The sequence below is a fragment of the Primulina tabacum genome, chromosome 1, assembly GCF_025594145.1.
Source record: "Primulina tabacum isolate GXHZ01 chromosome 1, ASM2559414v2, whole genome shotgun sequence".
Classification (NCBI taxonomy): domain Eukaryota; kingdom Viridiplantae; phylum Streptophyta; class Magnoliopsida; order Lamiales; family Gesneriaceae; genus Primulina; species Primulina tabacum.
The window spans coordinates 7,917,374-7,979,919 of NC_134550.1; the positions used below are offsets into that span (position 1 = coordinate 7,917,374).

The 62,546-nt window shown below is 31.5% G+C and overlaps 3 protein-coding genes, 2 long non-coding RNA genes and 2 other non-coding genes across 9 annotated transcripts; 6 read left to right on the forward strand and 1 right to left on the reverse strand.

The window, feature by feature from the left end:
- Positions 1 to 508: 508 nt before the first annotated feature.
- On the reverse strand, positions 509 to 2,312 carry LOC142539172 (expansin-A8-like). Its single transcript, XM_075644450.1, has 3 exons — positions 2,084 to 2,312; positions 1,411 to 1,723; positions 509 to 1,123 (listed from the first exon to the last, which is right to left on the reverse strand). The coding sequence occupies exons 1-3, from the start codon at positions 2,229 to 2,231 to the stop codon at positions 820 to 822; spliced, it is 765 nt and encodes a 254-aa protein (XP_075500565.1). The 5' UTR covers positions 2,232 to 2,312; the 3' UTR covers positions 509 to 819.
- A 17,143-nt stretch (positions 2,313 to 19,455) lies between these two features.
- On the forward strand, positions 19,456 to 20,600 carry LOC142517571 (uncharacterized). Its single transcript, XR_012813314.1, has 2 exons — positions 19,456 to 19,585; positions 20,354 to 20,600. It is a non-coding gene; the product is annotated as an uncharacterized LOC142517571 (long non-coding RNA).
- Positions 20,436 to 20,595, forward strand: LOC142521172 (U1 spliceosomal RNA). Its single transcript, XR_012814088.1, has one exon. It is a non-coding gene; the product is annotated as a U1 spliceosomal RNA (small nuclear RNA).
- A 730-nt stretch (positions 20,601 to 21,330) lies between the features above and the next one.
- On the forward strand, positions 21,331 to 21,448 carry LOC142521197 (U5 spliceosomal RNA). Its single transcript, XR_012814098.1, has one exon. It is a non-coding gene; the product is annotated as a U5 spliceosomal RNA (small nuclear RNA).
- Positions 21,449 to 30,890: 9,442 nt separating this feature from the next.
- LOC142556909 (dirigent protein 21-like) lies at positions 30,891 to 31,406 on the forward strand. The gene has a single exon (XM_075668403.1). It carries the CDS (start codon positions 30,891 to 30,893, stop codon positions 31,404 to 31,406), a length of 516 nt encoding a protein of 171 aa, XP_075524518.1.
- Positions 31,407 to 41,093: 9,687 nt separating this feature from the next.
- On the forward strand, positions 41,094 to 41,672 carry LOC142556915 (dirigent protein 22-like). Its single transcript, XM_075668408.1, has one exon. It carries the CDS (start codon positions 41,094 to 41,096, stop codon positions 41,670 to 41,672), a length of 579 nt encoding a protein of 192 aa, XP_075524523.1.
- Positions 41,673 to 46,427: 4,755 nt separating this feature from the next.
- Positions 46,428 to 54,003, forward strand: LOC142517597 (uncharacterized). 3 transcript variants are annotated; one of them, XR_012813341.1, is made up of 4 exons: positions 46,428 to 46,658; positions 46,753 to 46,838; positions 46,993 to 47,016; positions 53,867 to 54,003. It is a non-coding gene; the product is annotated as an uncharacterized LOC142517597 (long non-coding RNA). The 3 variants fall into 3 exon arrangements; XR_012813338.1 differs by lacking the exon at positions 53,867 to 54,003 and adding an exon at positions 47,875 to 47,998; XR_012813337.1 differs by lacking the exon at positions 53,867 to 54,003 and having other exon boundaries at positions 46,429 to 46,658; positions 46,993 to 47,856.
- Positions 54,004 to 62,546: the final 8,543 nt, after the last annotated feature.

A 62,546-nucleotide genomic window follows, 5' to 3' on the forward strand; every position in this document is an offset into this window, starting at 1 on the left:
TTAAAATGGTTCATAAAAGCACCACATGGTGAATATCTTGAAAAATTAACTTGTTTTTTAAAACCTTTAGATAAATAAAATTTTTTTATGTATATCCTTTTAAAATTCTTAAAATGAGATTATATTTCAAACCTTCCCGTTACAGTAAGTGTAAGGATTGTGACGTAGATAGAAAATTGAAAGGAAAAAAAACGAGATCTCGAATATAAATTTTCTAAAGTTCATTAAGCACAAATTAATTTATAACGTCGGATTTTTTATAAACCGTTTAATACTAATTTTTAAATTTAGGATGATACCTTAAGTTCAATACCTTATTGTAATTAACAACCATAACTCACTTTTTTTTAAAAAAAACTACCAAATAACTTTAAGTTGACATAGTCGTTATAGTGATACCTAAAGAATACCTATATTTGAAGGCTTTAAATTAGCTATCGCCCTTTCCCACCAGAAGAACTGTTAAACATTAATCTCGGCACAGAAACAAAAAATCCAGTTATTAAAGTACTTGAAGATGCATGCATATGTATATTCAATCATAATTATAAGAAATCTTGCAAAATGATAGACATTCTTTGTGGCTTTACTCAAATTTTAGCCACATAAATTCGAATCTCTTTTTTTAGGTATAAAAATGGAGATTTCTATAAACTAAAACTACGTACAAATATTAGGCCTATGCGGGTGCGAACCTGCAACCACAGCATAGAGAACCACATCCCCACATCCTCCTACATACCCTTTAATCTCATGTACTTCCCTTTAGATTATATATATGTGTTTATTTTTTTATCTCAGAAATCTTGCACCGTGGAACTAGAACTGGCCCCCGACGTATGTTTGCCCGAATTGCCAGTTCTCGGGGGCTGCGTTGTTGCTAACAAGAGTCTTGCCATCACTTGTGGTGACTTGAAATGAGAGGCTTTGCCCGTTGAGATAGGAGTCGCTCTGCCAGTTTTGGCCCCAGTTTCTAGACATGGATTGCCACCCTGTTTTTGATCCCTTGATCGACACGGAGTGGACGTCCCCGGCGCCCGCGACATTGGTGATGAGTACTAGGTTGAAGTAGGAGTGGCCATTGATCGTGAACCTTATTCCTCCCTTCTTTACACAGGGCACCCTGTCAAAGATATCAGAATTCGAGTCATATCTTGTCTTGTTAATGTTAAATTGAGAGAAATGTTTCTTCTACAATATTATAGAGCCACAAGTACTTTTTACAGGTAAACTTGAAAATTCCAGACTGAAGCTTTTGTTTTTGTAAATCTTCAAAGTTCCGTATCAGTTAATGAACAAAAATGAAAGCACAATTAACTTATGAGACAAAATTTGTAATTTTCCATGTGTAAGTTTTTCTTTTATAAGCTAGCTAGCACTTAGTTCCCATATTTGGTGTCGGTTTAGTACCTTTTAAAGGAGACTGGGACAATTCCGGCTCGGTACTGAGCGATCTGCGAGAAAGCGGGCTGGGCCAGGTCGAAGTGTTGGCGCGGTGGGTTGCACCACCCTCCATTGTCATTCGGGAGAGAAGGATTAGGGGGGCAAAAGTTGGTGGCGGTAACGGTGATGGTGCCTGGCAGGCACGATTTGGATCCGCCTGAGCATGTTAACTGGTAGCATGACCCACAGCTCAGGCCATTATTGAACAGAGCAGTGCTGAGTGCTGCGGTGTCTGTGCCATATCCTTGACTGTACAGATTGCCATATCCACAAGCACCTCCTGCGACAATAGCCATAAAATGCCACTCGTTGGAATCCCTATTCCTTAATCACCGAGGGGGATAACAGTGACAGATGAATAAATTCTACTAGATATGAAAATTTAGCCCATTTTAGTAGCACAAGTTATATTTTAAAATTTCACGTTTTCTAAAAAGTTAAAATCAATGTCATTTTCTTGTAGAAGTTGCAACAAGTCAACAATCAACCCACTAAAAAGTAGTGGTCATCGAACACCTTCTTTATATGCTTTCACACATCGGGAGCCAACTCGCCAAGGTTAGCCAGCAAAAATCACATATGCATGCTAACAACGAGTTCTACAACTTGTCGTATATATTTTAAAAGTTATGAAACTTACCCATTGTGCCCGATGCATCGCCTCCACCATAGAAAGTGGCGAACGCGTCTTGCCATCCTCCATTGTCACCGAACACACCTTGTAGGCAGAAGTTGAAGAACAACGAGAACAAGACCAGAGAAGCAAGTGAAGGCACTGGAATAGCCATTAAAGGAGAAGAAAGCTAGCTAGACTTTAGAGTCGGAGGGCAAAATGTTTAGATGGTGAGGACTTGGTACATAATTTGGACGAAGGGGATTTATTTATATAGAGAGGTTTGGGGGAGTTTGCGAAATGCAGTGTGCTTTAGAAAGAGACAAGAAAGGCATCAGACGCACATGTATTTGTTCCTACTCAAACTACCAACTGCTAATCTTGTAGACCCTACAAGCACATGCATTCTCAACTGTTTTCATCTTTTTCTTTATTTTTTTTTATAGAGATCAAATTAGGCTAAAGTTTTCAAAATTCAGAAATTTTTAGCGTGTTGGAAACCATATTTTTATGGAAAAAACAGCATAATCGTCTTCTAATTAGGTGACATGTGATTTTTGGTTATGTAAGTCGTCAACCTTTGATCTTCGTGCATAAAGTTTACTTTTAAAAAAAAAATTAGATCTCTTTCGTCAATTAGATTGATGACGTGATATAATTAATAGTAAGGCGAAAAAAATAAACATGAAAGAAGATCAACTTATTGCACCAAGATCGAATCAGACAACTTACATAACCTAACACTGATAATAGACCGAATTACGATATTATTTTAGAAATTTTTCTTGATTTGTATTAATATACAATACATAACTTTGTCGAAATTTAAAAAATAAATGGGAGTGACAAACGTTTGTATGTTTGTCTCCTTTGACTCTACTAACTTTTGTAAACAATCTTATAATTTAGGGAGTGTTTGCTACCTCTAAAAAAACGATTGTCGATTTTTTCTTCACAAATTGACGGAATTAAATTAATTAATTGGTTATCGGAATTTAGAACAATCATCAATCCAATTTGATTAATTTCTTTTTTGTTGAAATTTTCCTTGTGATAAATATTTAATAAATGCAAGAATCGTCGAGTTGCTGGTCTCTCTCACCAGGTTCGGCACGTCGTCATAATTTACGCCTCCCGTACGTAGATAATGTTCCCAATAAATTTATTGCGTTGAGCATATTGGGGAAGCTTATTTAATTTGTGTTGCTTGAAGTTTGCTAAAGCCATGAAGATTAGTCTCCGAATTTGAGAACGTGCATGCATGATGAAACAATGGAGGACAATATTTGAGAAAATTACCATTTTAGTACTTGTATTTTTTTTTTCTTTGTGTTTTTCATGATTTATGTTATGTTTTATTTTTAGTATTTTATTTCGGATTTATTTTGGCAATTTCTGTCCTTCTCCGAGTGGAACCGATGAGACATTGACGTGACATCGGTATTGTACTGATGTATATAGTGTTATATGAGAACTTCTGCTGAAAAATTACTAAAATTGTCAAAAATTAAAATATACAAGACTAAAACCGAAATTTTTCGATATAAATAACTAAAATCGCAAATAGTCAATCACATTGCAATTTTCCCCACTAATTATTCAAATTTTGGTTTCAGTGAAATGAATGAATAGAAATTCGGGAAAAAAAGGATTAAATTTGTTTTGAACTAAGACTAAACTTTTACCTAGCTATCAAAATTTGAATAATTAGTTGGGAAAATTGCAATATGATTGATTGAGAAATTTCGATTTTAGTCTTGTATATTTTAATTTTTAAAAGTGAAATAAATGAATAGAAATTCGGGAAAAAGGACTAAATTTGTTTTGAACTAAGACTAAACTTTTACCTAGCTATCAAAAATCTATACAAGCCAATTTACACTTCCTAGGAATAATTTTGTTTTTCCTTTCTATGTTTCGACCAATTCTTCGATAATTTATCGGGAAAATTTCAAATACGGCCAATATTTAAAATATTAAATAATTTGAAATCATTTTTTTTTCTTACCTAAGAAAATATTTCAATGTCAACCCCTAACATAAATTATAGATTGGAGGTGATTTTAAAAATATTATAAATTTTTATCTGGATTGTAATTATTTATTATGTAGCGATTTGCCCGAAATTGCGCCTGGTAGTTATGCAGAAAATGATGAAATAATATTTGACATTAGGTTTTGGAGATCGTATTAATAAATATAAATTTAATGACTGGTTCGACTTGCAAGCACGAGCTATTGAATAATCGAGGTATACCATTTAATAATTACCAATGTATTATATAATCCCAAATTATAAAGTCCATTATTATTTCCACCCACTTGTTTTGAGTAGAATTAAAATAGGGACATTTATTTTATTTATGGCAAAAATTTGTGTGATACGGTCCTACCGGTCGTATTTTGTGAGATAAATCTCTTATTTGACTCATCCATGAAAAAAATATTACTTTTTATGCTAAGATGATTACTTTTTATTGTGAAAATTCCAGACCTTGAAATTTATTCTTTTCATATATATAATATAAATATAAATATAAATGTCTTCCCTAAAATCAACTTATAAAATACATTTTAAAAAGAAAAAAGTTACCAAGTTGATCTAAATAAAGTTTTGGTTTTCGGATCAGTCAAAAGTTTGTCTTATTGAAATTATTTATTTTTATTTTGGCATATGCCCACTTGAAATTAAGAACTGTGATAAAAATCAGTTTAAAAATGAATATATATAAATAAAATTATCGCATTAAAATTTGACCAATAATATATTACATATAATTTCTAGAGAAAAAATTGTAATTTTAGTTATATATGCTATGTCTCTTTATAATTTTTGGTATTTTGTATTATCAATTTTTAGTCTTAGTCGTGTATCTTTTAATTTTTGAATATTTTAATCATATTTGCATTATTGTGTTGATGTGTATATACCAAGATCATGTTAGTGAAACGTAGCGTCATATCGATATCACGTTATAAAGTGTTTAAAATGAAAAAGAAAAAACGAATACAAGATTAAAACTTGTGAATATAAAAAATCAGACAGATATAAAATACCAAATAAATAATTTTCCCTGATTTTTAGTTTTAGCTTTTTTTTCTCCATTTTTTTTTCATCCCATTAAGCTCTGAATTTGATTGTCTATTTGTCTGTACTAGTACCGATGCGTTTACAAGTTTTCGTGCCTAAAATGGCATGAAGAGGCACTTGATTCATAATATTTATTTAAGGAACATGTAAATATAATATAATAAAAATATTAAAATGTCTTTGAAAATTAATAAATGGAAAAAATAATAACGATATATTTTTTAGAGAAAAATAATAATAATTTGACTCGAAGAACAATGCAACGGGTAACACAGAAAAGCCTCGGGGGACAAATACATCGTTGTATTTAGGGGTTGGTATGGTACGGTATATCGTACCGAACTACGATATCGTATACCGTACCGAAAATATCGGTATGAAATTTTTCATACCGATACCGAAATTTCGGTATACCGCACATTCGGTATACCGAATTTTCGGTATGGAAAAAATTCATACCAGTACCGTACCGACACCGAAAATTTTGTCGGTATACCGAACTTAAATTTAAAAAATAATAATAATAAAAAATTATTTTTCGATATTTCGGTATATACCGAAATATCGAAAAAAAAATATATCATACCGATACCGAACATTTCGGTACAGTATGATACCGTATCGAAATGTTCGGTATACTGATTTTTTCGGTAAGTTCGGTATTTTTTCGGTATGATTTTTCGATATTTCGGTATTTTTTCAGGTGTTGTATTTCATAAATTTGCTGAATTTTAATTAATTTAGCCATATATAATTTGTGGTGTTTTGTGAAGTAATTAAATATATTTTGTCGTCATGCTGTATGAATACGAAAATGTAAATTAGGACGTGACTCCTACTAATATGGCTGTTCGAATGTGAAAAGAGAAAGATAAATAAAATAAGATGATCATTATTTGAATATTTTTTCTATATCTTGAGAAATATAAAAACAATAGTGTAATGTTCGATGTTAAGTTAGTTCTCCAACGTAAAAAAAACAAAACAAAAATTGATTAGAAACACATAAACAACCAGATTATTTCAATACGTAGGAAACTATAAATAACTTTACAAATATTATGTTTCGATCATTTTCTTAGTGGAAACAATTATTTCTCCATAATAATTATATTTCAAATAATTGCACTCTTTGTCATGTACAAGAATCGAACATGTGACGTTGAATATGATATCACTCGGGAGATCGAATGTATGTCGTTGTACGGTGTATCAAGATCTATATCACATTGTAATGATGTAACCTCAATATTTTAAACAGTATAGTAACTCAAGCAGCACGATTCGATCACTCCTTTAACATAAACAATTATTGTATTTCAACACTAATTTTTAAGGTCAAAATTGTTATAATACATCTTGTTTATAAAAATAAAGAAAATAATCATTCAAATAGTCCATGAATATCATGGGTAGAGGGACACAAATAGGACTTGCCTCAAAATTGATCATTATATGGGGAAAAAAAAGGATCAAACAATTATTAAATCGAAACTAGTAAAATTCTGAACAAATCGTTAGTATGATCCATCAAATTGACCAATATTGTGTTGTATTTACAATTTTTTAAAAAAGATACCTTATTTTAAATATAAAAATCCCTATGAATTTGTTATTTTTAACAAATAAAAAACGTTTGACAAAGTTTATATAAGTTATGGAGAGGGATTTAAAAGTGAGCGTCGGTTATCCTCTTGCAAGAAAACAAATACATCGTAAAATAGTCACATACAGGAACAGGGTCGAATGTCAGAATCTCAACCTTATATTATGATGATTAAGAGGACACGTGTTCTGTTTGTCACAAAATTTGTATGTCACATTTTATGTCCATAATTTTATAAAAATAATTTATCTTAAATTTAATTTTAAAGTGAATATAAATTACACAAAATTGCATATCAATTGACTAAAAATAATACTACATGGCCCCAAATATATTTGTATTACCTTTTTTAATTGTCTCAAATATATAATTCGATTTTTATTTGTAGTAACATTTCTTCATATTTTTTTTACTACTATATACATCTCTATTAACGTATAAGGCCATCTCTAACCCCAAACTCTATTTTAAAGCAACTCTATTTTAAAATAGTGTAATTTCTGCACCAAATGCAATATTCATTTTCAACCCATATACTTCAAATCTTATTCTAAAAAAATATTCTCGGAATATTTTTTATTTGATTTATTTAATTTTTTTCTTATTAGTTATCAATTTTATATTTTTTTAAATTTAGTAATATAATCATAATTATATTTTATATTTGATATAATTAACATTATATTATTAATAATTGCGATAATATTATTAAAATGATTAATTTAATTATTTTAAATATATTATTGAAATCTATATCATACGAATTGAAATAGAAATAATTAAAATTGGTGAAATAAAATTAATACCTGATATTAAATTAAATAACATATTACAAATACAACTTCAAATATTTGAACGACCATATTCATCCCATAAATTATCAATTAAAGCATTTCGTAATGCATAGTGAGCGTCTTTGTCTTTTATTTTTTTTTATCGAGCGAGAAATTCGCGAAATCTGATATGCTCATTGACAGTCATTTCTAGCATTGGAGTCAGTGTTTCCCTAGCATCTTAAATTGGTGCACTAAGATCACGTTCATCTTCGATTATCATATTGTGCATTATAATACATGTTTTCATTATATCATTCAAATGATTTTTCTTCCAACCACGTGCTGGAGATGCCACAATCACAAATCGTGATTGAAGAATGCCAAATGCACGCTCCACATCTTTCCTGCATGACTCTTGTTTCATCCCAAAATACTGCTTCTTTGGATCACACGGATCATGGATAGTTTGCATAATAGTTGACCATTTCGGATAAATAATATCATGTGTCATATTCTTTTGTTCCAATAATATTAAATTAATATAATGATATCATATTATTATATAAATAATATTTACAATTTTTAATATAAATATTTATAATTCGAAAAAAAACAAAAAAATTAAAAAAAGAAAATATAGAAAACTCATCCGCGCCAAATTGGCGCAGAGGGAAATTGGAGGAAATGCTATTTTAAGGATGGGGTTGGAGATGCTCCAAGTATGGAAAAGATTTGTAAATATTTTTTTAATGAATTAAATAAGTATAAAACAATAAATTTTTTAGTAAAGTTTGATATTCCAGTTACATTCTTTATATGTATGAAACCTACATAAAACTATATATTTAAGATGGATGAAACATATTATCTTTGGAGAAAACACCGAAAATATAATTTAAAATTTAAACTTTTCCGAAAACTATATAGAAAATTTCGATTTTTCAGAATTCACTTTAAATTCTGAATGTTTGGAATAAAAAAATCTTAGAATTTTTGAGAAAAATGCCGATTTTTTTTTTTAAAAAAAAATACCGAGAAGACGACAATTTCTACTAAATCATTATTAGTTGAAATGGTGGTTGACTATCTAACGCGAGTTGTAGTTAGCATGTGATTACTCCACAGATTACGGGATTATAGAAAAAAATACGATTTAATAAAATGTTATTTTCAAGATAATAAATTAAACAATTTGCTAGCATATTGTGGGCGGAATCAGACTAAAAAAATCGATGGGAAAAATACCCTAAAGATTGAGATTAAAAGGGCCTACCATGTCAGGGGAACATGCAATCCCGGAAATTATGGTTCTTTTGTATTCCCTAATTTCTTCGAATCATTTTCAAGATTTCGGTGACTTTAAATTATGGTTTGAAGAAATACATTAATTTCTCAATAAATTTGAAATTTGAGTTTTGGTTGGTTTGTGTGAGACCCGAGGCCGAAGAGGGTGAGGAGTGATCGCCGATGTTATGAGGTTGCATGGACAATGAGCGGCTCCTGTCAGGCTTCTAGGCGGAGGGAACATGAATGAACCGATCTTACACCGGAAAGAGAGGGATTCCGGAACTGTTCAGGTATGAGACTATGCAGTTGAGGTGTGCTTAAAAGATTTGATATGTACTACTCATATCAAGAAGGTGCATCTTCTTTTCGGTAGCTCATCACATAAGAACTCCAAAGTTAAGTGTGCTTGACTTAGGGCAATTCTGGGATGTGTGACCTCCTGGAAAGTTTTGCGTGTGACTGAGGACATAAGCACGCTGGAAAGACTCGTGTTGATACAGTGAGAACAGTCATCAAATCTGAGACGTTACAGTTTGTGAAAGTTATAGGTTACTCATATTAATTTGTTTAGTAAGAAATAAAATTTATCGTATTCTAATTTAATAAAGCTTATATTTTATATAAATAAATATTCTCATATCTAGATAAAAATCAATTTCGGAATCCAAGTCCGTGTTCTAGATGATTTGTTAATGATCACATGACGAAATGAAAAATTAATGTCATCAAATTTTAATATTAGTTAATTTGTTAATGATTCACATGTTACGTCGACTTGACGTTGACTTGTATACTTCTTGATAAAAAATATATAAAATTTTAAAAAATCGAAGAGATATATTTTTATAACGGAAATTTTCCTTTATAAAAATATGTCTCCAATGATAGTAATATATGAATGTCACATCATCGATGTTCATATAAATACGTACGATATTTTGTGCGATATATCAAAACTAATATATTGTATTGAAATAGTTATTTAGTGCTGCAAAACAATTTATGGGCACTAAAATAAGTGTTAAATTGTAGACATCAAATGGACCAGATTTAAGTGTAGTAGGATTCTCAAATCTCACACCGTATCTTGACAATTTGTCTCTCCATGTGATATTTTTGGCGCTGATTTTGTGAATAATTTTCAAATATAATTTGGAATCGTGATAAATTATTTAATTGGGAGAGTCCATTTAGGTACAAAAGATTTTGAAACAAAATTACTTAATTTTAAAAGAATAAATGTTTTTGCTAAAAAAAATATTGGATTACCTTTTTTTAAAAAAATGAAAATAAGCGATAGACCATTTTTTGAGAAAATCCAGAAATAATTTTTCAAGTCTTGTGTGTAAAATACTCTCTATGATACTCTATTTTTTTTTAAAAAAAATTGAATTTCTTGATTTATTTGTATGAAAAAAGTCAGGTAAATTTCATTTTCACTACATATTAACCTATCCAATTTCAATAATAATCGTGGTGGATTTCAAATACTCCAAGATAATTGTCATTTAAAATCAATCCCTCAAATTCTCTCAAAATCAAATCTCTCATTCCAAGTTAAATTCATTCATAAGACATAACCTAATGTTACATTTGGATGGATAAATTTGAAATTTATAGATTTTGATTATATTTTTATTATTAACAATGAAATAATAGATGAAATCTTAAATTCATAGCTTACTTATTTACATATTAGTTATACAAAATATAATGAATTTCAATTGTCTCTATTATTGAGTGAATTTGAAATCCATCATAATTAACATGAAATAATATACAAACATAGAGTAGTAAATTTGAATTTTATGGTCTTATTTTTTAAAAAACTACAAAAAATTTGAATATATTTAAAATCTATAGATTTGAAATTCATTAATCCAAACATAATTAAGCAAATGGTCAGAGCAGACATTAAATATTGTCGAACGTTAATTATTTGATTAAGTCCTCTTTATCCTATCAAAAGTAGGAATTGATGACAAAGATATGACCGAATTTTTTAACCATTCAATGTTTCAATTGGAAAAATTATATTCTTGGTTTTATAATATACATGTTTTTCATTTTTTTTGTATTATTATTTCCGAATTTACGGTCTGACTCTACTAACTTGTACTCTTTATCCAAGTTTAGTAATTTTGGTGACGTAATATTGGAAAATGATTATATGACAACATTAAATACTGACATAAAGACCGAAATTGCTGATGTCTCATGCAAGTTACATAACTAAAAATGAAATTTCAACTGATATACATCCGACATGATTAAAATATTTGAATCTACTTGTTACAAAAAACTCAATAAAATAGATGATCACTAAACTTTTCGTTTCTTGATGAGATGTGAAGGTTAGATTTTGTGATCCAAATTTCTTTAAAACGGATAGAACAAAACTACCCAGAACTGAAGTCCGCAAAGGGCATGTGGAATTTAATTTAATGATGATTGATGTTGTTCAGCGACTAAAGGGTCGTGAGTGATCTTGTCTCACGCCCACGGTTCTATCGAGACAAGAAGTGATTGCATTTTATGATATGGACCCGTGTGTAACTGGCTAGTAATATCCTCTGACACGAGATGCAATGATAGACAAAATTTTAAAATCATTTAAAATTATATAAAAAATTTAAGTGAGAGATGATAATGATGATATGTGTAATGCCCGAGACTTAATTACTGGAATCAGACGTGATTAATTGACAGAATTGATATTAGAGAAATGTAATGCCCGAGATTTTGATTCTGTTAATATGAGATTATTGATTAAGAATTGAGGTGATTATAGCCGGGCCATTTTGACTACTGATTCGTTTAGTCATAGACTGATTCGTCTAGCTATCGGCCGAGTTGCCTAGCTACTGGCTGATTCGCCTAGTCATCGGATGATTCGCCTAGTCCCTGACTGATTCGTCTAATTATTGGCTGATTCGCTTAATCCTTGACTGATTCGTCAATTTTGTGGCTGTTTTGCCCAGACACTGGATATAGGAATTATATCGATGCCGTTTAGGGTTGAGTCATTCCTATCGACTGAGATTCGATATAATTCTCAATATTCAAAACCGGGATCCCTAGATTAGGAATGAGTCGAGTCTGAGACGACGCGTTGTTTGAGTCAAGTCTGATACGACTAGTTGATTTACAGTTTTGATATCATACATGTTTGTTGATTGGCTGCATGTGAATGATAATTGTTATATGCTTTTGTATATGTTTTATATGATTGCATGTTTACATTGTTTATACTGGGATTTATTCTCACCGGAGTTATCCGGTTGTTGTCTTGTTTTGTATGTGTACATGACAACAGGTGGGACAGGTTCAGGGTCGAGGAGATGAGGAAAGATAGTGATTAGAGTGGAGGCTCCGGACTTGGATTAGAGATAGGGTTGGACACTTGATATTAGCTGTTAAACCTTAGTTGAATAAATGTATGTAGTATATGACTTGTACTTTTATACTGAGATGTATATATGTTTTATTTCACTACGTTCCGCATTTTTAAAAAATAAAATTTAGACCATGTATTACTAATTGATTAATTAGTCCCAATGATGATTAAGAACTTGATTAGCGTCCGGGTCCCCACAACATGAATTTGAATAAGATTTGTCTAAGGATAAATTTAAGATTATAAAATTTCTCATTGAAATTGCGATTTTGGTCTTATATATCATCAAATTCAAGTTTCAGTCCTAAATTTTTTATTTTTTTTTGTCAGTTGTATTTTTTTCATCGGGAGTGCTGATGTGACATTGTACACATAAACATGATTTTAATATCACGTCAGTGTCAAGCCAGAGAAGACAAATTTTTTTTAAAAAAAATCAAGATAGCAGACAAAACTGAAATTTGACAACATAAATGATCAAAATAAAAAAAAATACAAACAAACATGCATGATCATCAATGTACATGAAATTGCAAAAAAAAAAAAAAAAAAAAAAATTGAAATAAGTGCAAGGTCCCTTAGGTTGCCATGTGCTATTTGATTTTGATATGGGGTGGTAGGACAACCATGGGCTCCTTGTGAGGTTGGTATGGTAGTTAAGGTGGTCCAAATAACCTTTCGTGTCCAAGACAAAGGTGAAAACGTCACATTTGATGTTGCTTGATGCAGAAACTTTGGACGACGGATATCATAAATAACTACGAGAATAACAGGAAAATTCGACAAAATGCGATTGAGTAGTATATTTCAAATAACATATGTTAAATGTGAACCTTTATTTTTATTTAGTTTTTTGAAAATAAAATGAAAATTTAACTGCCACCCACAACCGAGCATCCTATCTTCCGTTGATGTCCATGTATTCTTGAACAAGTGTCCCTTTTGGGGGTCCAAGGAGCCTGTGTTTGAGTCCTAGACAAAGTGGACAACATAGGAAACAATATGTTGCCTGGTGTAAACATGTGAGCCTTGTAAATTGGGTGATAGGACTAGGCATTTTTGGTTTGGACTCCTGATAGGGCTAGGAAGTGGGCTTGGACTCCTGATAGGGCTAGGGTCCATCTTGATGTGGGCTTGAACTCGTGATAGAAGTAGGGTCCATCTTGACGTGGGCTCGTATCCACCCAAGTGTACCAATTTTGGGGGCAATATATATATATGTATGTGAATTTCCATTCATCTCCTTCTTAATTACTTGTTTTACATTAATTTCTTAATTTAAATGTGTCTTTTTTTAATCTCCTTATTAATTACTTGTTTTAAATTAATTTCTTAATTTAAATGTGTCTTTTTTTAATAAATATGTGACTTTATATGTGAATTTTCATTTATCTCTTTGTTACTTGTTAATTGATTGCTTTGGGTTAATTGTTTACTTTAAATGTGTCTCTTTTTTTTCCTCCTTATTTATATTTTAAATATCTATTATATATATAAATATGTGACTTTATATAGGTTAATGAGATCCTACCTATGTGGGCACTACCCTCACTTCATTTCAACGGGTACGATCTTGCCACACATACAATTTTTTTTTATAAAAAGTGGGTCCTATATATGCATGGGCAAATTTTGGTCATCCATCCTATCATGGGGGCAATTCCCACATGGATAGGATGAAATAAACCCTTTATATGTGAATTTTCATTTATCTCCTTATTAATGTCTTGTTTTACATTAATATTCTTACTTTAAATGTGTCTTTTTTTCTCTTTATTCATATTTTAAATATATGTGACTAATATAAATATGTGACTTTATATGTGAATTTTTTTTATCTCCTTATTAATTGCTTGTTTTACATTAATTTCTTACTTTAAATGTGTCCTTTTTCCCTCTTTATTCATATTTTAAATATGTGTGATTATTAGTATTTAATTTTTTTATGTCTACACACACTCTAATATGTTATTTTTATCCAATGATATCTTTTTATTATGTAAATTAATATTTAGTTTTTTTGTGTCTACCCACATTATAATATGTTATTTTTAATCCAATGATTTAGATTTTTTATTTATCTTTTCATTATGTAAATTAAATTAATTAAAGTTTATAAATAACCCATTATTCTTACTTTAAATGTGTCTTTTTTAAATAAATATGTGACTTTATATGTGAATTTTCATTTATCTCCTTATTACTTGTTAATTGCTTGCTTTGGGTTAATTGCTTACTTTAAATGTGTCTCTTTTTTTTCTCCTTATTCATATTTTAAATGTATGTGACCAATATAAATATGTGACTTTATATGTGAATTTTCATTTATCTCCTTATTAATTGCTTGTTTTACATTAATTTCTTACTTTAAATGTATGTTTTTTTCCTCTTTATTTATATTTTAAATATGTGTGATTATTAGTATTTAATTTTTTTATGTTTACACACATTATAATATGTTATTTTTATCCAATGATATCTTTTCATTATATAAATTAATATTTAGTTTTTTTGTACCTACCCACATTATAATATGTTATTTTTAATCCAATGATTTAGATTTTTTATTTATCTTTTCATTATGTAAATTAAATTAATTAACGTTTATAAATAACACATTATCGACTTGTGAATTTTCTTTGGTGTCTTATTAATTTTTTTTCATGTCTTTGTGACGTGGACTATAACTTATGCGTTTAAAAAAATATTTTTTTCCAAAGGTTTATATTAAAAAATACTTTAATAAAATAAGGTCAAAAAATTTATTGTGATATAATTTTTTTACAAAAATATTTTTAAATTTTTAAATCTATTTACTTGTGACCGTTTGTTAGAATTTATGTGTTTAAATTAAAGTTTTTTTCAATCGAAATTTTTTTGCGATTTATATTTATAAATTATTCAAATAAAACACGGTAAAAGATCGTTGTGATTTGAGCCGTCGATTTCGGTTGGGTCTGCACCGCCAAACATTTTAAGTGAGTTGGGTTGAAATTTTGTCGACTCATTTAAAGGTAAGCATAAATGAGCTCGTACGAGTTTATATTAAATATATATATATATATATATATATATATATATATATATAATATTATTGATTTTCAATAATGAATTCTTGATATAAAATGAAAAATATCATTTTGATTATAAATTGTGATGTTACTGTGTTGTCCAAAAATTGTGGGTTGTTGAGACATTTTGGCAATCACTCAAAATTGAGTGCCAAAGTTGACATTTGAGTTGTATTTTCGGATTCCTGACAATATGTTCGTCAACATATAATTTTTAAGTTAGTTTTATCAGTATCGTGAGGGATTAATTTGTTTATTACAATATATAAATATTATCATCTCTTTAAATTAATATTAACTTTCATGTTTGGCATGTTATGAGTCTTGGTAAAATGAGGAACAATAAATTCAAGCAAATGAATACACAAAAGTCTGGGGCGAACCCAGAATTATATGGTAGCGTGAATTAATATATAAATTCTTTGTGAATTTATCGATGGTAAGATGCATAACAAATCTTATATCATAATATATAAAATTTCAACCTTATAAATGAAATAAATCAAACATATATGAAATATACAAAATTTCATTACATACACAATCAAGTAATTTATTATAATTGTATTTTATTCTACAAGAATTGTTGTCAAACTCAGTGATTATGAATCTAACATCAATTAAACTAAACGAGTAACCATATATTCTTGAATTTCCCAATTAATTTTTTATCTTGATAATTTGTTTCATTTAATATTTTAAATTATAAGACACAGTTACTATAATCAAAGACACATTTTTTTTAAATGTTCATAAGGACTCAATCACTAACTCATATGGAAAAACATTTATCTACATACTATATTGAAAATATTTTAATTAATTTAGCGCATGTGCTGAAAATTTTATAATTAATTAAGAAAAATTCATTTACAATAATCATATTTAATCTTTTTGGACTAACATCATTTATTTCATAAGATATTAATCGCAATTATTTATTTGTATGTTAATATTTAAATTTGAATTATGATGTATATTGTTTTTCTAAAAGTTCTTAAATAATGATCTAATACATTTATTCGACATTTCAATATTAACATTTTAAAATATATTAATTTTATATTGTACGAGCGCACGCAACACTTCTAATCATGATTATAAAAATTTAATAAAAATTCTAAAAATGAATTAGGTAGAACATAAAAAATTACACAATTAATCAAAAGATAGAAAATAAAAACTAAATAATTGTCTATTACATATAAACTACTAATACCGACTTCTAAAGTTAGAAGTCGGTGAAAGTGGAGGTCACTATGTACAAAAATAAAAAATAAAAATCTAATGCTTGAATGAGTCATACTACAAAGTTAGTGAAGTAAAAATGAAGGACAAAATGAGTTAATAAAAATATTATAACGGGCTAAGTTGAATGAGGCTCATATATATAAGTATCTCACTTGGTCTCACCTTATGTTTTGTCACTGTCCAAAGCGAAAGTTCATGCACTGTAGTGTTCTACATTTTCTTAATTTTTCTCTTGATTTCAAATTTAATTTCATCATCTATTGATCTTTAAAGATATATTAGAATATTTTCTAAATATCTAACATTAAATTTGATCAATTAAACAAATAATTATTATACTTTGTATACAATAATAAAAAGATTAATATTTGAAGATAGAAAAAGTAATGTATTGAGAAGAATAAAAAAAGAATGTTAGAATTAATACTATAATTATCTAATGTCAATATTAATTTAACATTCTACATTCGAAAATGTGTTTATTGAGGTAAAGACTATGATGATAAACTAAAAGTAATAATTTATTTATCATTGTAACGTAATCATAATATAATCGTTATTCGAAATCAGAAACTGATGTACTTTGACTTTTTAATTAAATTGTATAAATAATTATTTCATTATTTTAAGTGGATAAACATGTTAAATTTATTAAAATTAAATAGTAGAATTTAATGATGAATAGGAATGTATTAATTCAATTTTTTTCAATTTGGGTTTCGAGATTTTGTCGACATGCTATATATTTTTTTTCTTATGATTTTTCTTTTATTTAAAATATAAATTTTCAAATAGATGAAAAATGATTTTTTTCTCTACGACTTGTGTAGAATATCAAGTATATATTCTAATCAAATGTCTTATAAATTCATATGATTTTGTAAAATGTTATTTGCTATAAACTTATTTGTTGGGTACAATAATTGATTATGCTCGGTAGAGTAATTGAAATGTTGCGCTTGAGCTGTTGTACTATTTAAATGATTTGATTTGCACCGTTACCATAATCAATATGTTTTGATAAAACAGTATGCGCTTGGGCCTGCAATTGGTATCAGAGCCAAGATCGCGACTTTGATTTCCATTGATTGCAATTGGTGCAATTATTAGGAGAGAGACTGTTGGGTACAATAATTGTCCATGATGGATAGACATTTGAGCTGTTGTACAATTTAAAGATTTGACTTGCATCGTTAGTATCAGTTATAGCTTTTAGTAAAGCGACAAGCGCTCGATCTTACATTATTCGATTGTAGAGCTAGAAGAAACATGGTGCATCAACTTTTAGTTTTGAATTGGTCCATTACATGTTACTCGATTTTTAAATTTAGAAGCATTCTACAGTTTTCAAATATTATTATAGATTGAATTATAATTGATTCCTTTCAAATTGGATAAATATAGAATAAAACTCATGTAAATATTATTAACAAAAATATTTAAATGAAATATTGGATTTGTCGATAATCAAAACAACAAATAAACAAATTTTGATTCTTGAGTGAGAAATATGATATTTAAAGAAAGTTATAATTGACACAATGAAATAGTGCACCTACATGCATTTATCACTGTATTTTGCAACAAAAATGTCAAAAAAAAAGTTTCCATATATTATTTTTATATCATATTTAAAATAATTATGAATTCTATTTTTTTTTTATTTTGAGTTGGCATTTGTTATGAAAAATCATTGTGAATAAATTGAATTTGAAAATTCTTATATCTATGTATATCACATATTAATATATCAACATAAGTCCAAGGTAATAAAAAACGACAAAATGAACTTAATAATCTTCAATGTACACAAATTATATAGTAAATATATATGACAATTAAGACCACGAAGTAGAATATATGTTCACACATAACAAAATATATAGACAAGAAAAACAATAAATAAAAATATTTTTCTAGATATAAATATTTTTTTAATAACTTTTTACAGTGAGTTGAAGCAGATAAAAGAGAAAAAATATTAACTCTTTTGGGTTACACAAAAAAAATAAAAATGGAAGAAGTGTTTGTCATACAATGAATTCATTTTTCAAATTAAATGTATACTACAAAGTTATATTTACTATTCAAACTTTGTAAATGAAATGAATTTTTCTCAAGATAAGTGTACACAAATGATCCCGTGAAGATATTTAAACAATTAGAAAAATTAAATATATTATTTTTTTGGAGGTAATATCAATATGACATTAGTAATTTAATTGTGCTAATTATACTTATGAGTTAATATGAAATATTAAAATAAGTATAATAAGAGTCAGTAAGAAGATGATTTATCGTCAAAAATATTATTATTATAAATTACAAATAAATGACAACTATTTAATCAATATTTTTTTAAATCAGTCCATATCAATACTTTTTATGTGATGATAGATTGTTATAATAATGTGTACTTTATATGTTATCAAGTATAACTGTCTAATAAATTAAACGTAACTAGGAAAGTAAAAGCATCCGGTTAAAATTGCTGTCAATTTACATGAAAGAGAATAATAATCAAATAACATTATAAATAAAAAATTCAAGATCATTGATTGTCAAAAAAGATTGTAATATAATTGAATATTGTAATAAAATATATACATTATTGAGATAATATAACAAATAACAAAAGAAAACAATATGAGAAAAATTTTAGTAGTCCAAATCTTTTTTTAAAATTAAAAAATATGTTTTTTTTCCTAATTAGTTACATATGCTAATTAACTCGAATTGTCAAAATTTACAATATTATTATCATTATCTTTTGTTGAGTTAACTATAATTTTATTTTAAATTTTAATTACTTCAACATATGTTTTTCACGTGCAACGCACATACATTATTTCTAGTAACGTAGAAAAGTGGGATTGAAGCTAGAAAAGTGGGATTGTAGTACGAAGGTAGAAAAGTGGGATTGAAGCTCAAATTCCTCATCCCTACATGTTTCTCACGCTGCTGCAGAGTGTTTCTTCCTTGTAATTAAGAGCATGTTCAGAGAAATACCGTAGGAGGTCATCCAGCCAATTCAAAAATATATGAGCAAAGTTCGTTTTTTTTGAAATTTTTTTCCCCAACGAATTTGTGAATTTTAGTAAATTATAGGGACTGAATGGATTTTAGTACTAAAATTCATACTCTATTTTTAAAGCTTAAATTATTTTATCTTTGACTGAAGTGTTGGAAGCACGTAAATATTAATAAAACCAGAATAGGAACTCATCGATTTCATTCATTGCCTAGCTACTATTAGGCATAAAATGTGTAACAAATCTCAATACACTGAAATATTCAATTAAATAGAATAAAAATCTCGATATTCAAATGCCTTTGGTGATCTGTTAAACCGAAGTTCATAATAATCTATGCTTCCCAAGCCCTCGGTAGTGTGGCACGAGCCACATGATTCACACCGAGGATAAATGCCCGCCTACGAAGATTACAATGGTGCGACTTGCACAAGCTTTTGATATTATGAAACGCTTTAATTAGTCTTGTAATTTTTTAATTCTCTGATTCACCTTCTCTTCGTTCCACATGAACACTTTAATATATTTTTTAATTAAATTAATGCCATTTTATGTCCACGAATGCATAAAAAAAATAAATCGATATTTTTCGTCATCAATATTTATTGCTATATTATGTTCATAAACATGAAAAATTCACTTGAATAAAAAATTGTTATGATTGAAGACCAAAACTAATTATTAATGATATAAAATAGTTCACAAGTATCTATCGCATAATAGTTTTGTATTTTTTTTTACCTGATGTGCTTTATTTCCATTTTCATGCGTTGATCTTCTCATTAGGATTTCGGTATCCCACATCGTTAAGAAACATGGGCAGGTAAAAACGGATGCTATATAAGCTGATGGGTGTGCACCTTTCTCCATACTTACCTGGACGGGGTCAATGGACGATCAACAAGGTCCATGGCCTAGGCTGGCGACCTCCATTGCACTTTTGAGGGGTGTCTGCCTAAGGTCGGCTCAAGTGGTCGAGCCTACGTCATAATTTGTGGTAGAGGGGACCTGCGTTCGCGCGGTCCCTGCTGAAGCAAGTTAAATTGGGCACCTGAAGTTAAATATTTCGGGCATATTTTTATGTTAATGTTTTACTTTCTTGTAGCTACGTCCAGTTCCCTCATTCTTGTTTTTGGGGTATGTAAGTTTTCCAACGTATATCAGAACATTATCGAGAATCTATTGAACGAGTAATACGAAGGCAATTCACATTTTGTCTTTTAATCAAATCTAGAAGATTTTGTTAAATATGATGTTTTTTCAAAGAAAAAAACCGAGTTATATAGCAAACTGAGTTATATAGCACAGAAGTACGAACCCTATGGCAAAATAAATATTTAATATCAAGAATTTGGTAAAATATATTCCCCCCCTTCATTTCTCTCCGTTGCCATTTTCCGTCCAAATAAAATCCAAATATTATTCATTTATGCTTATAAAACCAGCTATTCAAGTGAAAACAATTGAATTTAGTATACTTCAAAAGATATAAAAGTACGAGCCCTATGGGCAAATAAATATTTAATATCAAGAATTTGGGAAAATATATTACCCCCCTTCATTTCTCTCCGTTGCCATTTTCCGTCCAAATAAAATCCAAATATTATTCAAAAGATATAAACCGAGTGTGTAATAATAATATATGTGATAGGCTAACTGGCCTCTAGTCTTATCCCATGGATGTTCCAACATGGACAAAATTGCACGACAAAGGAAGAGCCGGTACACTATAAATAACAGACCTCAAGTAATTCTCAAGCACGCAGCTGTGCAGTGAGCCCAAAGCGAACTATTCTTTCGCCTTTTACTAAAGAATACCGTGTGCTCGTTGCATTTAAGCAGCACACCCTTTTTTTTGGAGGGTCCTCTTCCTTAGGGATAGGCCCAACAATTAAGTTCTAAATTTAATGGTTACTGCATCTGTATATATGATGAAATAAAACTGAAGATGTTTTACTTGAAAGGAGATTTATCTCTTAATTAATTATTTATATGAATGTGATGTGACCTCAAAAAATTAATGTGTATATATATATATATATATGAATTGAGATAATCAGTCTCTTTTATATATTGCCTACTATTTTCATAACTCATGGTTGACACATGAAGCCTCTAACAGCAGCAAGCATCGAGACAGTTAACAAAACTTACGAAAACTAACCGCTTCCAATAGAATTTCGGGGAGGGTTTTTTTTTAATGAAGTTTGATCAAAGATTTTTCTGTCAAATTTCCCATCAAGAGGCAGCCTAGAAGAAAATATCCAGAATTTTATGTTATAGTTTAGAAACTATTCCCCTCTCTAACAATTCCTAAAAAAAATTGACTTATGATGGGAGTACGATATCTGTGCTAGGAAGAAGCCTTATGTTGGATAGCGACCATGAACCATCCTTTGCTGGAGGCACCCGAGATTTACAACTGGCACAAGGTATTAGGAAAACGATCAGTTATGATCATACTGGTCTTACTGTCTTAAATATACTCTATACATTAAGATTGTACTTGGATTGATAAATTTCAATTTTTTTTTATTTTTTTTTGTAGTTTTAGAGAAGTAAGACTATATCTAAAGAATACTCACGTGTTTATATAATATTTCATTTTAATTAGGATGGATTTAAAAGTTCACCTTTAAAACTGAAGATGTTCTTATGTAAGAGGGATTTTCCTATCTTAGTTATTTATTACATATCTAGATGAATGACATGTGATCTCAAAATATATTTTGTTATACATATGAAATAAGGAATTGAAACAGGTAAAATCGAATATAACGTCTTGGTAGATGCTACCCACTAGTGCTCTCATCCACTCAATACATGATATGTATGCTAAGTGATGAATCATGGTCACTCATCCATATATTATGGTTGAGTGAGTGACTATGATTTATCCATTCAGCAGACGTGTCATATGCTGAATACATGGAAGCTTTGAAAAGCCATGATTTAAATATATCAGTTGAGATAATAGACTAGTTGGGAAGGAAAGAATTGACAAAGACAAAAGGAAGTACTGAAACCAATCTTTGAACTTTCTCATGGAATTTGCTCTTTGGCAAGAGAGAGCCAAAAGTTTCTTATTTATTAGAGAATTGATGGATGCTATTAAATTAAATTGAATAAATAAGAGGAGATTAAGGTGAAGGTGAGTCTAAGAGTCGACTCACCTTGCATCTATAAGTACCCCATCAAAATCATACATAAGGATGTGCATAAAACATCAAGCCCATCTCATATAGGACTCTCGGGGATACGAAAAGGTGACTTTTTGAAGTGCTATCGCGTTCCAAATGTCTCCAAACGCTTCCGAGGATATTTAGTAAGTGGGAAGTGTTTCGAATAATTGATGATCAAATGCTTGTCCAATGTGAAGTGTTTCAAACATTAATTGTACCAAACATAAACATGAGGATAATGTGTATCATGTGTTGGATCAATTTTATTTATATGTGAATAATTATGTGTTGTGAGTTGTCTATTAAGTTAAACCCAAAATATAGTGATCAACTAAAGTTTCGGATTATAATGTTTTACGGTATCTAATAGGTTGTGGCTTTAAATGTGTAGAGACATAAGTGTAATTTCTGTTTTTTATGATGAGCTAAAACAGAAATATCAGAAGATAATGATATATATTATCTATATATGGGTCATGGTTTCCATATCACGCAACATCACGTTCCATATTCTCTTCCTCATTAAGATAATAATTCAGAAGATAAAACTAAATGATTCTCTCGAAGAAAGAGCGCTTAGAGCTGGAAAATCAATGCACTTCTATAGAATTCAGGATTATAGTTTCAGGTACGCTTCCACTTAAGTTTTTAGTCAAATTCTTAATGATTTAGCACGATGGATTCTGCGATTTATGAGTTTTTTCCAATCTGTTAAAAAGTTTGGTTTTTTGACAATTTTTAATAAATCCAATGAACATCATCATATATTATTATTATTATTATTATTATTATTATTATTATTATTATTCAAGAATAGACTCTACATCTTGGACAAATGATCGCTTCTCTAACGACGATAATTCCAGCACTATCATCTCGTTAATCCCAAATATTTTCGTCGTTATTCAACCCAACAGAACCTTGATTATTAATTTTTAATGGCTTTATTTAATAAAACGATGGATTTTAATGCAACTTGCAAGAGTAGGGTTTTTTTAATAATTAAGGAGAATAAAAATAGTAGTCTTTCATCAATACACTAATAAGAGGTTTAACTTTAGCATATAGTATCGATAAAGCTTACGCTGAATTATAATATTTTCATTATATTCCTAAATTTACATTGTTTATTTTCTATTTATGCTATTATTATTAACTGAATTTCAATAACAACATAAAAATACAATATTAATATATTTATACAAGTAATTATTAATGCTTGCTTGCTTCCTTCACTTTGGGCCTTCTTCATTTTTATAGATTGATTTATTTAATAAATATATTAATAATAATAAATGTATTATATATAATTATATGTTTTATAATTATTTTTTTTTATGAAATATGTGTTTATATAATTTTGAGAGAATTCGAAATAAATCTTCCTGAAATATCCTTTTGACCAATTGATTTTATGTACGTTTTCTTGAATGCAAACTTTCAATATTTTGTTATAAATTTTGGTTGTATTTATATTAGTATTTTTGAAATGGAACAATAGTTTAAAAATAAAATATCCGAAAATCCAATGAAGGGAATAGAAATATAAAATTAAAATAGCAGGAAATTCATGAATTTGAAATGATACACGCCATGTAATCACTTGAAATTGCTTCAAAATGTATATAAAACTGTAAGGAATGAGACAGTGAAATTTAAAACATATAACTAAAATATGAGTTATTTTATGCTAAATCGAGAGTGTTTTGTTTTGCCTCATATTTTAATATCATTAAATCATGCGAGTCTTTTATATTTTTATGGAAGTTATATATATGTTAATGACATAATGACTTAATTTTCTCCCTTCAATCCTTTCATATATCTAATTTTTCAATCACCCAACCAAATAATACAAAATATTTAATAATTACCATATATTATAAATATTTATATTTTTCATTCGAATTAAAATAATAATAATAATAATAATAATAATAATAATAATAATAATAATAATAATAATATACTTATATAGGTGGAGCATCCGTGTTTTGTAAGCACGGATGCTCGTCCACACGCTTTGTACGAGTAAGCGCGGATGCTCGTCCACGTGGAGCATCTGTGCTTACAAAGCACGGATAATGCTCCACCTCACTTTAATCCTGCGCTTACGAAGCACGGATTAAAGTAATTGTGTAAAATTATTTTATTTTGAATTATTTTTGAAATATTTTTTTTATTTTTAAATTAATTATAAAAAAAACTCTGCAGGAGTAGGGTTTTTAATTAGATTACATCACTTTTAAAATATTTTTATCAAAAATTGTGTTTTATCACAATTTATCAAATTAGTATGAAAATAAATGAAAAATAAAAAAAAACTTCGAGTCACTCACGACTATATAACACGAGCATACAATATTTAATATAAAAAGTTAGACGAGCAACCAATTTTTTTAATTAATTAAAATGAGTTTATAAATTTAACATTTTCAATTAAAATTTGGGGATATCATATATATAATATAAATAAATAAAAGTGTGATTTTTTTTCTTGAATGAAGTCTAACGTTAAACAAAAAAAATAAAAAATTATTTGTTGAACAATGATTATAAATATTTTTGAAACATATAATTAGGTCCATGCTTTTAAAAATATCATTAAAATATTTCTCTAATTATATTTAAATTAGAAAATTATGGTATATACATCAATAACTAGAAAGTTGATGATGATTTGCTTCACTACGACCAAACCTTTCATTTCTCATCAAATCTATCGATGACAAAAAGAAATTAAGAATGATTTGTATAAAAAATAGTTTTTTGTTGCTTGTAATTTAACAAAAATGAATAATTTTCAACAACACAAATTTAAACTATCTATATAACAAGAAATGATGGATTTTTTTTTAATGTTAATCTACTATTGAATTATTTTATTTTTGAATATCTATTTATAAATACAAGCATATATTTATATATTATGATATATATATATATATAAATTATTATATTATATATTATTTATATGTACATTTATTAAATTATTATATAGTATTTCTACTCCCCCCGTCTCTTGTAAAGGCGTCGGAGGGCGAGTCTTGCTGATTGCGGTAGTTTTCTTAATTTATTTAGATATATTTAATTGTTCATTTGTATTTTTTTTGCCCGAAATAAACAAGTGTCGGGTCCACGCTCAAGTCTCGTCAGTATTACAAATAATTACATTATATCATTATAGTTTTGAACAATATCATACCTTAAATTTGGTACAAACCAAAATTTTGGCCCTTAACCCGCCTATCAAATTGGATCGTGATTGGACACACATGAAGTAAAGTCAAACACTTCATATGCAATTTCTATATTATAGTATTATATAATACTTTAAGCACCGTTTGTCTCCAGTATTTCTCAGTACTAATATAAATAGTCCTATCTTACCATTTGTTCTGTACAAGTATTATTTATCTCGATCAATCATATTATTAATCATTTATCTCACATCAATCAAATTCGTAATTATTTATCTCACATCAATCAAATCAATAATATAAAAATACGATATTACCCTTAATAAATAATACTATTAATATTCTATTAATATTTTCAACAAAGACAAAATGGTAATATCATATTATCTCAAATTTAATCAAACAAATCAATAAAATCAAACTCTATATTAACTATCATTTTCTATTTATTTTATTATTACAAAGTATTACTTATCCCTGTACTTGTTAACGATTTGTATTTGATCGAAAAATGATTTGAAATGATTTTATAATATAGATCTGAAATATATTAAAAATAAAATGAAATATAGGAACATGTGCAACAATCACAAGTATATGATAAACATTAGGCAAAAACTTGTGTGAGACGGTCTCACGAGTTGTATTTTGTGAGACAGATCTCTTATTTGGGTTATCCATGAAAAATATTACTTTTTATGTTAAGAGTGTTATTTTTTATTGTGAATATCGGTAGGATTGACTCGTCTCACAAATAAATATTCGTGAGACCGTCTCATAAGAAACCTACTCTAAATGCTAATACTATCTAACTTGATCCATTAATATTTCTATTTTTTAAATGATGATAATGCGTTTATCTCAATAAACAATTGACAATACTTTCATCTCACAAACAACTGCATGCATGTTAAAGAGTAATACTTGATAAAAACAAACTGCATGCATGCATAAATTTTTTTTTTTGGTGTTAAATTGTTTTTTGCTACTTTTAATTTATGGTTTTTCTTACAATAATTTTTTATGTTAGGAGTTATAATATATAATACTTTAGTCGCTATCAGTGGCGGAGCCAGAAATATGGCTCTGCCCGGGCTAGAATTTTAAACTCTAAAATCTTTTAATATTTTAAATTGATCTGTCCGGACTAATATCGTATTATTTCAAAGTTATACAAAATTTATATATAAAGTTTTTTTTTTAAAAAAAATTGGGCCACCCGGGCTTATTTCCATGTACCTCCGCCCCTGGTCGCTGTAATCAAATGAGTAAAAAAATCAAAGAAACAAAAGATAAATATACAAACCATGATTTATTGACATATTATTCTTACACATATCTTCATGACATCAAACTCATCATTAATTAATAAAATGATCAACGTAAATACATTTAATCAATTTTGTAAGATGGCTTTTGCTAAATATTGAGTATCCATGCATTATATAGTTTGATGTCATGAAGATAAGTGTAAGCATACATTATAGCAATATATAAATCTATTTTATGGTTTCGTCCCTGTAAATCTATTACTAGGGACGAAGCCAGAAAATGGAGGTCGAGTCGGTATATATATAATTTGACTAATTAAATTTTGTAATAAGATCTTTCCATCTGACCTCACTCACAGAGTGTTTTCCAAGTGTTTTTAGTTATTTATTTATTATATTTTATATCAAGTCTCCTTGTCACACTTTGTTCACAGAAGTGGGAAAACGTGATTAAAAATAATAAAAGTCACTCGATATGAATCGTTATTTAATAAACATCGATAAAATACATACCTAATTCGATGCTAAACACAAATTTTACATTTTTTTAAAGATGCATTGGTTCGTGGTTTTCATTTAAAAAAGGAAAATTATATATATATATTTTGCGATTTTATTTGTCTGATTTAACTATTTAAGCATTGGTTCGTGCATAGTTTTTTATTTTTTACTTTGAAAACTTTATTATCCAAAACTCATCATTGAACAAGTTAATAGATCAAAAAACTCATTTTTCCTTGTACATATATTTCTATATTGTATGTTGGGTTAAACATCCAAGATTGAGAGTAGTATACCGTAATAGGTGTTGTATATCAAACTGTGGACGTTGCGCTGCTTGATCTTGTTGTTTATGTGAGCCGTAAAAGATTGAGATCATATCTTAATGGGTAATAATATCTTAGCCGAGGACAATGTCGATTGTAAGAAAATTGTAAGACTGATATCTAAGAGATAAGAGACAATACCAGGAGATAGACACGCACCTCTTCAGACTTATTGGACTAAAAGCTCGACCCATTAGCACCTAAGTAGATGTAATATACACTGTCAAAATTATAAAAAATAAAGTTTCATCTTGAATAACAACTGTGAGAACCCAAATTTTCAGCATTTCAGCAGCTATGCAAAACTCCAGCAGAAGTTAATATTTACAGCAGCTAACAATATTTAGTAGCAAGGAAAATTCCAGCAGAAGCTAACAAGTCCAGCATCAGCTGATATTCAGATGTTGATATTTTCCAGCAGATAGAATTCCAGCAGATATAATCCAGCAGCAGAAGAACGAGATTCCAGCAGACAGTTACTAATCCAACTCATGACTTGTAACTGAAGCATTTAAAATGGAATCAAGGCTGTTAAATGCAGATTATGGTCATTAATAGGGAGCCTAACAGTCAGATTTCGGCCTATAAATAACAGCCTCAAGTCCCTGAATTGGTGTTACACAAATCTTGAGATTATTACTGAAATTAGATCTAAGAGAATACATTTTCGAAGCTGTAAAATCCAGTAGTAAGGCAAGCAGATTTCCAGACTTCAACCGAAATTCTTTAAGCAAATTACTGTAAGTGAGCTTATATATAAATATCTTGAAATCAGTTTGATAATTCTGTTTTAAAGTACATTTTCTGTATGTGTATTTCTGATATATGATTTTGAAGCACTGAAACTCCCTAGTGAACTAATGGTAGAAATATATATTCTGAACATTTCTGAATTCTGATTCTGATTCTGATTCTGGCCTCACCCCTTAGAGGAGAGAACATATAGGGGACTGATATCAGTTTAGCCATGAAATTCACTAACGTGCTCAGTGCTTACTAATTCTGATTTATGTTCTGAAACCTGTGATTTCTGAATTCTAGTTTCTGTTCTGAAAGATGAGTTTCTGTATATTATTGTATTACTGTTTCTGTTGAAAACGATTTCGAAAACTGGGAGTTATTCCCGCCCCTGCTTACTGAGTGACAATCATATCACTCACCCACTAAACCCATTTCAGATAAGAACGAGAAAGAAAAGTTAGAAGAAGAAGAGCAGATTCAATTTTGGGGCTGGTGATGAAGATTATTGTTCTCAGTTCTGATTTATATTTTAAATTCCGCTGCATCTGTTTAGATATTGTAATTCTGGTTTTACATTTCCGCTGTAAAACATTATTAATTGAGTTGTATCAGACATTGAATATTCAGTATTATGAATAAAAGACCTGGTTTCTGAATTTTGTACTTCTGAGGCTTGTTGTTTTCGAATGTAAATTTGAGAGCAACGCCGGTGTCAACCAACCCCCGTCCCGGGGCGTGACAACAACTATAACTTTTAGTATAGTGGTAAACATTTGATCCTAAAATTATATATAATATTTGAGCCATAATAGAGACAAAATAATACATTTGTGTAATTTTTAAAATTCTCAAAATATTTCTCTTTTTTTCAGCCTCTCAATTTTTTTCACAAACGTATATAAATATGATAATGCTATAGTCATTTTTCGATGGGGTAAAAATAAACAAAAATCAGCTCTTAATTTCTAAATTTCCCCTAAACAAAATAATTCACGACTCATAAAAAAATTAAAATAGACAAAGTTATGTTAATAAATATCATTGAATAATGTATAAGAATGTAGTTATGTAACTACATAAAATTAAATCTTCGTAAAGCATATGTAAAAAGCTAGTATTGATATAGTGATGCATGTTGGTATAAAGCTCTTTTTATTTCTCCCCGAAAAGGACTTTTTTTTAAATTTATTCTAGCTAGATAACTTTATTAATTACTTCCATATTTCATGTGAAAAGACTATTAGTGCGTGCTTATAACAAACTTATAGATTGAAATATAATGCAAATAATAATTTTTATTTTGGAATGGATTACATTGCAAATTCTTGAATAGAAATATTGATGAAGTATTGTTCGATCAATTTCAAAAAGATAAATTTTCTTACAAACAAAATATATGGAAAAACAACAATTTTGATATGTATGTTTTTTATTTGCGATATATATTTTTTATGTCGTCAAATTTCAATCATAATCTTATATACTTCAATTTTAGCAATTCTAATAATTTTTTCCACTGAAAGTACTGATGTGACACTTCACATATCAATATCATGTATATGCCAATCCAGCGTTTCGTTGAAAAAATGAATACAATTACAAAACAAGACGAATATAATGGACTAAAATAGAAATAGATGACCACATCGTAAAAAATCAAAATCAAAGGATCAAAGTTTTAATTTCCCACAAAATGTATTACATGTTATGAAACATACTTGCAAGATGAATATTTTTATTTCGAGTTGTTCTCAAAATATATGTTTATAAAAGAAATTCCACTGATATTTTATAAATTTAAAGTTTTGAACAAACTCCAATCTTAATCAAAGTACGTATATTTACGAGGAAGAAGCGTATCCAGATAAAAATAATAAAATAACTGAAGTGCAAATTGCCAAAAAAGTTTTTTGATTTTTGAAGTAAAATGAAACCAACCATGTGCAAATGAAATGTCCATTATGTCCTTAGGGTAGCCTATATATATATATATCGTTCCTTCCCAAATATAACTCACAATAACTGAATAACACAAGTAGGGGACAGCTATGGCAAAGTTTAGTTTTAGTATAACTCTCGTCCTTTTTACTTATTTTCATGCAATGGTTCCATTATGCCAAGGCATCCAACCGATTGATACATGGTTTCAAAAAATAAAGCTACTTCCTATACCAAAATTCGCTATCATTGAGTTTTACGATCAAGATGTTCTTGCGGGTGATGGCGAAACATCTTACGAGATAGCTAGATCTAATATCACTTCAACTTCACCAACTTTATTTGGTAAGTTATCCATGGTGGATAACCTATTAACCACTGGACCTGATCCTAACTCACCAGCAATAGGACGCAGGCAAGGGTTGGTTGGTTTTTCTGACTTGAACGAAAAGGCAATATATGCGAGCTTCAACTTCATCTTCAATGGGGGCTTGTATGATGGAAGTACGATCTCCGTACTAGGAAGAAGGCCTACGCTGAAGAATCAACAAGAGTTTTCTATTGTCGGAGGTACTGGAGTTTTGCGATTGGCACGAGGCATGGCTGTGGTGAGCACGCATGTTTTGAACACCGCCGGCGACTCTATTTTCAAATATACTTTGTATGTCACTTATCTTTGAATCCAGGAACGATTATGTTGGTTGTACTTCGGTGCAAGATATGAAACTGCACTTCTATATTGATAAAATAAAACTGAAGATGTTCGTTCTCCTACAAGAGATATTTTCATATCTTAGTTATTTAGTATATGTCTACATGAAATATAAATTTATGCTATAAATATAAATCTATTTGTTAAGATTGGAGATTGTAGTTAACTCGACCCCAAAAGCTAGCTTAGGGAGAGGATTTTTCCAAGTCTATAAATACAACTCTCATATAGATTTTATCCAACTGACGTGGGACAACTAACATTATTTTATTCATTCTCATTAAAATTAATAGAACAGAAGCATTTTCACTTAAAAAACGGGACTTCATTGAATACATGGACAAAGGAGGCAGAGCTAGCTTTTATATTACAAGCAGGGAAGAAGCTACAAACTTGCCATAGGATTTTTAAAAAATAAGTTATCATTGAAAAAACTTTTTTATATAATAGTTTATTTCTTTTGGATTTTTTTAGCAAAACGAAAATTTATCCAACTTATTGGGATCACTTTCGAAAATCTAAAAATCAAGCTATAATTAGTGACAAAACAAGTCTAATATTTTAAATCGAACAACAAGTTCAAATGTCATTTTAAATCGTACAAGACTTTAAAGTTGACAAAGTATACGCACATTCCACTATTCATGTCGGTTTCGACCGTTGAATTTTTGCAAGCATATCTGAATAAATACCGCCTAATCTACATTACACCAAAGCTCGCTGTCTCCTATATGTCTTATTTTAGACGGAAAAACGCAGAGAGAACTTTGAAAAAAAAAAGGGAACACCAATTCTCATAATATAATCTAATTTTTTTTTATATCAATTTCAATCCTCTTGTCAACTGCACTCCCTCGTCAAGAGCACAAAGTAGATTTTAAAAATTAATATTTTGTTCATTCCAAAATATAATGGTTAAAATGATCCATTCCTATAAATTATAATTTTTTTTAACAAATTTGAAAATGGCAAAATTCCAATATTGGTCTTCCACCTTTGTAATTTTGGCTCTTCATATAATCAAATTTCAGTCTAGTCTTGTATATATATTTCTATTTTTGAAAATTTTAAGCAATTTTTATTGGAAGTGGTCATGTGGCGTTACACACATCAACATTGTGATACCTCTAGTCCCACAGTGATAAATATTAAAGATTTAAAATCACGTGCTGAAGAAGGAGTGATTGTGAAACCTTTTGTCTCATATGGTAAGACTTAAAGATTTAAAATGAGTTTATAATGGACTATAATAGACTTCTTTAACAACTTGAGTTAATTATTTTCGTAAAGGTTGAATGAATAAGAAGTAGTTACTATATATGCCCATTGTGCAGTCACCCAGACGCGAGCCTGAGCTCGTGGCATGACAAACATCATGTCAGAAAATAAGACTAAAAGTGAAAAAAAAAAATAACATACTAAACTGAAATTTGACAACATTGAAGACAAAAAACGTAAATAGTTAAATATACGAGACCAAAAATGGAATTTTCCCCTCGAAAATTTCAAAACTCCAATTTCAATATCTTTCCAAGTCAACCGAGTGGCTATCCGTCATGAACCCTATATATATATCCTCAACATGTTATACCATCACATAACACATTTGATCTTTGATTTAAGAGTGATGGAAAAATTTAAGCTACGCAAAGTTTTTATCCTCTTCACATATTTTCACGTGATTGGAGTTCTGTGCCAAAGCTCTCTACAAGTCGATATATGGTTTAAAAGCCTAAATATACTTGCGGCGCCAAAATCTCTCGTGCTTCAGTTTTATGCCCAAGACATTGTAAGTGGTCCTGGGCAGACGACGTATGAAATAGCCAGATCAAATATCACCACAACATCGCCAACGTCTTTCGGCCAACTGTATATGGTCGATAACCAGTTAAATACTGGACCCAATCCTAATTCACCTCGTGTTGGCCGCAGGCAAGGTTTGGTTGGATTTTCAGATCTTAACGAACTAGCCTTATATTTGAGCTTTAACTTTGTCTTCAAGGGAGGATTGTACGATGGGAGTACGATCTCCGTGATGGGAAGGAGTCGTATAGCGAACAATCAGCGTGAATTATCCATTGTAGGAGGTACTGGAGTTTTTAGGCTGGCGCGAGGTATTGTGATATATAGCACGTATTCGACGAATAGCACCACGGGTAACAGTGTCTTCAAGTATACACTATACATTACGTATTATTGAGCAGGTCGATGATTATCATAATTGTTGCTTGGTATAAGATATATAACACTATATAATAAATAAATAATGAAGATTTTAATATTGTTAAACCTAATTAATGATTTTCTAATCTTTTGTTCATGTAAGTCAGTGATATGTGTTCTTATAAATTTGTCGATGATTATTATTTACTGAACGAAACGAAAGATTACATTTTCATTTAGAACATGGAATTCGAAAATATTTCAATTGTTAATGATATGAGAAAATGAACTACGTTCTCCAAGTAAGTTGCAGCATCTTTCTGGTTTTATTGCAATTTTCAATATATATATATATCGTTGGAGGGTTCCGTCTAAAGGGTAAAATCTGTCACGCCATCATACAGTTGGATCGATGGATTTGATTTGAGAAAAATTATGATAAATGAATTTTAAATGAAATTTATCTTTGGTGTATTTGAAATTTACCATATTACTTTCGAAAATACTTGACTTGGTTTCGAGTGGATTTGAAATTCACTTGAATTTGGTATATATCATCAACACTCGTGTAAAAAAAGAGCTAAAAAATATCGAAAATTGAATGAAGCAAAATTAAAATTGAAATTCGATCACATAAATTACTAAAATTGTGAAGAATCAAACACAGTGGACAAAAAAATTACAGTTTTCCCATCTAATTTTGATAATGTAGATTACTAAAATCGCAAAATTATATATTTTTTTAAATATTTATTTACCATCGTCACTATTTAAATGTGTATTTTTTTATTACAAAAAATCTATATTTTTATTTTTGTGTATTCTTTAGTATTCGAGTTTAGGTATCATTTCAACTGTCAAAAATTGCGGTTATAAGTCCAAATAAATAGCCTAAGATGCCTAATCCACCTATCTACATTGTGCCGATCGAGCTATCTCCTGCAAGTCTTATTTATTTTAGATGGACTAACACGGAAAACTTGGCAGAAATACACCAATTCCGATAACACAATCCAAAATCCTTGTTATATCAGTTTCAATTCTCTCCATACATTGTCAAAATCTTAGATTTTGTATTTTCCAAATTTCTAGTTAAATGAAATAGTGTTTTTACAGCCTATGATTTGTAGCTCATTTGACACCAAAGTTTCAAATTTGTGACGAGGTCTCGAGTCTATTACTCAATTAAAACAATCTTCTTCTCCAACTAAAAAAAAGCATTTTTCTATGATCTTTTAAATTATCCGCCTTCTTATAAATTATTATTAAATATCGTTATCATTATTTATTTCCAAAACTTAAATTTATCACACACAAATTCTTTAACTAACTTACACTTACTCCTTCTAGCCACCCTTATTTAAATTTCCAAGCCAACCCCCCTGCCTTGCCTATCCTATATATATATATACATATAATCCTCAACATTGGGTACTATTACAAAATACATTAGATATCACACAAGAAGTACTGATGGAAAAGTTTAAGCCGGGGAAAGTTTTTATCCTCTTTTCATATTTTCATGTGATTATGGTACTGTGTCAAGATCCCTTACAAGTTAATTCAAGGTGTAAGAACCAAAATACACGTACGAGTACCCCAAAAAGTATTACCCTTCAGTTTTATGTTCATGATGTTGCGAATGGTCCTGGAAAAACAACGTACGAAATAGCTAGATCGAGTATCAATGCAACGTCGCCAACCTCTTTCGGGCACCTGTATATGCTTGATAACCTATTACTACGGGACCTGATCCTAACTCAATGCCAATTGGTCGTAGGCAAGGGTTCACCGGCTTATCAGACCTTAATGATCAGCTCGCTGTGTATTGGAGCTTCGACTTTGTCTTCCAAAGAGGTTTATATAATGGGAGTACGATCTCCGTGCTGGGAAGAGGTCGTTTAACGAATTATGAGAGTGAATTATCCATTGTAGGAGGTACCCGAGATCTTAGACTGGCGCGAGGTACTGCTATGTGTAGCATATATTCAAGGGATGATGCTACGCTTAATACTGTCTTTAATTTTACATTATATATTACGTATTATAGAGTACGTCAATGCTCGTTATCATTGTCGGGTTACTACAAGAATCAAGATAATAACATTGTATCATAAAAATAATAATGAAGACGTAACTGTTTCCTATGATTTTCTAATCTTTTCTTCATACAAATAAGTCAGCTTACTTAATGAAACTATATATATATATACATCTTCAAATATTATTGTAACTTCTTTTCCGTACAATATATGAGAAAATGAAACATAATTCGTAAAGTTAATTAGTTACAAAACACCTTTCTGGCTTTATTGCCTTTTTTCAATCATTAAACGATCAAATCAGGCTTTTAAAACGAAGCTCAGAGAGCAAGCTGATATTTTCTACCTGATCATTCTATGATCAATTTGTACACTAAGATTAATGCGATTTGGGAAGCAGTCTCTACAAGCTCGCCGGAGGAAGAATTTTAATTTCGGTGGCACTTTCATCCTACAAATGGCCTTCCAGTTCCCTTTAACTTTTCATGATTTAGAGTCAACATACAGGCTCATAACCAGGTGGTATCCTGTCTTCATTGTGTAATGGAAAAATTACAATTTTATTCACATATATATTTGTCTATTTTCGATTTCGTCTTCTATGTTATTTAATTCAGTCTTAGTCGATCCTCTTTGTTTTGTTTTGTTTTTTTTAAATTTTAGTTTTTTCTTCGAGTCACACAGTTAAGTGTGCATTACCAAATCATCATTATAATAAAAACATACTAAAATATCAAAATAAAGTATTAAATTTATCAAAAATTGAAAAATATATGATTAAAATATAATCTTAATAATATGAAAGATTGAAATCACAAAAATACAATACATGAGACCAAAATTTAAGTTTTTTCCTATTTGTATTTATGACTTTACTAATTTTAAACGTGTGTTTTAGTAGACAAGTTTAGGTACCCTTCAACTTTTTAAAAGTCCAAATACATTGCCTAAGATGCCTAGTCAATCTAGTCAATCTAGCTATCTACACTATGCAAATACATAGACAAGTTCGCACACACAATTCCGATAATACAATCTACAATCCTTCTATATTAGTTTAAATCACTCAATACATGATAATAAAAAACTTATGATTATATATTATACGATCGAACACTCATCGTTTTAGCAAAAACTATAGCTAGTGATAACGGTGTAACTCAAATATTTTAAACGCTATAACAATCCAAACACCATGTTTCGATTGCACTACCCCGCAGAGACAGTTATTGGATACAACAATCTTCTTCTCAATAATTACATCTGAAATGCATGGGTATACACAATCAAAAGATAGCATAAATTTGTATAGGCAACTTGCTGGCAGCAAGACTAGGCAATCTATGAATTTTTCACTTCCCAAATATCTTGAAGCACGTCAGAATCTACTTAGCATTGACCGATGAGCGGGTTTACTGTTTTAAAACTATGCATATGCTTTAAATCGATTGAATTTGTTGTTATTCTGTAAATTCTGCTTTCTAAATAAAAGTTTTTAGCACTATTTGATTTGAAATCTAAGTGGTGAGAAAATTTTCAAATTATCTTCTCACCCTGATACGGTGGAAACCATTATTTTTATTTTTTAGACCCTTTATTCGGTAAGTGGATTGATGTTTTCGCTTCATCTCTTAGAAGAATAACATGTAAGAAACTGATATCAATATATCATTATCCATACAGAAATTAAATGAGTTTCTGTTGAATGCACTTCATTTTTTACTTTTGTAATATAAATTGATGATGATACTATTTTATTCATTTATGTTATCTTTAATAAATTTATTAATGGTCTCATTGCCTAAAATAACTTATCTAAAATTATAATTATTAAAAATTTTCAATATCAGTAAATATAAAAAATAGATAAAACAAAAACTAAAGAAATAGTAATTAAATTAATTTTAACTTTTATTTCATCTTAATTTACTTTTTTTTAGAATCATGTGACTTTTATTCTTGTGTTTTTGTATTTTATTTATGTCTCCTTATATTGTTATTATAACTTAAAAACTAAAGTTTTATTCTAGGATCAAAGGCACATCATTAGGCCAAAAATTATAACTGTTAGTCAAAATATAACTTTATTTCTTAATACTCGTAACAACATAGAATGCACATACTTGAGTACTAATAGGTCAGGCTATTAAACCCATGAGTCTTGGGATGGTGTGTGTCTATGTGCTGGTTTTGTCTCATATTCCTTAGAGATCACTCTTACAATTTTTCAAAAACCGACCCTATACCCATGAGATACAATATTATTTATTAAGATCTGAGGTCATTTTTTTACGGCCCACCTAGCCAACCAGATCAAGCGACATAACTTCAGCAGCTTGACACATGAGAACTTCTTAGGAGGTCATCCATCCTATTACCACTCTCACTTATGCATTCTTAACCCAACATTTCTCCTAAAGAAGTATAAAAATATGTTTTTTTTGGAGATTTGAACTCATGACCTCGTTTTGATACCAACTGTTAGGATCAAACGCTTAACACTAGGCCGAAAGCTATAGTTGTAGCCAATATGCAACTTTATTTTTTTATACTTATGACAGCTCAAAAAATACATACTTAGGTTCTAATGTATCGAGCGGTTAGGCCCATGAATCCGTGGAAGTGTGTGTCTATCTGCTGGTATGATCTCATTTTCCTTAGAGATCAGTCTTACACTTCTCCTAACGCCAACCATGTCCCTAAGAGAGATAATACTATCCAATAAGATTTGACTTCACTCTTTTACTTTCTACTTAGCCAACCAGATCAAGCGGTGCAACATCAGTAGCTTGACGCACGAAAAGTTCCCAGGAGCTCATATATTTTAGTACAACTCTCTTTCATGCACACTTAACTCTAACATTTTATAATTAACCATATAATATATAGAAAAAACTATAGGTACTAACAAATTGTTATTCTAAAATAAAAATATATATTTTTAAATTTTGGTTTTTTTTCAACGTACCGTTGCCCTAACGCCAAAATGACATCTACACGTACATTGTCACTTTAGTACTCCCAAGTAAAAAAGACTCAAAATTTAAAAATTGAAAGATACAAGATTGAGATTTAATTTTGATAATATGTAAGATCAAAATTGTAAAAAGATAAACATATAAGGACGGAAATAACAATGTTTCCTAATTATATGATCATATATATTATAATTTAAAAATTTGGCAAGTACATTAATGATTAATGTCAACCATGAATTCAATCGCAAAACATACACTCAACTTACAATTAATTTTTTTTAATAAATATTCGTATCTAAAGTTGAATATCCAGCCTAGATAAAATGAAACAACCCGAGTTTTCAAATAGCACAATAAAACATAGTAGAGTACACCTGAAGATTTAAATGAAATATTTAATTTTATTATTTACGAAAATTGATATCCATTTTAACTTCTAATCATCCTTTTAATTAACTCGATAATTTTTTAAAAAAATATTAAAAACATTCATCATGATATACGATCATATCGCCAAGATACGATAGTTGACCCTGAAAAATTAAATATGGTGAAAATATGGCAGTTGAGCATATCAAGATATCTCTATTTATTTTTTGAAATTATTTTATATTTATCCATAGAATATAACATATTTATTAACTAATAAACAGAGAGAATATTCATATTGAAGAAGTAAACTACATTTAATACGTGTTGACTAACAAATTTAATACATTAAAATGCCTAACCGATTACTTCTGAATCGTGGAACAAAATACTTTGACAAAGAATTTAAAAGTTTATTTATTTTAATACATCATTAATGGATATGTTTCGTTTGTCAAAGAGCACCATGGAATTATATATACGCTGACAAGTGTTATTCCACTATTTTATTATTATTATTTTTCAAATTTATAGTCTTTTTTTCCTGGTTTTCATAAGATATTAAAATATACAAATGATATTTTATGAATTTTGATATTATTACTTTTAAAATAAAATAAATTTTTTTGTTAAAATGAAATAATTAAAGATACTAAAATAATAAATGAGGTGGTCATGTTATTGCCAAAATAATAATTGAGTGCAACCAACGAAAAAATGACGTGCAAATATTATTTCTGCCATGCTCCGAGCTCGGACCCGCGCCCGTGTGACTGCACAATGGACCTATGTAGCAACTACTTCGTATTCGTACTCGTTTTACGAAAATGATTAACTCAAGCTGCTATAGAAATCCATTGTAAGCCCATTATAAAATCATTTTAAAATTTTTAATTTTTAAGATGTGGGACAAGAGGTATCACAATTTCAATATTAAAATGTGACAACTAATTATAACTATATAGTATTAAGCCACCATTTGTTCATTAATTCGACGTGAGATATCGATTTGATGCTTTCAACTCTTGAAAATCGAGTGTCAACTATAACAATTTATTCGAAACTATTGATTAACTCGGAATCAAGGTATCAATTATAAAACAATAAGTCGTTGTTTGAAAATTGATGCAATAAAAAATACTTCTTTGAATTTAATAAATAGCCATGCCCACCACATTTCTTAAAATATTGATTTTTTTCCAAAGTTTTGATATAAGAAATTGTTTATAACTATTTAATATGTACGTAATTGTAACTTGAGTAAGTTTTATATGAGACGTTCTCTTGGATTTATATCAATGAGACGTATTTGATCCTATCATATGCAAAGACAAGTAATACATTTAGCTTAAAAATTAATATTTTTTTCATGGATCGGGATTATTAATATTTTTTCATGGATCGAGATTTATATATTTGTCTTACAAAATTGATCCAAGAAACGGTCTCATATGAATTTTTATGTTATAACTTATATGCGTGGTCGACGGAAAAAATGTGAGTAGCGTGGAAGGCATGCAGTAGCTATCATCACAATGAAATTGTAAAAAAAAAAAAAAAATACACATTTATGTAAATTAATATTTTAAAAATATAAAAAATATCCCTTAGAACATTATAAATTAATATTTCCTCAAAGTCTCCGTCTCCACCGCCTCAATTATGCGTAAAAAGATTCAGTTAGCAAGGTAGGTTGTCTTGGATACCTTTTTTTAGAAGGCAAAGCAGACAGAACATGCGAAGAAATATTTTATTAAATTTTTTTCCAGTTTTTTGACCAAAAAAAATAATGATATTTTTTGAGCTAAGCTATTATTTTGACTTTTTAATTAAAAAATTTGATTATTAGAAATAATTTCATTCCACTACTTTTTTACATTTCTTTCGGCATCCATCATTAAAATGAAATATAACTATCATTACATTCACAACTCTACTCCATCCCAAGATTGATTCCATTCATACATACCAATCATGTCCTTTGTGAATAAAAAAGAAAATTTGATTACTTGATTTGCATAATTCCTTAGCATAACCAAGCTTATATAAATTCATGATCTTGCATATGTCATCTTTTAGAAGATAACAAAATAATTAAGAGATATGGCAAAGTTTAAAGTGATTCTAATGTTCATCCTTTACTCTGTTATTCATGCGATTGGGGCATCGAGCCAAGGCCCTCAACCGGTAGATAAATGGTTCCAAAATCTGAAGAAGAACAAGCTAGTGCCGAAAACTGAGATCATTCAGGTGTACGTTCAAGACGTTTTAGGAGGTCCTGGACAGACAGTTTATGAAATAGCGAGATCTAACATCACTTCAGCAACAAACTTCGGAGTCTTCGGACAATTATTTATGTCCGATGACTTGCTTACTGCTGGACCCGATCCAAGTTCCCAGCCGCTCGGTCGTGCGCAAGGGTTGGTTGGTTTTTCCGACCTGAATGAGTTAGTTGTGTACGTAAGTGTCAATTTTTACTTCAGAGGAGGTCCATATGATGGTAGTACGATCTCTGTGTTTGGACGGAATCCCATACTGAATGCTGCTAGAGAATTATCTATTGTTGGAGGTACCGGAGTTTTTCGGCTGGCGCGAGGCGTTGCTGTATCCACCACTTATATGGATTTCAATGCAACTGGTTATGCTATTTTCAAATATACCTTATATGTTACTTACTTTTGAAGAACATGCATGGCAACGATTGTAGCAATGTTGTTCGATATAGCAAAATGATTGGTTTTCAATAATTGGGTTTTTGTTTTAATTTCCTTTTACACAAGGAAAATTATATGGCATATGGTGAAGTTATTTATATATTACAATCACCCGTGTAAGGTCGTCGAAGGAATATATATCCAAAAACTACAGTTGTGAATAGATACACAAAAATAAATTTGGATTTTAAAAATTAATGCATGATTAAAAATTTGTATTGACTTGAATAAAAAAAAAGTAATGCATGAATAAATTTGGGTCTTATACATATCTTCTCGATTGTGACACGTGGAACACATTGTGATGAATTCACTACAAGAAAAAACCAAATAACAACGCACATACGACAATGATTTTTACTAAAACCGTTTTCGTATGCTTTTTAACAACAGTTTTATTGAAAACTGCTGTCGTATGTGCGTGTTTTTAGGGTCAAAGACAACGATTTTTAGGATCAATGACAACGGTTCTATAAAACCGTTGTCATTGAACGTTGAGCGTGTATTTTTGGACAATCGACAACGCTTTTATAAAATCGTTGTCGATTAGCGTGTTTTTTTGGATAAATAACAAAGGTTTGAGAAAACTGTTGCCATATTTAGCGACGGTTCCGTCGCTAACACTACAAGAAAAAAGGCCTACGACAACAGTGAAAAACCGTTGTCGTAGGTCTTTTAAAACTGTTGTTAAAGCCCTTGGTACAATACAAAATTAGCGACGAATTTATATAAAACCGTCGCTATTTAGCAACGGATTAAAAAACCGTCACCTACAAATGTAGCGACGGAATTAAGAAACCATCGTTAAAATTAGCGACAGTTTGTTCATGCATTCCGTTGCTACCCTGAGCGATGGTTGTATCATAATTTCCGTCGCTAATATTTTCGGTAAAATAAAAAATTACTTTTAATAATTTAATAAATCTAAAAAAACTTACAATATTACTATGATAACATAATTCCCGATCTTAACTAACACTTAAAAATTTACCAAAAATTAAATGGAAAAAATATACATTAAATCGAAACTAAAAACGTGTAAGAGATAAAAATTTTAAGTGTTTTGAAGTGGTAAAATTGTGTAAGAGAGAAAAATTGTAAGTGTTGTGAGGTGGGTGTAAGAAAATGGATCGAAAGTGGCGGTATATATGACCGTCGCTAATTATGGCGTTATTTTCAAAATTTAAATTTTGCGACGGTTTATATTATGACCGTCGCTATATTTAGCGACAGTAAAGCTATAACCGTCGCTAATATTAGCGACGGGTTTAGTAAAACCGTCGCTAATGTGTAGTGACGGTAATTTTAGCGAAAACCGTCGCAAATTGTCCATAAATATCCCCCCCTTTCGGTCCATTTTTCACCACACCACTTCACGACACTTAAAATTTTTCTCTCTTACACGATTTTATCACTTCACAATACTTAAAATTTTTCTCTGTTACACGATTTTAGTTTCGATTTAGGGTAAATTTTTTCGCTTTAATTTTTGGTAAATTTTACACGATTTTAGTTTCGATTTAGGGTAAATTTTTTCGCTTTAATTTTTGGTAAATTTTAAAGTGTTAGTTAAGTTCATAAATATTGTTATTATAGTCAAATTATAAGTTTTTTTAGATTTGTTAAATTATTAAAAATATTTTTTTATACTGAAAATATTAGCGACGGAAATCATGAAAAAATCGTCGCTAAATTTAGTAACGGACTTTATGTTGAAACCGTCGCTAATGTTAGCGATGGTTTATTAACCGTCGCTAATTTTCGCGACGATTTTTCTTAAATCTGTCGCTAATTTTATTTGCGACTGTGAAAAACCGTTGTCTGTGAGCGAACCCTTCAACCACATGGGCTTTAACAACGCACGACAACGGTGAGACAACGGTTTTTCACCGTTGTCTTTAGGCTTTTTTCTTGTAGTGATTCGTTAGCTATGCTAACGTACTGATAAGTTAAATCACACATGGTACCAAGAAAAGTCACTGAATCAGCTGTCGCAAAACTCGATTAGGGTGGTAATCAGCCCCTAATGACAATAATAAGATTGCTCTTTCCAGATGTCATGCTAATCTAGCTAGTGTGCTTGTATGGAAATATTGTTTTCGAAACAAAAGGTCACGTGTAAATGGTTGAAAGAAGGGGAACATATAATCTGAAATTTTTCCAGAATATGGTTAGAAAACATCGTCTTTCTGCAGATTATGGTTCGGATATTGGTCATGTTCCCGCCATCCACGAAGTTAAACATGTTGTTTTCTATTATCCATGACAATATAACTGCACCGAATGGCTTTCCTAAGTCGACTATTATATCATTATATCTATTTTAACTATAAATTTCATACTTATTTGCTTTGAAGATTATGCAATGATCAAGACTCATGACCCTAAATTTTCACAGCACTAACATATAATTAATCGCGTTTAGTTCTGATATGTATAGTACCTATGGACTACTTGTGACGCCCGGGGGGCCGAAGACAGTGGGGGCTGATTACAGGTGTCATGAGGTTGCACGGATAATGAGCGACTTTTGGCAGGTATCTAGACGAAGGGAACATGAATGAATTGATCCTACACCGAATTGAGAGAGATTCCAAAAAATCTGTTCAGGTATTGAACTGTGCAGTTGAGAAGGGATTAAAATATTTAATATGTAATGCTCATATTAAGAAGACGAAGCTTCTTTTCGAGAGCTCATCACATAAAAACTTCGAAGTTAAGCATACTTGACTTGAGATAATTCTGAGATAGATGATCCACTGAGAAGTTTTTCAAAATACGTGAGAGTCATGACATAAGCACTTTCCTGTCTCTCCTTTCACCATTAAATATATAAAATTTCACGATTAATCGAGTTTATAAAATAGATTTACCTTTTTTAAGTTACTATATCTACTCAGAATTTAACCGAAAAAATCATTCAGGCTGACAAAAATAATTTGATTTTAATTGTAAAATTTTCTTTATAAAGTTTATGATTCACAGTTTAATATTATTGTTATTATTATTATTTATTATATTAATTAAGTGATAAGAAAGACTAATACCGAACAATTGTTAATTTTAGACACGTTAAGTGTGCTATACATCTAATACTATAGTATATAGTGTGCATGCCTCTGTACCATATTACCAATAAGACACCAGGAAAAGTCTCAAATACTCCAGCTATCTATTAAAAATCAATGAATAGATTGTACTTTATGTAAGTTTTAGTACCCAACGTGTCTCCGATATTTTTTTTTTTAATTATTACTCGAAGTTATCTATTATCCATGACCAGTATAACAATGAAATAAGAATCAATAAACAATGTAATTAATATTATAAAAATTTATTATTTGACAGGATTGATTAGGGGATCATTGTTGATGTACGATAACTAGATTCTTGAAATATTGAACACTGATTAAATAAATCGAGTTTGGTTTTCTGACCAAGCGGAAGACACTCAAAATAATCATTCGTAGAAACCGATTAAACATTTTTGTAAAACATTTAAGATATAAGCAAGTTGAATGAGTAAAAATATTTTGGTTGAAACATTTTATCAAACACTTGGTATATAATATTTTGGTTTTTAAAGAACACATAAAATGATTCGACAATGCATCTTTAAAAGCAATGGAAAAATAGACACGAATTAGTTTATAGATGTTTTGAGATTAACAACTTCTACGTCACCCCTTCTTCATCTTGAGAAGGATCCACTAGAAGATTTTGATTTATATAAAACCTTGTACAAACTTTTTAACTTAAGACTTATCTCTTGTCTACTTGAAACTTGCTAGCACACTTTAGATTATAGGCCGCAACCTCACAATCCGCATAATTTTTAACGTCTCTTATGCTAAGATTACAAACACAATTTTTAATCTCTTTGTGTGAAGACTCACTCAACTAAACTTTAAAGTTCAACTCTCTTGTATATGTGAGAGTGATTGTGTGTGAGGAATTTATCATTTCAAGTGTACATCTCAAATGTATCATCACACAAGGGCTTGTACTCTCAAATAGCAGATTTCTTCATGCTAGCTATCCATACTTTGAATCCCCTTCAAATGCTCTTATTTGATATTCAAGATGTTGTATTTATAGGCCCCAACAATGATATATACGTTAGACACAAGAATATGACTGTTTGAAAAGTTTCTGTACTATTTCGAAAATTGCAACGGTCATATTCGCCTTGCTTGACATTTTCGTGAGCTTAAACTAGTTGGTCAACGGTTCAAACTGGTCAACGGTTGAACTAATCAGCGATTGAAAACTGATCAGCGGTTGAAATTGGTCAGCGGTTGAAAACTGATCAGCGTTTGAAATTGGTCAGTGATTGAATTGGTCAGCGGTTGAAAACTAGTCAGTGATTCAAAATGGCCAGCTATTCAATCTGGTCAACATCTCAACCGCATGTCAACTGGTATGATGTGCAAAACCAGTAGCTTCATCTCCATTTATCAGTATCTTAAGCTTCTATTCACACTACAAGAAATTTGATCAATAATGACAAAAACCTAATGAAGGTATACAAAAGTGGTCATTAAAAGAGTATTTTTTTGATGTTTTTATGAGGGTAAAAAAATTATGGTTAAATAGTTGAATTATTAGTGACGAATTCTTAATTTCGTAATAATAGATAACTAATCCCGTCATTATTTGAATTAAAATTAATAATTCCCCTCATAGTATAGTTGGATATATATTTTTGTGTAGGAAAAGAAAAAAAGAAGAAAAAGCCAAAAAAAAAAAAAAAACCCAAACCTTTTCCCCTACATCCCGTCGGCCACCTTTCTGCTCATCCAACCATCACCGCGTCGCCTAAACCAGAGCTCCGGCCACCGCAGCAGGTAAGCCTTGACCCTAGGAACTCGATTAGGGCTGGAATCGAGTGAAAGTTGAGCTACAACGAGTCATGTAGCGAGCTGCTCGGCGCGTGTTCTTCCTCCAATTTTTGGTGAGCTTTTGGTTCGATTTCTTGGTTCATTTGTTGTCTTTTGGTATGGATTTGAAGCTTAGTATGTCATTTGGTTTTTCCCCTGTAATTCCAGCCTTTTCCAGCCCATTTTTCAGCTCGTGAACAGTAATTTCGACGTGTTCCCGGTGGGTTACCATCTCGAGACTGCTAGTGACTAGAGTAAGCTTTGATCTTGCGATTTCCGGGTCCAAAATTCCAGCTTTTGTTCGGTTTAGTAGGCTGCTAAATTTTGGATTTTTACCCGCTTCGATTTAATTCGCGTTCGTCGATTGTAATGCGTTATATTGACGTATATATTGGGTTTATATTGTAGGTTCGATTGTTGGAAAGCTTTGAGGTATAATTTGACGAGTTTATAAATTAGTATCGAATTAATTGTGCGATTATTTTGAGAATTGTGATTATTTAGTTGATGTTTGGAATTTATTGATTTGATTTGGGAAATATTTAGTAAATAAAATCATATTGCTGAAAAGTTGGAAATTTAAATTGAAATTGTTGATTAATTCGATATTTTAATCGAAGTTGAGATTTAAATTGTGTAATGAATAATTATTGGAACTATTATGCGTATTGAGGAACTGAATCTTATCTCTGCGGAACTGAATTGAAAAGTTAAGAATACCCCGATTGTTAGTCATCTCTCCCTATTGGTTTCAGTATCTTTTTAATTTTATAATTTATTTAGTTGCATTTGATGTTTTCTTTTTCAGCTGTATCTCCATTTTTTGGCATTTGCTTGCTTTGCTATATTAAACTTGTATCGACTGTGAAATGGTTGGGTTGGACAAGAATTGTTTTTTGTGCCTCATGGACTAAAAAATTGTTTTCTTGCAAGTTTTTTATGGCTGTTTTTGGCTACAAGATTCTTTGTCTTGTTCTGCTTGTTTCTTTCTGCATATAATTTAGATATATTCAAGAGCAAGAGAGATTTGGAGTTATTAAACTTTTTACAAGCTTGCTTGAAATTCCTTTTCGTTGAGATCATACTATAAGATTGGTGGATTTTTATGTTTTGATTGTTCTAGTGTATTTACAAGAGTTACCTGTTAGGACCTGGTTGGAAATGCCCATAAATATGGAAATCTTCAGAGTATACTAGTATGTAACGAGGATGAAGACATTTTACTGTTTGCTATTTTGTTTAATGTGTTCGTTATTCCTCAATTCTACTAAAATAAAGTATGATAAATAGGTTGTACTTCTCAACGAGGATGAAGACCTTTTACCCGACATGTGGTATGTTGAGCTTGCACTGGGAGGCAGCAAGGTTCATGCTGGCTGCAATGGGAAGCTAGTGTGGCGGCATACTCCTTGGCTTGGTGCACATGCTGCTAAAGAACCTGTTAGACCCCTTCGTCGCGCCATTCAGGTAAGGTTTTTTATTGTTGATGATGGACTACTTGTGAAAGTACAATCATCATGCTGTAAAGCGTGTGTTGATTTTGACTTCTAGACTTGAGCATTGAAAGCTAGGAGCGAAGGACCTGCAGAGATCATTAGCCATGTTTTATTCGGCTACTTCAGGCAGAAGACAGGTCTGCTTGTGCATTTAGAAGACTCCCATTTGACCTGTATCCAATCGAATGGAGGAGATGCTGTGTATTGGGAGACTACTATCAATTCGTTTCTTGATGACTGCAGACCCATTGAGGGAATCACATGATTGCTCATTCTGGTCGATCCGTGGTTACTCTCTTAAGGTTCGGTGAAACAGCAATGAGCCACACCAAGACTAGAATGGAAGAAGCATGGACCATCGAGGAAAGTGCATTCAATGTGCCAGGTCTATCCATGGACTGTTTCATAAATTGGTTGATTTGAAAAGTTGGAACTTTAAATGACTTGTTGGATATTTTTGAATGTTATAGTCGAATATCGAGTTTAGTTTGGGAAATAGATTATTGTTGGATTTATTGTGCAATTTGCGACCCTGCGCACGCTACTTCTTATTCATTTTAGGTGAGCTTTTGGGCTTCGTTTTTCTTGGTTCTTTGGAGTGTATTGAGTGTTAGGTGAGTTTTTAATGGAGGTGGGGCCCACGTGAAATTTAAAAATGTTTTCTCACATATCCCACATCGGAAAATCCTCAAAGTTGGTTCAAGAAATTTGTTATAAATTGAGCCTTCCTTGTTTGCTTTTAGTATCCCAAAATCAAAAGCTTTTCAGCTTTGATAAAAAGAGAGTGCATAGAAAAAGAGTGTATTTTTTCTTGAGTGCGGGAATTCTCTTGTGTGAGTTAGAGAAATTATTTTCTCGGTATACACGGGTTTGGGAGTGTGAGGAATATTGAGTGTATTGGTGTATACACTTGTTGTAATATTTCTTCCAGTTATAAAAGTTGCAGTGCTCCGTGGACGTAGCCTATTTTGGGTGAACCACGTAAATCTTTGTGTTCTTGTTGATTATTTTATTCCGCATTTTTTCGGTACTATATTATCATCGTGATCGGCATCACTTCGGGGTAATTTCCCAACAACTGGTATCAGAGCCTTGTTGTGAAAATTCTTAAAAATTCTGAGTATGCTCTGTGGTTGCAGCCTTGTCTGATCTTCCACATCAGAAAAGATTTTTTAGATTTTTTGCTAAGACTAGAGAAGTGATGGCCGGAGATGATGGATCGGGACCTGGAATCAACAAGTTCGACGGAACAGATTTTTCGTTCTGGCGGTTACAAATAAGAGATTATCTGTACAGTAAGAAGCTGCATCAACCTCTATCAGGAAAGAAACCAGAAAAGATGGAGGATGATGATTGGGAGCTCCTTGACCGACAGGTGTTAGGTGTGATACGACTGACCCTAACGAAGAACGTGGCGCATAACGTGGCGGAGGCCAAAACCACGGAGGAAATGATGACCATTCTGTCAGACATGTACGAGAAGCCATCAGCAAACAATAAAGTACATCTCATGAAGAAGTTATTCAACTTGAAGATGGGAGAAGGTGCTTTGGTGGCAAAGCACATAAATGAATTCAACACGATTGTCTCTCAGCTGACATCGGTGGACATCAAATTTGATGATGAAATTCGGGCACTTATTCTTCTGGCGTCTTTACCAGACATTTGGGAACCGATGCGGGCAGCGGTTAGCAACTCTGTTGGAAAAGGAAAACTACAACTCAATGATGTTAGAGATCAAATCCTTGCTGAAGAAGTTCGCAGGAAAGACTCGGGTGAAGCAACATCATCGAGATCTGCTCTAAATCTTGATAACAGAGGAAGAGGCAGGAGTGGTGAAAGGAGTTCCAACCGATGGCGCGGTAGATCCAAATCAAGAAATGGAAAAGACAAAAACATCTTTGAAAAGAATATGAAGTGCTGGAGCTGTGGTGAGACTGGTCACCTGAAATAGAACTGCAGATCAACGAAGAATAATGCAAATGCTGTCACTGAGGAAGTACATGATGCTCTTCTATTATCCATGGAAAGCCCTGTTGATTCTTGGGTTATGGACTCGGGAGCTTCGTTTCATACCACTGGTGATCGCGATGTATTTGATAATTACATCGCTGGAGATTACGGAAAAGTTTTCCTGGCTGATGGAAAACCCTTGGAAATTGTTGGTATGGGTGATGTACGAATGAAGATGTCAAATGGATCTGTCTGGAAAATCAACAAAGTCAGACATGTACCAAAATTGACACGCAATCTGATCTCGGTGGGACAGCTCGATGATGAAGGCCACAATGTGACTTTCGGTGATGGTTCCTGGAAAGTGAACAAAGGAGCCATGATTGTTGCTCGAGGAAAGAAAACTGGAACACTGTATATGACTTCCAGTTGCAGAGACACACTAGCAGCTATGGATGCTGGAGCCAATTCAAGTCTATGGCATTATAGACTTGGACATATGAGTGAGAAGGGAATGAAGATGTTGGTGTCAAAAGGAAAGCTGCCAGAATTAAAGACTGTTGAACACCAACTATGTGAAAGTTGTATCCTTGGAAAGCAAAAGAAGGTGAGCTTTTCAAAAGGCGGTAGAGAACCAAAAGCAGCAAAGTTGGAGCTGGTTCATACTGATGTATGGGGACCATCTCCTGTGACATCCCTTGGAGGCTCGAGATACTATGTCACATTCATTGACGATTCGAGTAGAAAAGTTTGGGTTTATTTTCTGAAAAATAAATCTGATGTTTACGAGACCTTTAAAAGGTGGAAAGCCATGGTGGAAAATGAGACCAACTTGAAGGTGAAGTGCTTACGGTCTGACAATGGTGGAGAATATGAAGATGATGAGTTTAAAAAATATTGTGCACAGAACGGGATCAAGATGGAGAAAACCATTCCTGGTACACCTCAACAGAATGGTGTAGCTGAAAGGATGAACATGACCCTGAATGAACGAGCAAGGAGCATGAGATTGCATTCTGGATTGCCAAAAAATCATTCTGGGCTGATGCTGTTAACACTGCAGCATATCTGATCAACAGAGGACCTTCGATACCGCTTGACTGCAGAATACCCGAAGAGGTATGGAGCGGCAAAGAAGTAAACCTTTCTTTCTTGAAAGTGTTTGGATGTCTATCCTATATTCATATTGATTCAGCAAGCAGAACAAAACTTGATCCGAAATCAAAGAAGTGCTTCTTTATTGGTTATGGAGATAATGAGTTTGGTTATCGTTTCTGGGATGACCAAAATCGGAAGATCATTCGGAGCAGGGATGTAATATTTAATGAGCAACTTCTGTACAAAGACAAGTCAGACATTGGAGCTGGAGATGAATGTCCTGAAATCAAGAAGACTGATGAAGTGCCATTGACATATATTCCTGTGAATGAATTGAAAACCAGTAACCAGGAAGATGAAGAAGAAACTGCACAAGACGATGACCCACAAACTCCGGTGATTGAACTCAGGAGATCTTTGAGAACCATCAGACCACCTGAGAGATACTCCCCTGCACTTCACTATATTTTGCTTACAGACAAAGGTGAACCGGAGACCTATGAAGAGGCAATGCAAAATGATGATTCAACCAAGTGGGAGTTGGCCATAGAGGATGAGATGGATTCACTGTCATCCAATCAGACGTGGGAGTTGACAGAACTTCCACAAGGCAAAAAGGCGTTACATAACAAGTGGGTGTACCGGTTAAAAGAAGAGCATGATGGTAGCAAGCGGTACAAGGCAAGACTTGTTGTAAAAGGCTTCCAACAACGGGAAGGAATTGATTACACCGAAATTTTCTCTCCGGTGGTTAAATTAACCACTATCAGGACAGTACTTGGACTAGTGGCGAAGGAAGACTTACATTTGGAGCAGTTGGATGTAAAGACTGCGTTTCTTCACGGTGACCTAGATGAAGAAATTTATATGAAGCAGTCACAGGGCTTTGAAGTACGGGGAAAAGAGAGAATGATGTGCAAACTTCAGAAGAGCTTGTACGGTCTCAAACAAGCTCCAAGACAGTGGTACAAGAAGTTTGATGGATTCATGAGTGAAAATGGTTTCCTAAGGTGTCAAGCTGATCACTGCTGTTATGTGAAAAGGTTTGACGGTTCTTATATCATACTACTGCTATATGTAGATGATATGCTGATAGCTGGAGCTTGTCTGGAAGAAATTGATAAACTCAAGAAAGATTTATCAAAGGAATTTGCCATGAAGGATTTGGGTGCTGCAAAGCAAATCCTTGGAATGAGGATCTTTAGAGACCGGGTGAATGGATTCTTGAAGTTATCTCAAGAAGAGTACGTGAAAAAGGTGGTTAGCAGATTTAATATGGATGAAGCTAAATCTGTGAGTACTCCTTTGGCTAGCCATTTCAAACTAACCAAAGCACAATCACCATCGACGGAGCAGGAGAAGGCTTATATGAATAAGTTTCCTTATGCTTCTGCTGTCGGAAGCCTCATGTATGCAATGGTGTGTACAAGACCAGACATAGCACATGCAGTGGGAGTAATGAGCAGGTTTATGAGTAATCCAGGAAAGCAACACTGGGAAGCAGTTAAGTGGATTCTCAGGTATTTGAAAGGTACTGCTAGTTGTTCTTTATGCTTCAGGAGGTCAAAATTGGGCTTACAGGGTTTTGTCGATGCCGATATGGGTGGTGACCTGGATGGCAGGAAAAGTACTACTGGATATGTGTTCACATTAGGTGGTACAGTTGTAAGCTGGGTGTCTAAGCTGCAAAAGATTGTTGCGCTTTCGACTACAGAGGCTGAGTATGTTGCAGTTACAGAAGCTAGCAAGGAGATGATATGGTTGAGATCCTTTCTAGAAGAATTGGGTCAGAAGCTTGAAGATAGCACGTTACACTGTGACAGTCAGAGTGCTATTCATTTAGCAAAAAATCCTGTTTATCATGCTAGGACAAAACATATACAGGTTAGGTACCATTTCATCAGATCGGTGCTGGAAGATGGAATCTTAATGCTGGAGAAGATTCCTGGAAGTAAGAATCCAGTCGATATGCTCACAAAGACAGTAACCATTGACAAACTGAATTTGTGTTCAACTTCAGTCGGACTGCAAGTATAAATGGAGATATATGAGCTGCTGCAATGATGGTGTGAAGACATGATTGAAATCAAGTCTTCAAGTGGGAGAATTGTTAGGTGAGTTTTTAATGGAGGTGGGGTCCACGCGAAATTTAAAAATGTTTTCTCACATATCCCACATCGGAAAATCCTCAAAGTTGGTTCAAGAAATTTGTTATAAATTGAGCCTTCCTTGTTTGCTTTTAGTATCCCAAAATAAAAAGCTTTTCAGCTTTGATAAAAAGAGAGTGCATAGAAAAAAGTGTATTTTTTCTTGAGTGCGGGAATTCTCTTGTGTGAGTTAGAGAAATTATTTTCTCGGTATACACGGGTTTGAGAGTGTGAGGAATATTGAGTGTATTGGTGTATACACTTGTTGTAATATTTCTTCCAGTTATAAAAGTTACAGTGCTCCGTGGACGTAGCCTATTTTGGGTGAACCACGTAAATCTTTGTGTTCTTGTTGATTATTTTATTCCGCATTTTTTCGGTACTATATTATCATCGTGATCGGCATCACTTCGGGGTAATTTCCCAACATTGAGTAAGGATTTGAAGCCTTAAGTTTTCCCTGTATCATTGGTGATTTTGCGACTTCTTGTCTTTGTGAGATTTTTTATGTTGCATGAAGTGGATCTGGGTATTTGATCATTTGTGTACATCTTTATTTTAATTGACTTTCCTATTTATATTTTACAGATGTCACACTGACGGGACTTAATAGGTTGCCTTAATCGGATGGTGCTTCAAAGAAGAATTCAAGCATTGATAGATTAGAAAATTATTACTTGATAGTTTGTATATTTTGAATATATGAATAGATGCTGATGCAGTTGTTTTAATAAAATATTTTGTTCAACAAAATTATTTGTTCTAGAATTTATATTTTATTAGTAATGTCATCTTTTGATATAATGACAAATTAATATAATTTTTTTTATAAATTTCATCATAATTAAAAATATTTTTTAATGAGGGTAATTAATAATTTAATGAGGGATAATTTTATTGTTAAATCGATTTTTATTGAGGGGTAAATGATGATATAATGAAGAGGTACATTGTATTAAAAAACTATTTAATGAGAGGCAAATGGTATTATAATGACAAAATTTTTCGTCATTTAAATTAGTTTTAATGAAGGTAAAATCTCGTAACTAAATATGCTAAAACAATAATGACGGGATGTCATTCCCATCACTAATTACCTTTACCTAGGAGGGCAATAACGACGGTCCATGACGGGAAATTTCCCGTCATTAAAAGTATTTAACTACGGGTTTTGAATATTTAATGATGATATTTCCCGTCACTATAGGTCTATTTTCTTGTAGTGTCAGACTTTGACTTCTGAATAAGATTTGTAGATCGCCGTCTTATATTTTCAACGCATACTGAATCGCTTCATTCTAATTATCGAGCTCAGAGATATGACCAAAAAACTGTAACTGCTCATATCCAATTGATTGCTGTTTTCGAGCAATCAGTTTGGTTATTCAGAGAACGGTTTGGCCTATATAACATCCGATTTTGCCCAACTGACGTGAGATACGACTTGTTCCAAATTGAGTTTTCTGATCAGTCAAATTAGCAGATTGTCATTTGAATGATTATGTTGAGAGATATCATCAAAATATCGAAGCTCGCCAGAAGTTCATTTTGGCTAAATTCAGCTTCAGTTTCTTTCTTGTATTTGCAACTTCACACATGAGTAAATATGTTTGAAATACAATAACAAGTTTTGTGAACATCAAAATCAAGATTGTGAACATGAAATATTCCAACATTATTTAAATAGTTTTATTATATTTAAATTTATTTGGTAACAAATTATTAGATAATTTTAGAACTCAAATATATTATTTTTAAAACCGTAATTTATTATGGACATGATTATTTACCATAGATTACAGACAATTGTGGAAATCTATATTTTATTTCTTAAAATATATTTTAATATGCATACATATATATGAAGTAAACATTGTTCATGAATAAAAAATTTATTCAAGATAATATTGTAATAAAAAATAAATAAATAATTTTTAAGAAAAAAATTAATTCATAATATTTATATATTATACTCTTCAAATCATAATAAATCATTTCGTCAAATTCGACCAACATTCCACCAACCCTATGATCCAAATATAAGCATTATTCCAACTAGCTATGTTGTCCTCCATGCCAATATTTAAACGGCAAAGTACAACGAACACGCTGGAAAACATCACCATTTTAAATAGCAAACATTATAATACGTATATTCTGTTGGATAATTTTGATGTTTAATGAATGAAAATTAAGTAAATTAATCAATATGTTTGATTGGAAAAATTTGAAACGAAGAACGAAGCTTAATGAACGAATATTAAATTCGATGGTTCTGAATTAAACTCGAAACGAGTTCATCAAATGTTGAAAGAACTTCAAACAATTAGTTGGAATATGTAAGGGACGGAAACCGAAAGGAAAAAAAAGTATCGGTGAACAGTAGCAGGCGCGCACCTGCCAGTAGTAAGGGACAGAAATCGAAAGGAAAAAAAAAATATCGGTGAACAGTAGCAGGGCGGGTCTGCATGCAAGTGCGCGCGCCTGCCGAGAGATCTCGGCAGGCGCTGCTGAGAGCTCTCGGCGGCAGCGCGCGCGGGGGCACCTGCACGCGCCCCTTCGTGTTTTTCATGTCTCTTCGGATTTTTCTGGCATTTTTTCATTTCCTTGACATTGTTTGATGATTGTGGTCAGCCAAAGGACACCCCTATGAATGAAAGATCGTGTCTTTTCACATGAAAAACATTAAATGATTGATTTATTGAAAATCAAAAAAACATATGCACAACATATCATTTTGCATATTGTTCTTCTTCTTTCTTCAATAAGAGAAAGTTTCATTCATTTCCTTGTTATAGAACTTGGATATTTGAGTGCTCATTATCCAAGAGTTGTAGTTATATATTGGGAGAAGATTGCCACAAACCTTTAGCACATTGTGAGGGGCAAATTCTTTTTAAGGAGAAAGTGTTCAACACTTGCCTCTACAAACCATTTTTATTATTTTCTTCTTGCTTTTCCTATCAAATTTCAATCCCACAAACAACACTTTCTTCGTCTCATAAGTTGTTTCAGGTTTTCCAAAACATAGTTAATTAATAAGGGTGTATTAGGAAAAAAACAAGAAAATAATGCTACTGAATATAGAATCAGAACTATATATTTTGGACAATCGAAAAATGAAAGGAAACACATATAATTGGGACGGATGAAATATAAATTATATCGGTATTATAGTAGAAGGGATTATAAAAAATAAAAATAATGAAGACATTAATATTTAGAAAATAGAAACGAAACATCAAAAAGAAAAAGATGTTTGCCTTATATATGTGCCTATTCCAAAGTACACTGAACTTAAATCTATATATATTCTTCATCCTCCACAATGTATCTTACATAAAATCTTAGATATTATCTACTAAAAGATACCCAAAGAGGAGTGATGGCACAGTTTAAGGCAAGCAAACTGTTTATCCTTTGCTCATTTATTCATGTGATTGTGGTATCATGCCAGTCAGGGCCTCAGCCGGTAGATACATGGTTTCAAAACATAAACAACGTGCCCAAAACCGCAGTCATTGCAGTGTATGGCCAAGACGTTTTCGCCGGTCCTAAACAAACAGATTATGAAATAGCCAGGTCTAGCATCACATCGACTTCCCCGACATCCTTCGGGCAACTTTTTATGGCGGATGACTTATTGACCGTGGGACCTGATCCGAATTCCCAAGCAGTTGGCCGTGCGCAAGGGTTGATTGGTTATGCAGCATTATACTTGAGTGGTAACTTTCTCTTCCAAGGAAGTCCGTATAATGGTAGTGTGATATCTGTGTTAGGACGGGATCCATTGCTGAGTAAGGCTCGAGAAATATCTATTGTTGGAGGTATCGGAGCTTTTCGGATGGCGCGAGGTATCGTTGCAGCCACCACGTACATGAACATCAACGCAACTGGTTATGCTATTTTCAAATATACTTTATATGTGACTTATGTTTAAGCACCGCTCGGGGCCCTCAACCGGTAGATAAATGGTTCCAAAATCTGAAGAAGAACAAGCTAGTGCCGAAAACTGAGATCATTCAGGTGTACGTTCAAGACATTTTTGGAGGTCCTGGACAGACAGTTTATGAAATAGCGAGATCTAACATCACTTCAGCAACATCCTTCGGAGTCTTCGGACAATTATTTATGATCGATGACTTGCTTACTACTGGACCCGATCCAAGTTCCAAGCCGCTGGGTCGTGCGCAAGGGTTGGTTGGTTTTTCCGACCTGAATGAGTTAGTTGTGTACGTAAGTGTCAATATTTACTTCAGAGGAGGTCCATATGATGGTAGTACGATCTCTGTGTTTGGACGGAATCCCTTAATGAATGCTGCTAGAGAATTATCTATTGTTGGAGGTACCGGAGTTTTTCGGCTGGCGCGAGGCGTTGCTGTATCCACCACTTGTATGGATTTCAATGCAACTGGTTATGGCATTCTCAAGTATACTTTCTATGTTGAGTCTGTGAATGAATAGCTAGCGTTGTTTGATAGTTGTTCCTCTCCTTTTTATACTATATATCAGAAGGAAATCTCTGTGTGTGTGTATGAGTTGCATATATGGGTGAAATCAAGTTTTTTTGTATAATGAGAACAAAACTAGTATATACAAAACACACAAAAATCTAAAAGTTTATAAAATGTAAAAGGGAGATTAAAAGAATAAACTTCTCTCTCTTTATTCACTAATATTGATTCAGTGGCTATTGGCTCGTAAGTGGCATTAATCTCTTGTGGGAAGCATTTTAAATAGTTCTTCAAAGAACTAAGAAATCTTGTATATGAAAATCAAACTTTATGGACCGGCATTATATATATATATATATATATATATATATTATACAGTTTTACATGTTGCACACCCACCGTATACACTTAAGTGAGTATCTATAAGGTAGTATTCACCTATTAGATGTACAATTTTTCCGTTGCTTCTTCATTTACACCGAACTCCTACGCTATTTCATTTCGCCTCTCACAATCTAATTCCAAACAAATACAGGTAATGAATTTTGATAAGTCCAATGAAAAAAAAAATTAATTAGGCTATGACATGGATTCTCTTCGAACCGTTTTAGTTGTTTTGCTGCTTTCATTTTTCATTTCAAATTCGTAATGATGTGGAACACAAAACATCAATACTAATAAATTTTTTGTCAACAAACAACGTAGTAATTCCATTTTTTTTTTAATAAGTCTCTTGTGAGACGGTCTCACGAATCTTTATCTGGGAGACGGGTCAACCTTACCGATATTCACAATTAAAAATAATACTCTTAGCATAAAAAGTAATACTTTTTCATGGATGACCCAAATAAGAGATCTGTCTCACAAAATACGACCCGTGAGACCGTCTCACAAAATACGACCCGTGAGATCGTCTCATACAAGTTTTTATCTTCTTTTTATTATATCCCCGACCACAATTCCCAACTCCCAACAGATTATTCGTATCTCCGAATCAAGCAACAGAGATTAGGATGCCCAAGTATTGTTTGATTAATTTCATTTCAAGCAATAGCCTCTTAGATTGAGATTTGGATTTTTATTATATCTTCGTTCTTTGTGGTTGAGAATAACATAGATAATTATTGGTGTCCTCTCACTTGTAGCTTTCCATTTGGCACGATTTTATTCTTGCACATTGATTATCTTATGATCTTTCAAAAGCTATAACATCAATTAATGAATGTGGATGAAATTAGGCCACGATTTCCATTTATATCGTTAAGCTAAGTTGTGATAGGGCCATGGCTTCCAGCGGGTGGTGCACATAGTACCTTACATGTTCTAGGGATGCAACTGATTCACGCAATATTGCTTTCTTATGTGGGTGCTTTTATGTAATACCCGAGATTTTTATTTGTTAATCTGCAATTATTGATATATGAGTGGGTATGATTATGAAAGGATCAATCGGAACACCGAGAAAAGCATTGAAAAACGAAATTAGGAAGTGATGCATTGAAGTGTAGTGCACCCGCGCTGGAAACTCTATCGCACCCGCGGTGTTGGGGCTGAAAGGTCACCGCACCCGCGGCACAAAACACATCGCACCCGCGGTCGTTCTTCTGGAATTGTTGGATGTAGATAAATACGTGCAGCGCACCCGCGGTGTGACGTGCGCAAGAAAAAAATGGGCCACTTGTCCTAGCATGCATGTGATATATATATTACTTCATTCCTTCGGCCATTACAGCAGAAATCGATCCAAAGTTCAGAGAGAATCCTCAAGCTTCTTTGTACTTGAGAAATTTAATTTTGGCAAATCCGTCTATCCGATTTTCAATCCGGACATAGTTCCGAGATCCTCTCGACACGAGCTACAACTGGACGTAAGTTTTCTTAAGTTTTGATATGATTTGGAATTATGGTATTGCCAGAATCGAATATGATTCAGATATGTTGTTCTCGAGACAATAGACATCGTATAATCGAAACCGGATTAAAGAACAGATTGTTTATGCAATTGTTATGAATTTTCAGAGTTGATTCAATTGTGATTATACCGATTTGATATCAAAATTATGTTGTTATCGATTATGAGGCGTTGGAATTGATATCTGATTTATACTGTATCGCTGGGTATATTGATATTATTCAGATTTGGATCAGATGAGTTGTTGATTCGAATATACTGATATTGTATTGCCGGTATTGCGAGACTGTACATAATTGAGATTATGATTCGTATTGATAGCGATTATGAGTTGTATGATTATATCTGTGATGTTGAGATTGACGGGGCTATGAAGACCGTATTGTTATGCCGTCGAGACATCAGTAGATTGATTTTGATCAGATTCAATAGTGATTGAGATTGCATTGTATGTCGTTGACATTGATCAGATTATGTGTTGCTTTGAGTATTGATCAGAACAGGTATTGAATTGAGTTGTTCACTGATATTATACATATTCGATTGTCATTGCTAGATTGGGAATGGACAGATTTGAACCCGAAACTTCGACTTCGTCAGATCGAGAAGAGAAAGGTATAAATTGATGTTAACTGGGAGATCGACTTGAGTTAGATTTAACTCGAGTTTCCCTAAACCACATACTTGTATGGTATTGTTTTTATACCTTTGTGTTTTAATGATTATGTTTATTCTATTGAATTAGAAAGTAGAAAGCAGAGAGCTATCGAGTGAGAGTCACTGACAGAGGGGCTAGACTATGACAGAGGAGTCACTGGCCCATTGCACATTGTCATAATAGGGTTAGTCTTGGACAGACATGCCAAGACACTGGACGTTTGGTATATCGAGATGCTTCAGATACAGATAGCATCCTTATTACAGATTATTCGATATAGACTAGACCAAAGTCCAGAAATAAGAACGTACCGCCACCGCGATCGGTAGTAGTAGGTGGGAGACCTGTTACGCTCTTATTCACCGGGATCCCTAGATTAGATGAGAGATGAGTCGAGTCTGAGATACCGAGTCATGAGTTGAATTACAGATTGTATAATTTATGTTTCGTAGATTTCAATTCATGTTTTATTTAAAGTTTGATATCGATTCGCATTGTCAGATTATAATACATGTAATGATATCTGTTTCATGCTTTATTATACCATGGCATCTACACATTGTTTATACTGGGATTTATTCTCACCGGAGTTATCCGGCTGTTGTCTTGTTTGTATGTGTGCATGACAACAGGTGGGACATGATCGGGGTCAAGAAGATGACGAGAGAGGACAAGTTTAGCGTGGTGATTCCGGACTTGTTGTAGATATGGTTCTAACACTTGAAATCTAGTAGTTGAACCTTAGTCTAGTCTGAATGTTTATTGTACAGAATTGTATTTTTATAGTGATACGTATATTAATTAAATTCCATTACGTTCCGCCCTTATATTGTAAAAGAAAAAAATTTAGACCGTGTTTATCTTAATTGATAATTAAATCCCAAAAATGATTAAGAAGATGATTAGCGTCCGGGTCCCCACATTTCACCCTTACGGATTGGTGATTTTTTTATAAATAAAACATGAAATGAACCGATTTTGTCGATTTTGATTGGCTCATAAACGTGACTGCATCAATTTCGTGGTTTTAAAAACTGTGTTGTTTTCTATATTTTTCTATTTTAGTGTTCAAGTTTATATATGTAGAGTGAATTTAATCTTGATAAATATTATTTTGTTTCCTCCTACATATAACTGATTTATTTGAATTAATTTGGCAACTCCAATTTCCTCATCAATTAATTCCAATTTTCTCATCCACATAAAAGTTCACCATGTGCCGAACACTTTCACTTACCTCATCCAAAAGGTTTGCATTTAACATTTTGCCCAAGGCGCATTTAGTTTTTTTTTTTTATAAAATATTTCGTTTTCATATCATCATTTTAATATTGTCACATTTTGCATTTCTACCTCACTAATGTAACAAAGTAGCTAATGGGTTCACACAAATCAATCTCCTCTTGCTCCATGATTGTCACTATTGTGATACGATATAATATTCCGAAATTATTTTTATCAACAGGTTGTTATTCGAAGGTAATAGCTCTCGGTATACCGAATTTTCGGTATGGAAAAATTTCATACCGGTACCGTACCGACACCGAAAATTTTGCCGGTATACCGAAAAAATGTCGGTATACCGAAATATACCGACATTTTTTCGGTATATCGAACTTAAATTTAAAAAAATAATAATAATAAAAAATTATTTTCGGTATTTCGGTATATACCGAAATATCGAAAAAAAATATTTCATACCGATACCGATACCGAAAATTTCGGTACGGTATGATACCGTACCGAAATGTTCGGTATACCGATTTTTTCGGTAAGTTCGGTATTTTTTCGGTACGGTTTTTCGGTATTTCGGTATTTTTTCCCACCCCTACTACTATGAGCCTCACCAATCGCATAAAATAATTAGTTGCCTCGTGTTTTATACTTGATGTCGTCAATTGTATTAATATTAAAGACATTTGCAGCAAGTGCCGCAAAAGGCATAGTAAGGACTGAGAACACATTTGAGCCAAGAAAGAAAGAGGTTCCAAGTCAAGCAGGTTTTCCAAACTTTGTTTCATCATCGTTTTGCACATTTTGATAAATTTTTATATTGTAAAAAAATGTGATAAATACTTATCTTTAATTTTTTGTTATCATTTTGTACTTTGTCGTGTCAAAATTATTTCAGAGAAAAAAATATTACACTCGTATTAACATTTCTATGCAGTTCCGTTTTCGATGTGCAAGTTTGAAATGGGACGAAAATCTATCTTCTACCTCTTCATTTTTACTATTATTATT

What these genes read in the sequence shown, in the direction of transcription:
- LOC142539172 (XM_075644450.1), bottom strand. Translation starts at nt 2,231, where the DNA reads ATGGCTATTCCAGTGCCTTCACTTGCTTCTCTGGTCTTGTTCTCGTTG. An exon ending in CGATGCATCGGGCACAATGG is followed by an intron (nt 1,724 to 2,083) that starts GTAAGTTTCATA and finishes CTATTGTCGCAG; the next exon opens with GAGGTGCTTGTGGATATGGC. An exon ending in GTCCCAGTCTCCTTTAAAAG is followed by an intron (nt 1,124 to 1,410) that starts GTACTAAACCGA and finishes TATCTTTGACAG; the next exon opens with GGTGCCCTGTGTAAAGAAGG.
- LOC142556909 (XM_075668403.1), top strand. Translation starts at nt 30,891, where the DNA reads ATGGTTCCATTATGCCAAGGCATCCAACCGATTGATACATGGTTTCAA.
- LOC142556915 (XM_075668408.1), top strand. Translation starts at nt 41,094, where the DNA reads ATGGCAAAGTTTAAAGTGATTCTAATGTTCATCCTTTACTCTGTTATT.